The 72089-nt window shown below is 37.8% G+C and overlaps 3 protein-coding genes and 1 non-coding gene across 6 annotated transcripts; 2 read left to right on the forward strand and 2 right to left on the reverse strand.

Annotated features, from left to right (window-relative positions):
- Nucleotides 1–8771: 8771 nt before the first annotated feature.
- LOC110883713 (SKP1-like protein 5) lies at nt 8772–9468 on the forward strand. Its single transcript, XM_022131378.2, has one exon. The coding sequence runs from the start codon at nt 8832–8834 to the stop codon at nt 9366–9368; it is 537 nt and encodes a 178-aa protein (XP_021987070.1). The 5' UTR covers nt 8772–8831; the 3' UTR covers nt 9369–9468.
- Nucleotides 9469–14326: 4858 nt separating this feature from the next.
- Nucleotides 14327–22830, forward strand: LOC110886873 (probable ADP-ribosylation factor GTPase-activating protein AGD14). 3 transcript variants are annotated; one of them, XM_022134739.2, is made up of 14 exons: nt 14327–14450; nt 16230–16356; nt 16472–16533; nt 16679–16766; nt 16847–16908; nt 16975–17071; nt 18116–18343; nt 19208–19669; nt 20360–20482; nt 20598–20702; nt 20807–20890; nt 21520–21757; nt 21842–21887; nt 22534–22830. In XM_022134739.2, the coding sequence occupies exons 2-14, from the start codon at nt 16258–16260 to the stop codon at nt 22613–22615; spliced, it is 1776 nt and encodes a 591-aa protein (XP_021990431.1). In that variant the 5' UTR covers nt 14327–14450; nt 16230–16257; the 3' UTR covers nt 22616–22830. The 3 variants fall into 3 exon arrangements, with proteins under 3 accessions (XP_021990431.1, XP_035834743.1, XP_021990432.1); XM_035978850.1 differs by having other exon boundaries at nt 14343–14450; nt 16233–16356; XM_022134740.2 differs by lacking the exon at nt 14327–14450 and adding an exon at nt 14574–14635.
- Nucleotides 22831–23473: 643 nt separating this feature from the next.
- LOC110886874 (probable serine incorporator) lies at nt 23474–31161 on the reverse strand. Its single transcript, XM_022134743.2, has 13 exons — nt 30843–31161; nt 28446–28711; nt 27598–27671; nt 27359–27518; nt 27244–27268; nt 26591–26680; nt 26330–26501; nt 26179–26252; nt 25172–25235; nt 24997–25068; nt 24770–24903; nt 24617–24690; nt 23474–23812 (listed from the first exon to the last, which is right to left on the reverse strand). The coding sequence occupies exons 2-13, from the start codon at nt 28663–28665 to the stop codon at nt 23751–23753; spliced, it is 1221 nt and encodes a 406-aa protein (XP_021990435.1). The 5' UTR covers nt 28666–28711; nt 30843–31161; the 3' UTR covers nt 23474–23750.
- A 17302-nt stretch (nt 31162–48463) lies between these two features.
- Nucleotides 48464–48570, reverse strand: LOC118483575. Its single transcript, XR_004870864.1, has one exon. It is a non-coding gene; the product is annotated as a small nucleolar RNA R71 (small nucleolar RNA).
- Nucleotides 48571–72089: the final 23519 nt, after the last annotated feature.

A 72089-nucleotide genomic window follows, 5' to 3' on the forward strand; every position in this document is an offset into this window, starting at 1 on the left:
AATGTAATGGCTATCAAGAACATGAATAAAATTGCTACTACTTCTACTTATATGCTTGAGTTTTCTGAATCGAATAAATGGCATGGTAGATTAGGTCACGTTAATTTTAATTCAATACGCCGTTTAATCAATTTAAATTGTATACCAACATTCCATATTGATTCACACTATAAATGTGAAACATGCGTTGAATCCAAACTTACAAGAACATCATCAAAATCGGTTGAACGAATAACCGAACCCCTTGATTTAATTCACACTGATATTTGTGATTTAAAAGCGGTACCCACAAGAGGTGGAAATAAGTACTTCATCACGTTTATTGACGATAGTACTAAATATTGCTATGTATATTTACTAAAAAGTAAAGATGAAGCAATAAGTAAATTTATCTTGTATAAAAATGAAGTTGAGAATCAACTTCAAAAGAAGATAAAAGCTTTGCGAAGCGATCGAGGAGGCGAATATGTTGCACCTTTTGCCGAGTTATGCGCAAAAAGTGGCATTGTACATGAGTGTACACCTCCTTACTCTCCACAATCAAATGGCGTGGCGGAACGAAAGAACCGCACATTGAAAGAAATGATGAACGCCATGTTGATAAGTTCTGGGGTGAGCCACGAACTGTGGGGGGAAGCCATTCTCTCGGCTAATTATCTTTTGAATAGGATACCACTCAAAAAGAGAGACGAAACTCCATATGAGTTATGGAAAAGGAAGAAACCTTCATACAAATACTTGAAAGTGTGGGGGTGCCTAGCAAAGGTGACTGTACCACCTCCTAAGGCTCTTAGGATAGGACCCAAAACTTTTGATTGCATATTTATTGGGTATGCACATCAAAGTAGTGCACATCGCTTTCTTGTACATGAGTCCAAGAATCCTGATGTACACGTAAACACTATTATGGAGGTGAATTCTAACGTTGTGTCTTACTTTGAAAATGTGTTTCCTTTGAGAAGACAAACACATGCAACGTCATCAACACCTAATTTTGAAGTAGGTGAAAGTTCATCAACACCAGTTGATGAGGTGGTTCATGATAAGACACATGAACAACATGAGGTTGAAGAAACCGATCGTAGGCGAAGTAAAAGGCCAAGGGTTGAAAAATCCTTCGGTCCAGACTTCGTTAGCTATATGGTTGAGGGCGAGCCCAATACATATCGCGAAGCGGTTTCCTCTTCAGAAGGACCTCAATGGAAAGAAGCAATAAGAAATGAAATAGATTCTATATTGCAAAATCATACTTGGGAGTTAGTAGATCTTCCACCTGGTTGCAAACCACTTGGATATCGTTGGATATTCAAAAGGAAGATGAAAACTGATGGAAGTATTGATAAGTACAAGGCTAGGTTGGTGATTAAAGGATTTAGACAAAAGGAAGGTCTAGATTACTTTGATACCTACTCGCCTGTGACGCGCATAACCTCGATTAGATTGGTTCTTGCTATAGCGGCGTTAAGAAATTTGGAAGTTCACCAAATGGACGTTAAAACCGCATTTCTAAATGGCGATTTAGAAGAAGAAATTTACATGGAGCAACCTGAAGGTTTCTCGGCCCCAGGTCAAGAGGGTAAAGTATGTAAACTCGTCAAGTCTTTGTATGGCTTGAAGCAAGCACCAAAACAATGGCACCAAAAGTTTGATCATGTCATGATTGACAATGGTTTCAAAATAAATGAGTGCGACAAGTGTGTTTATTTCAAAGACACAAATGAAGGTTATGTCATCTTATGCCTTTATGTAGACGATATGCTTATCATTGGGAGTAATGATAAAATTATCAAAGCTACTAAAAGCATGTTGAAAGCGAGATTTGACATGAAAGACATGGGTTTAGCGGATGTGATTCTTGGAGTAAAGATCATAAGAACCCAAGAAGGTCTTGTGTTAAGTCAATCTCACTATGTGGATAAAATTCTTGGAAAATTCAACTCGGGAGATACGAGTGTCGCTCGAACTCCAGTTGATACCTCCCAACATCTCAAGAAGAATAAAGGAGATGGAGTTGCTCAGTTAGAGTATTCAAGAATTATAGGCAGTCTAATGTATCTAATGACATGTACTAGACCCGACTTGGCTTACGCGGTGAGTAGGCTAAGTAGATACACCAGCAATCCGTGCGCGGATCATTGGAAGGCTATCACGAGGGTGCTTAGATACATACGATACACAAGAGACTATGGACTGCATTATACCCGACAACCAGCAGTGATCGAAGGATACACTGATGCAAACTGGATATCGGATAATAAAGATTCCAAATCAACAAGTGGTTACGTGTTTACACTTGGAGGAGCTGCTATTGCTTGGAAGTCTTCTAAGCAAACGGTCATAGCGAGATCCACAATGGAATCTGAATTTATCGCCTTGGATAAGTCAGGCGAGGAGGCGGAATGGCTACGTCAATTCGTGGAAGATATTCCAAGATGGCCAAAGCCTTTGCCAGCCATATGTGTACATTGTGATAGCCAATCAGCGATTGGTAGAGCTCAAAGCTTGATGTACAATGGCAGATCAAGGCATATGCGACGTAGACATAACACGATACGACAACTACTCTCAACGGGTGTTATCACAATTGATTATGTGAGATCAGCGGATAACATTGCGGACCCGTTTACAAAAGGCTTAAGCAGAGAGTTAGTAGAAACGTCGTCAAGAGGAATGGGACTAAAGCCCGTGGTTAATGGGAATATGAGGGAAACCTAACTTAGTTGACTGGAGATCCCAAGATCTAAGTTCAATAGGACAACTTAATCATATTACCAAAACGGAGTCACTGTGGGGGAGTACCCTAAACTAAATAAAAGGGAGTTACATATACTTCCTAGTCCATTCCAATCAGTGACATGAAGTGAGGTTAAGCATATTAAGGTTAATGATTTCGGGAAATCAAATAACCATGACGCTTTTAATGATTCATGGGAATCACCTATGTTAGAGAGAAGTGGGGTCGCTTCAAATGGATTTGTGGGGTGCGCAAATCCTAGAGCTCTCGCAGAACCAGGCTAGTGTTCCAGGACCATAATAGGACACGAAAATGAGGAGTTGGCCAAACCAGGGAGAGTATTGTGTGAAGTGTATTGTCGTTTACACAAATGGGGGTATGTTCAAGGACATCGCGTCTACACACCGCTAGTAAGCTAAGTGCGCTTCACAAAAGAAGGTTCAAAGGCTTCAACCTACCTATCTTGCAATACTCAACTGTCGAAGTTTATCGTTGAAAAGTGTAAGGAAAAGATCCATTTCCATACATGTGGGGGATTGTTGGAAATTTGATGAAAATAGCATTTTTCATGTGGGGGATTGTTGGAAAATAAGTGAAAATAGCATTTTTCACAAATATAGGAAAATGATTTTTTCCTATTTTGGACTAGAAATAAATATAATAAAATGAGCGGGTTTTATGTATTTATTTGTGGGTTTGTGTTCTATGTTGGAAGAGCTTCGCAACGAACTAAACCACGTCCAAAACCGAGCTAAGATGAATGAGATATCGATGCTCAAAGTTGGGTGTTTGGAACATTCAATGTTGAAACTAAAGGGAAAGTAGCACCTTGTCCCACATAGGAGGAAGGATGGAACTTAAATGGGTATTTAAGGTGGAACTCTCCATCCTTATTGTTTCATGGAAGCACTCACTAGTGTCCTCGCGAAGGGTGCGGAGCACCCTAACTCGCACTCGCACACGCACACGCTCGCGCGCGCGCGTGGCGTGGGCGATGAGGCGCAATGTGGCGCTTTGATGGCGCACTTTGCACTTCGCACGCTCGCATCGCCGCGAGCCGCTTGAGAGCCGCCTTTGTATTTTTGACCGCGCGCGCGTGGTGAAGCACAAGGGTTGCAAGGACCAAGTGGTAGGTGATGCGGCGCATGACGTGGCAGTCATGCGCATGCGCGCGCGGGTACACGAGGCGCGCGGTTGGCGCATGGTGCATGGGTCCTACTGTGCCGTGTGCGGGGCACCAGAGTGAGCCAATACGGCGCGACTGTGTGGCGCGCACGTATAGACTCACAGGTGACGTGGCGCACGCCGCACGGCGCATGGACGGACTTGAGCCGCACCGCGCACGACAGTGAGCCAAGAGGCCGCACGCCGCATGGCAGTGAGCCAAGAGGCTGCACGCCGCACGGCAGTGAGCCAAGAGGCCGCACGCCGCACGGCAGTGAGCCAAGAGGCCGCACGCCGCATGGCGCACCGCGCATGGGCGCGCGCGCGCAGAAGCTTCCAGCATTGAATGACAGGGCAGTTTCAGTCCAGCTTCGTAACTGACGAGTTAATAGGCTTTGACTGAGAATTAAATGACGTAGTAAATTGCATTGAAGACGTTTAATGCAATTTAAACCTCTCATTTAATTCATTTTGACTGTTTCAACCTAGGAGCTGTATAAATACAGCTCCATACCCACTTCAGAAGGACACCAGCAACAACAACAGTAAACAACTCTCTCTCTACAATATTCAGATCTTCTCCAGCATTCCTCAAGGTAACCTTCGGGTTGTAGGTCTACTCCGGCAGTACCACTGCTCCGGCTGTTGTACCCTGGGAAACAAAACGAGTCTCCTGGGAGACTCGGAATTTGTTTTAAGGGAAGCGTGTGTTCACGTGCCTCAGCCACTCTGCTTCTACTCCATTTCTTGTATTTTGGTTTATTTCAGTTGTATTCGTATTAGATTTTTAGCTTTCCAATTTCTGTATTGTAATCAGTTATAATAAAATTTGTTTTATTTTATTCAATTACGCTAACGGTTCCTACATAAAACGAGTGTGTGTTGATCGTGAGAGAGTGAGAGAATTCAAGCCCTTAAACATGTGGTTGAAGGTTGGTATTTTGTAGCCACAGAGTGTGGATAAGGAATTGGGCTGATGAGTCTTGGGCCAGACGTCGCCAACAAGGGATATGCTCCTTGTCCCCTCCGACACGACAAATAGTGTTTGCAGAGGTGGAGGGGAGTTGGCGCACGGTGGCTGGTGCTACGTGGCCAGCCGAGTGTACTTGTTGTGGGTCTGTCATCAGCTGTTAGTGGAGATCATTGAGCAGTGAGTGGCGCACGCTGATTGGCTACACGTCACTGTCCTCGTATACTTTTTGTCTCCTGCGCGATTGATCATCGTAGGAATTGCATGGGTAGAGCCTAGAGCAAAGCTGGTTGGCTGGAGGCTTTTGTCACATATACTATGCAGACACGCTGTAAGCTGTGATTAATTTTGGGAATGGTCTCTTACGCGCATCGCGTGCGCAATATTTGGACCATACCCTTTCACTCCCCAATAGCCAACCCGAGGTGTGATACGTCACAATATAAGACCAATTTTTAACCATTGGATTAATTAACACAAAGACATATGTTTCCATATGCTTCCCAGTTATATATAATAATCAATAAGCTAATTCTTATTTTACTTTAAGGATTTATTTAGAAAAATGAATTGAATTCTGCCTTAATTGCACAATTATTAATTTGCAATGAATTGACATCCCACATTCATATTGAAGCCCGAGAATGGTGCAATAATAAGCCACTACCTCCTTCTAACCAGAGGTGCACAAACTGGTTAATTTCAGTAACCGGTTAGTTTAAGTTTTTTACTTTCTGGTTAATAACTTTAACCAGTTCGGTTAATAATCCGGTTATAATCGGTTAATAACCGTTGTTTTTGCCTTTTCTTTTTAAATTTTTCAGTTAGCAGGTTCCTATACTAAATATTTACAACCAACAGTTAAAATTAACCACTAACCGGTTAATGTTATACCGGTTCCAATTAATTAACCAGGTTTTTTACCCACCTCTACTTCTAACAAAAGTCTCTGGTTTGAATCAAACTTCCAGTGGCTTGTTTTTGTTTCTAACTTGTCGTTCGTCCAAGTCAAGTTGTATATCAGGGGCGGAACTAGAGGAGGGTCAAGACTTAAGAGGGTCCTAGACCCTTAGCCAAGGGATAGGATTTTTTATGTACAAAATCTGATTTGTGTTCCAAAAAACATTATTTGGACTACGAGCCTTATGATGACCCGGTTTAAAAACTCTGTTTCCGCCACTAGTATTGATAGTAGTCTATGTTCTCTACATTAGGCTCAAAATCACAATTTGTTACGTTTCCCCTTATTACCTAATCTAGAGTTATGTGACCGAGCATGAAGGTGTGCAGAGCCGTCCCCGAAAACTCTCGAAAATTTAGGCCTCGGGTGTCGGCACGGGTTGCCCGGCCCAAGAGCCGGCCCTGAAGGTGTGAAATGCTTCCCAATGAGATGGATAAAGTTTGGGCCGACCAAAGAATTCACCAGCCCAAACATAGCCAAACATCCGTTTCCAGGCTACTACTATTTCTGTGATACTGTTTCTAGTCAAGCCCAGTTAATAAGCCCAGTGCTAATGGGCTTGCTTTAGCTTCGTCCCCAATTGCAAGATGCAAAACAACACAGAGGTGGGCAAACCGTTTCACTGGCTCTAGGGGTGTGCACGGTTCGCTTCGGTTCGGTTTTTGGGTAAAATCAAAACCGAAACCGAAATGTCGGTTTTTGGGTTTTAAAAACCGTTCGGTTTCGGTTTTTTTCGGTTTCGGTTTTTCGGTTTTTACGTCGGTTCGGTTCGGTTTTTCGGTTATTTCGGTTTTTGGAACAAAATTATGTAAGATTCAAAAAATAAAAAGTATAATTTATATTATAACAATCTTTTTATATGTTTATATTTAAGTTATTATAGTTCACCTCTTTAATTAGTATTGTTTACATAAACCTAACCTTCTAATATATTTTTATGTTTCTTCAAAGTTTTATTAAATTTAATTTTTATATTAAATGTTGTTATATCTTATAGGTAATAATAAATCATTTCAGTTATAATGTTTTTATTATAAACACTTTACATTCAAGAATAAAATTAACATTTTCTACTAGCATCGGGTTAAACACTTAAACAATTTAAACTTAAACATAAAAATATATGGATTGTAACTTATCGGTTCGGTTCGGTTTTTTTCGGTTATTGAAAACGTTTATCCAAAAACCGAACCGAAATTTTCGGTTATTAAAAATCCGAAAACCAAACCGTCGGTTTTTGTTTCGGTTCGGTTATTTCGGTTATTCGGTTACGGTTCGGTTATTTCGGTTTTCTTGCTCACCCCTAACTGGCTCTAGTATTCACCGCATTTCAAGGAATGGAATATTATCAAGCGCCCTCCACAATTTCGGATAGTATTTATGGTTCTAAAAATTCGATTAATTAACCGGTTAGTGGTTAATTTTAATCATTGGTTAGTAACCCTTTATTAGTATTTAGTATAAGAATTGTCTATTAACCGATTTTTTAACCGGTAGATCGGTTAAAAAAAACCCGAAAATTAAAAAAAAAGGTTTTAACCGAAAATAACCGGTTAAAATAATTAACCGTACCAGTTAAAAATTATCTAGTTAAAGTAATAACCAGTTAAAGCATTAACCGGTTAAAATAAAAAAAAGTTAAATTAACTGTAGGTTAACGGAATCGGTTATTAAAATTAAAATACGAGCTTGTGACTTTAAAATTTACCATCTAGTCATTTCAAGTTTTCAACAATCAACTTTGAACGATTCAGTTATAATTTCTAGTAAAAACTTGATAGACTTTTAAATTTAGTTTTCTTTTGATTGTTGAAAAAAATATTTGTTTAAGTTATGACTTATGACTATAACATTGAAGTATGCATAATAAGGGTAAAAATGAGGGCAACTTTTTATTGAACCACTTGAGTTCAAGTACGTCTCATGAGGGCAACTTTTTCCCTTCTAACCCAAAACTTCTCATCTTTTACAATTTAACCTTTTTGATTGTTTTTGCTTTTAATCTAAATCTTTTCATTTTTTCTTGTTGTTAAACCAAAATACTTTTTTACTTTTAACGTTCGTCTTCCATACTTTCATCTTTCACAAGTTCTTTTGTTTTACGTTTCGTTCTAATTTTTGTGAGTTAAAACGTCGCAGCGTGCGAGCGGGGTTCAACGTTTTTTTGTCTATTTTTTTCTCGTTTGACATGCCCGCTGCAACGCACGAGTGAGATTTAATGATTTTTTGTCTATTTTTTTCTCGTTTGACATGCTCACCGCAAGGCGTGTATTTATCCTCGTTTGACATGTTCGTCGCAACTCTAGATCGACTTAGTTATTTATTATATGGTTTACGTTTCGGACTAATTTCTTTGCATTAACACGCCGCAACGGGTACGTGTGTGTGGTTCAACGATTTTACGTTAGCTTTCCGTTCGGTTTTATTTTTTTCTTTATTTATTTATATTGTTTTTACAAGCTTTTCCAATGTTGGTAGTCGCTGACAACGGTATAACATTGGTGCTACTTAGCATAGTTTTACACCTCCGCCGCAACATGGAAGGCTTAGGGGCTGTTTGGCAGCCTCTGAATGGTCATTAAGAGGCTACCTCTTAATGAAACCATTAAGAATTTTACCCATGAGAAGGTAGAAGAATGTGACATGTGATGATTTACCATTCAGATGTTACCTCTTAACCATTCAGACTTGAGGTTACCTCTTATTCATTCAGAGGTTTTAAACCATTAAGAGGTAGCATCTGAATGGTCATTAAGAGGCTATCAAACAGCCCCTTAATACTAGTTCTTAATAAAAATGTGTTTGAAAGAGATGAATGATACTTGGTATTTAATGATAAAAGATCACAATAAATCATACCCATATTTAGAAACAAACTAGAGTTAATTACGGACTCCAAATCCACCACTATAAATAACCCCATACACCCCACGTAACCCTAAATCCATACAACTTCATCATCAACAATCCCCATTAAACCCTAAAACAAACAACCCTTCACAATGTCTCAAACTGAAACTCTTGTTCTTGAACAACAAGAGACTCAAACACAAACCCTCACCCTCAAGTTCAACGACTCTGCATCCACTTCAAACCCTGATCAAACCCCCACCGCCGATCCCAAAACCCCAAACCTAGGTGATTCAACATCATCGTCCGAACCAAGACCCGAACAAACCACCACAGCCAATGTTGCGGTCCCCATCCCTGACGTGGGACCGCAACTTCGAGCTGTGGTGGAAGAATTTATTCTAAAAATTGGTTCGGACGATGAGGAAGTGCGTACAGCCGCGAGGAATGATCTGAGAGATTTTATTGAGCGCGAAGATATAGCGATCGCGACGTTGCTGGTAATGGCTAAGTATGCTTATGAGGTTAAGAATACTGATTTGTCGGATGTTTTTTGTCAAAGGGTTGCGGATTTGATCAAGGACAAGAAGGTGGTGGAGGTTAGAGAGATTTTTGGTATAGTTAATGATTTTACACCGGAGGAAGAAGAGGCTGTTCGTGATGAGCATCCTTGGGCTTATGAAGATTAGGGTTTTGGTTTAATGTTGGTGGTTTATTGTTTATTATGATTATGATTAATATTATGAAAATATTAGGGTTTATATGTTTTTTTGGTTTAAACTCTATATATTTGTGATGAACATTCGTGGGATTTTGAAGATTAGGGTTTTGGTTGGATGGATGCTATAGTTTAGCTTTATTGGTTACTTACTATGATATGAAGTATTAACTAGGGTTATGTTTATTTGGAATATAACATTAATTATAACAAGATAATATATTTTTCAAAATAAGTTGTGAATCATCTTTTCCTAGGGTTTGGATATGATATTTTTGATAAGTAGTTTTTAAGTTTGGTTATGGTTATATCATTTTATGTCATGTTAAACTAACATGTATATATACATATATATATATATATATATATATATATATATATATATATATATATATATATTTTACAAAAATATGTTACTGGAAAAGTGTTTATGACCACTTTTTATGATAGGTTTGGTGATGATTTTTTGGTAGTCGTTTTTTTCCTTATTTTATTAGTTGAAGTTAGCTTGAATTTGTCCACACCTTTATATGAATTGTTGAATTAATATAACCAAATTAATCAAACTGCTCAGACCATGTGTAGTGGTAATGTGTTATAATGCCTCCACCATGGGGCATTATTCGACACGTGGCATCCTAGTCAGCGATGGGGCATTATAGCAAAAGTGGCGTAGTGGGGCATTATGGTAATAACGCCCATATTATTTTTAAGGAAAAAAAAAAGCACACAACATACAAACGAAATTCAGCAACTTTCAAAAAGGTGTCAGAGCATGTGGCACATATGGGTAAATGTCATTGGTAGGTCAACAATCACACAAACCACTTCGGCGTTTTAAATATGACGCCAAAAACAGAATTCTCAAAAAAAAAAACGCCGGGTAACGCCTATTGTAGTGGGGGAGGGGGCGTTTTTTTTCAATTTTTTTTTAAAATCACGCCCCACTACACATGGTCTTATAACTGAAACCAACTAGTTAAAAAAATTTATAAACCAAAACTTTGGTCAAATGCAGTGTTTTAGTAATTGCTAGTCGTTAGTCGAGTGGTATGACCGGTGGGGACTTGCGATTAACTAGGATTAGCCGTCTAATCGGAATTTTTACAACCATGGTCATATGTTCGGTTTAATTTATATCGAAACTAAATCAATGGAATCCTCAAAATTAAGCAAACATCATCCTAGTTCATACAAAACTTTATTAGGCGATTTAGCATTTTAACTATGCAATTTTGCCAAAATATATAATATATGAACTGGTATTCTTCGCACATTTAAAAACACTATATGCTCATCAAGAGCATGATGTGTGTGTATTACTGAATCAATCGATATATACATTTGTTTTGAGTATAGAACCAAGTAGGGCTGTAAACAAACCGAAGGTTCAGCGAACGTTCATGAACCGTTCGACGAGAACTTCGTATATGTTTGTTTGATTAGCTTAACGAATGAACACGATTTTTTTGTTCAGATAGCTTAGCAAACGAACACGAACACATGGTTCGTTCGTTCGACTGTGTTCGTGAACGTTCGGTAATATGTTTGGTTACGTTCGTTCGCGTTTGTTTGATTATATTATAAAAATAATAAATAATAAACCTTTTATCTAAACATATTGAAAACTTGAAACCCTAGTTAGCTAAAATCTGGACATTCTAGGACATTTTTGGCGGTGTAGTTAAACTTGATTCATCGTTTGGCGGTGTAGTAAACTTCTTATGTTTTGATTTATCATTTGATGGTTGTATTTAACTACTTATATACAATGTTTAAGGATAACAATGTTTTTATTTTTTTTATTTTCAAGTTGAATGTTCATCTGCGTTCGTTTTTATTTGCTTGCATTCGTTTGTGTTCGAGGCCAGTGTTCACGAACTGTTCGTGAACAACTGAATTTCCTTAACAAATGAACGCGGACATAAACTTATGTTCGGTACGCGTTCGTGAACAGTTCGCGAACATCTTAATTTCCTTAACGAACAAACACGAACATGGCTTTGTTCGTATTCGTTCGGTTCATTTACAACCCTAGAACCAAACGATTATATGTAGTAGAGTGGTTCGCGCATACATAAAACTTTTTCAGTGTAAGAAAAGAAAAAACGTAGGAATTAATGGGATACGACACGTGTATGTGCGTGAGTTTTAAGTATTGAATCATATTCTATTCATAATAATAAGTCTAGTTATAAATATAGAATCAATTTTGCTAATCCATTTTGACTAATTTTCAATTCAAACAATTGTTCAATAACTAAGAACTAAAAGTAGTAAAAATGACTGTGTTCAATAACTATAAAAAGGCCCCTAACTAAGCAATGATTGGGACAACAAAAAGAAACTCATATACAAAGGAATCCTGATCGGGATCCATCTTAGTTGATGATAAGGGTTGTGTCTACACTTTTTAAACAATAATACAATACAATATTTTTGTTTTCTGAAAGTTGTGGCTTAAAGTAAATTGGTGAGTTGGGCAGGGTCCATTGGGACGAGTTAGCCTGTAACTTTAATAGACATGTTTATAAAAATTATACTTTTGAAATAACTATTCTACAAAACTTTTAGAAAGCTATGCAAAGAAAACCTAATGAAAGTTCCATAACCAATTTTTTAACTCACTTAAATAAAGACACGAGGCACTAAGGATAACCTATAAGGCTGACAAATCGTGTCTTAACAGGTTTAACAGGTTTCTGACGGCGCGCACAACATAAGTTTCAAACATGATTACGACTCTTATAAATACTTTCTACCTCATGTTTATAAAACAGTTTTTTGTCTTATGTACAAAGATGAATAAATGATAGATCCTAACATTGTAATTTTAATTATTTTAAAAATTAAAAAAGTCAATGGGTATATTTTTCAGTCAAACAGGTCTAATCGTGTCTTAACAGGTACCCAATTGCCAGCCCTAACCTAGACGAATATTTTAGAATAACTTAAGATAAAGTATTATATCAGTTTTTTTTTAACACAAATTACATCGGTTGGTTGGACTTTCTAAATCCAAGGGTGATCTATCTCCCTGTGTAACCATGAGATAGATTGGACACTAAAGAAACGCTAGACTAAACAGATTTTTTAGGCTAGGTTCGACAATTGGTGATTTTCCAATTGCCTTGAGTTCTTGGTAATGATCTGATCCGTAAAACCAAAACAACTGTTAGACTCGTCACGAGAAGAAGATGTTCGGGGTTCTTCTCGTAACCACCCTCCAGCGCGAAAATAATATCTCTTCTGTATGAGTATAAAGTGAGAGTAGGAGCGTGGAATGGATCACCGAGAAGGAGAAGTCGAGTATTTATAGTCGCGATGTTGAGAAGGATTGAAAGAGACATCCCTTTCAGGATATCCTCTGTCTCATTTGTGTTGCCATTAGTGGCAATAGAGGAGGGCGTGGATTCGTGGAACAACATTGACTATAAACGTCGTTATTAGAGTGTCACTATGGTTTCCTGTGTGGTAACTGTTAGTAGCGACTGAGGAGGACAGGGATCCGCATAACACAGTTGGTCAGACGTCGCTATCTAGATGTTCTTTTGGTCTCTTTCGTGAGAACCGCTAGTGCAGACTGAGGAGAACAGGAATCCGCAAAACACCATTGATTAGACATCGCTATCCAGACTTAGATGTTCTTTTGGAATCCTCTTGGTAAGCCGCTAGTATAGACTTAGGAGAATAAGGATCCATTAAACATCATTGGTCAGACGTCGCTATCCAAGTGACCTTTCGGTCTCCTTCTTCTAGGCGATTCCAACATGGCATGTAGTCCCGCTGGATTTGCCCCGAATCCACAAATGGTTCGAACCCATATCTCTTTAGACACAAATAAACCTATCAGTTTTAACCGAATCAGCTAAAAAATGGTAATATTATATCAAAACGATGAAAAACCGAATTTGATTCTTTTACAAATCATAAGAATTGTTGTTGTTATTATTATTATTATTATTATTATTATTATTATTATTATTATTATTATTATTTACATAATATAAATTAGCAACAAGTTAAGGCCGGTGTTGTACCCTATGTTTTGGGTTTTTTTTTTTTAAATGATATTTCACTTTACACCCAAAACTACTTGATTTTGTAGTTTTAACCTAAAAGTTTTTACTTTTTCCAATTTAACATCACAATTTTTTTTACTTTTAACTTTGATCCCCTATGTTTTCCATATTTTACAAAAATTATTGTTTTACGTTTAGTTCTAAATTTTGCGAGTTAACACGATACAATGTGTGTGTATCTCAACGATTTTACGTTTCTTATAAGCTTCGTTCTAAATTTTGTGAATTAACATGGCGCAACGTATGTGTGTGGTTTAGTGTATTTACGTCGTCTATTTTTTTCCCCGTTTAATAAGTTCGTCACAACGCGTGAGTCCTAAATTGAGTTAGTTACTATTTTCTATGTTTTATATGTCGGTCTAATTTCTCAACGTTAAGACGCCGCAACTTCAATGTTGGTGGTCGTTGGCTATAGTGTGGCATTGGTGCTATTTGTCACGGTTTTACGTCTCCACCGCTACGCGGGGGGCTTAATATGATAGGTTATTTATATGGATATAAGTCATGTAATGTTGTAATTATGATACCATTAATTGTATTGAGTTTATTTGGTAAATTACTTATTTGTATAAGATAGTAATACAGACTTAACCAACAAAAACATCTAATACATTGTAAATGTGAATCTGATCAACAACATGTTAATTTCTTTGACCACGGGCGCAACGCGCACGTGTCAATCTTCTAGTTATTATTATTACAAATCATAACTAAAAAAGAAAAAAAAAGCCTTTTTCAACCACCAAATAGTTTTATAAAACTTTGATTAGTGTAGTCATAATCATGTTCCTAAAGTCATAAGCGGACCCCACGACGACCGTCAAAAGTTCAACTCTATTTTCAGCCCCGCATTTTGGACTCTTCCAAATCCCATGTGTCTGCGCACACCCTATCTTTCTCTCTCTCTCTTCGTCTTCTTCTACCTCTACAACTGATTTTTTCTCAATTTTCCCTCGAAATCTTACGATCAGGTCAGTTTCTACAACTCTCGTTTACATTTTCGTGTCTATGTATATGTACATATGCGTGTTTTTCACTACAGTAGCGTGTAATCATACTGTACATGCATCCGATGTGTTTAGATCTGTTGTTTATGCGAATTGAAGCTCTGGTTGACGGTTTCGAGCGACTCGTACGCTGTTCTGGATGAAATTTTGTATGTATTATGTGTTTTTGTTGAAATTTGTTTGTTCAGTTAGTGTTTGTTAGTTTATTGTTGGAGGAATTGTGGTTTTGATCATTGATGACTTGTTGTATGCATGTTTTGGTTGCTGATGTGATGTTGTTTAAGAAGTTAGGGCTTGGATTTGAGTAAGTTGAAGTTCTAATTAATGGTTTTGATCGACTCACATGCTGTTCTGGATGAAATTTTGTATGTATTATGTGTTTTTGTTGAAATTTGTTAGTTCAGTCAGTGTTTTTAGTTTATTGTTGGAGGAACTGTGTTTTTGATCATTGATGACTTGTTGTATGCATGTTTTGGTTGCTGATATGATGTTGTTTAAGAAGTTAGGGCTTGGATTTGAGAAAGTTGAAGTTCTAATTAATGGTTTTGATCGACTCGCATGCTGTTCTGGATGAAATTTTGTATGTATTATGTGTTTTTGTTGAAATTTGTTAGTTCAGTTAGTGTTTTTAGTTTATTGCTGGAGGAATTGTGTTTTTGATCATTGATGACTTGTTGTATGCATGTTTTGGTTGCTGATATGATGTTGTTTAAGAAGTTAGGGCTTGGATTTGAGAAAGTTGAAGTTCTAATTAATGGTTTTGATCGACTCACATGCTGTTCTGGATGAAATTTTGTATGTATTATGTGTTTTTTGTTGAAATTTGTTAGTTCAGTTAGTGTTTTTGGTTTATTTGTGGAGGAATTGTGTTTTTGATCATTGATGAATTGTTGTATGCATGTTTTGGTTGCTGATATGATGTTGTTTAAGAAGTTAGGGCTTGGATTTGAGTAAGTTGAAGTTCTAATTAATGGTTTTGATCGACTCACATGCTGTTCTGGATGAAATTTTGTATGTATTATGTGTTTTTCTTGAAATTCGCTAGTTCAGTTAGTGTTTTTAGTTTATTGTTGACGGAATTGTGTTTTTGATCATTGATGACTTGGTGTAAGTATGATTTGATGGTGTTTTAGAAGTTAGGGCTTGACTTTGAGTCAGTTGAAGTTCTGGTTAATGGTTTCGATCGACTCACACGCTGTTCTGGATGAAGTTTTGTATGTATTAGGTGTGTTTGTTGAAAATCGCTAGTTCAGTAGGTAATTTTAGTTCATTGTTGAAGGAATAGTGTTTTTTTTCTTTGATGACTTGTTGTGTGTATGATTTGATGTTGCTTTAGAAGCTAGGGCTTGGATTTGAGTAAGTTGAAGTTCTGATTAATGGTTTCTGGATGAAGTTTTGTATGTATTAGGTGTTTCTGTTGAAATTTGCTAGTTCAGTAGGTGATTTTAGTTCATTGTTGAAGGAATAGTGTTTTTTGATCTTTGATGACTTGTTGTATGTATGTTTTGGTTGCTGATATGATGTTGTTTTAGAAGTTAGGGCTTGCATTTGAGTAAGTTGAAGTTATGATAAACGGTATCGATCGACTCACACGCTGTTCTGGATTAAAATTTTGTATTTATTAGGTGTTTTTTTTTAAATTCGCTAGTTCAGTTGGTCTTTTAGTTCATTGTGGAAGAAATTGTGTTTTTGAGCATTGATGATTTGTTGTATGTATGAGTTGTTGATTTGATGTTGTTTCAGAAGTTAGGGCTTGGATTGGAGTTAGGAAATGATGAGCCGGTTCAAAGAGGAAGAGAGAAACGAGAAAGCCGTAAGGAATCTGCTTAAACTTCCAGAGAATAGGAGGTGTATTAACTGCAACAGTTTGGTAATTTTCCACTTGTTTCGTTGCCTTTTTGTTGAGTATTATTGTACTAGATCGCTGTTTATACAGAATTTTGTTACCAACATTCCTAATATATCTCATGTTGTTTACTAAACAGGGACCACAGTATGTATGCACTAACTTCTGGACATTCGTTTGCACTACTTGCAGTGGAATCCAGTAAGTACTTACATGCTTTTTGTAAAAACTAAGTGCATTAATGTGAAATTTCAGTTAATCAGTTTGTATGTTAAGTATGTCGTTTAAAATAACATTCCGCTCATTTGAGCTCCTATATTGATCACCGAATGTACATTTTCTGCAGTCGAGAGTTCACTCACAGGGTAAAGTCAGTGTCAATGGCTAAATTCACTTCACAGGAAGTTAGTGCCCTTCAAGGAGGCGGAAATGCGGTAATATTTTTATATAATATACTAATAATTTTTTTCACAACTTGATGTTATAATATGACTCCTTCTGATTGCGATATCAGAGTGCGAAGGAAATTTATTTCAAAAATTGGGATCCTCAACGGCAATCTTTCCCAGACAGTAGGTCTGTAATTAATTAACGTACTGTATTATGATAATAGTTCAATTCTGAATTCTATCCATGTGACAGTAATGTTGAGAGGCTTCGGGACTTCATTAAACATGTGTATGTGGATAGAAGATATTCTGGTGAGAGGAGCTTTGACAAGCCTCCAAGAGTGAAGACGGTACTGTTGCGTAGCCTAAAAATAATAGAAAAATTGCCAATAAGGTAACCAAATATCTCAAATTTTCTCTCTCATCAAAAGGAGTGTAAGTTCAAATGTTGACAAATTTAGGGACCCAAATACAGTTCAAGTTTGACAATATTTCCCTATATTTATCAACTGAACTTTCACCCCATTTGACGAGATAGAACATTACGCATATCCCATATTGTCGAACTCGGGATTTTTGGTTACCTTTCTTGGCAATTCTCCCTTCTAAAGCGGGGCAAGTCCATAGAATATCAACTGACTAAAATGGTCCGCTTTGGTGATTATACTCTTTTTCGTCCAAGCGTAGTACTAAGGTTTTAAAATAGGCAAATATGGTAATCATAGTGTAAGTGCTTAGGGCTGCAAACGAACCAAACATTCAGCGAACAGTTCGTGAACCGTTCGACGGGAAGTTCGTTTGTGTTCGCTCATTCGTTTATTAAACAGAGACGAACAAGAAATTTCGTTCGTTTAGTTAAATGAATGAACATGAACAGAGGCTGCGTTCGTTCATTTATGTTCGTGAACATTTGGTAACATGTTCGTTTATGTTCGATTCTGTTCGATGGTTCATTACTCATTAGTGTTTTTAGCTGTTATATTTTATATAAATTCTTCAAAATTCCGCCAAATAACATATTTAATACGTGTCAGTGTATTATATATTATGTTCATGAACGCATGTTCAGTTGTTTGTGTTCGTTTGTTTCTATTTGTGTTCTTGAACATTAGTTTGTGTTCATCAACGTTCGTTGCCTAAAACGAACACAAACACGAACACGCTCATTTTCTTAACAAACAAACAAGGACATGAAATCTCCTTCGGTAAGTGTTCTTGAACACATTGTCTGTGTTCGTTCGGTTTGTATGCAGTCCTAGTTGTGCTGTTATCTTTAATACGGCTCCTAAACGCATTAAGCAGAACTCGAAGTTATGCTGGTTTTCTAATTAAGAGCATTATGCTCCTATCTTTGGTTTGTTTATCATATCTGGATTATTTGCATATTTAAACAGGGGGAAGCAGAAGGTTCTAGAAGTCCGCCATTTAGGGACGGAAGGAACTCTGAAGATGGGAAATTGTCTAATGGAGGTTTTAAGGTTGACAAGAAATCTCCTGATCACCAAAGAGATCCAGATATATCTAGCCCCCCTGTAATAAGACCTGTTAGGGATATACTGGGAGATAAAGCATCTCCTGTTCGAATTGAGGCTCCAAAATCCAATGGTTCATTGCGTACACAGGTCAGCTTAATAAGGTTATTATGTGGCCTTTTAGGCTTACTTATATTAGACTATATTATTATGGCCCACGGGCTCAGTTAAGTTTCTAGGGTTACTCGTAATCTCTATATATATTGTTTGTATTTTTACCATCTTACATAGTAAACTCAAAATGTCGGTTTTTGACTTTTTGTTTATTGCTAACTCTATACCTTTTTATAGTGTAATTGAAATATCATTAGTATCTTTTAAAGTTTCTTCTTGTTGAAAACTTTGATATAGAATACTGGAGGGAGTAAATTGCCATTTTCATCCTTGAGGTTTGGCCAGTTTCGCGACTTTCGTCCAAAGGTTTGTTTTTACGCATCTAGATCCAAAAGGTTTGAAATCTGGCCATTTTCATCCGGCTCGTCAACTCCATCCATTTTTCTCCATGAAGTCAAGGGTATTTCCATCTTTTTTGTTAACTGGAAGTCGGTCTTTTTCACTTTATGTTAAAAGACCAAAGTGCCCTTTTAGTTAACAAAAAAAAGACGGAAATACCCTGACTTAATGGAGAAAAATGGATGGAGTTAACGAGCCGGATGAAAATGGCAAGATTTCAAACCTTTTGGATCCAGATGCGAAAAAACAAACCTTTGGATGAAAGTCGCAAAAGTGGCCAAACCTCAGGGACAAAAATGTTATTTTACTCTAGAATACTGTGATTAAACTATGTAAAAATCAGATATTATAATTATCTGGTAAACTTGAAGTAGAAGGTTAAAAGGTGATAGAGTGTATGATTATGTCATTTTGTTAGGCATAAAGTACCTTCAAGAAGTCGTTTGAATACATATCATGACGATAATGTTCTAGTCATATACAAACGCTTATGAATTGCAGAGAACTGTATCTTCCAGTAGCTTGGGATCTTCTAACGAAATTACATCCGAACATAAAACTGAAAGTTCCTTGATAGATTTTGATGCTGTTCCCGAACCTTCTTCAACTGCCCAAGCGCCGCCACAAGTACAACAAGCGGCTCCATCTGTCAGTCAGCCAACAACATCATCAAATAACAATTGGGCTAATTTTGATTCGTTTCAAGAAGCGAAACCAGTTCATACTCCTTCAACTACCAACTTGCTAGATGCACTTTCTGAACTATCGGTTCCAGCATTCAGTGCTAATCCGCCAGCTGGACCATCTGGCTACACACAGTTGCCGGTTTCCACACCAACAAGTTATCCGACAATTGCTCCTGGTCCCAATGCCTTTGGTCAGGGGCAGCATGTGCATCCTCAGCAGAATCAGGCCTTTGCCCTGTCATTTAATCAGGCTGTTGGTGGATCTCACAACAACCAGGTGCGGCCTTCTTCGGTTTTTTTTATTATATACTTCTGCCCAATTATATATGTTAATGTCTGAGTGCTAGCGCTTAGGTCTTGTTGTTTTGTGTCATCGTTTATGTATTAGGGCAGTATTAACGAGTATGTGTTTGACTTAACACCCCCTAACCTTCAGAAAACTTTTTAAAAACTTTAAAAATCGTCGTTTTCACCCCCTTTGCGTTCTAACTTTTTAAATTTACCCCCTGTATTTTCATTCTTTAGCTTAAAATTGAAAAACTATTTTCTCACGTGATTATTTTTATGTACATGTCGGTATAATTTCACATTTCAGCGTAAATGATATAAATTCACGTTTCGACATAAATTTCTTCGGAAACGAGTCTGGTCAAATATAATACGTTTTCTTGCTTATTTTGCATATGTTTTCAGTTGGTCTACATTTTGACGTAAATTATGTTAGGAAATGAGTCGGGTAAATATAATACGTAACACGTTTTCATTCGACGGTATAAATCCGAGTTGTTGTACATTTTGACGCCGCTAAGTCTTGATGCAAAGGTGAGGGTGGTGTAGTGGTTAGCTGGAACCCTCACTAAACGAACCAACTCGGGTTTGATTCTGTTTCTTTTGTAACCGCATGGCTTTAGATCGGATACATTGAAACACACTTTTTCATATGGTTAACGCATCATATAACGTGCAGCAATGGAATCCTTCACTAAGTGGGAATAGTAATACTCAAGTGCTTTCAAGTTCTCAAGGTGTGCAGACTCAAGTTACACATGGGGTTGATGTTAAACCGACAGCTAAAAAAGAATTACCAGCGGTAATGGTGTTTATTTTATGAGCTATATATTTCATCTCATGTAGAGGTAGCAATTACTAGCCATTTACCTACAAATAGGTCAATTTGGCTTTATAGAATTCATGTATATGTGCAGGATTTATTTTCTTCCAGTTTTTCGTCTTTTGCTGCTCCGGGTCCTGGCTGGTTTCCTGCTCCACAATATGGCATGGGATTCAACATGCAATATAATGTTCCGATGGTATGATGATTGATGAAACCTGCCATAAAAGCATAAATTCCCATTACGCCCCTGGTTCTGTTTTATGTTTAAGACGTTGAATTGATTATTTTCTGTTATTACAGCCCATGCCACCGGTTTACCAGCAGCCATCAAAACCTTCAAATCCGTTTGATGTCAACGACTCATCTCCAGTTCAAGCTACAACAGTATGCCTACTTAATTCACTCTTCTTTTGTTTGGTTATTCATCACTGAAGTGAGAATTAGTAATAAAAGATGGACTAAAATGCCATTTTCGTCCCTGAGGTTTAGCAAGTTTTGCGACTTTCATCCAAAGGGTTGTTTTTCTGCATTTGGATCCAAAAGGTTTGAAATCTTGCCATTTTCATCTGGCTCGTTAACTCCATCCAATTTCTCCGTTAAGTCGGGTATTTTCCGTCTTTTTTGTTAACTTAGAGGACAATTCGGTCCTTTTCAGGGGTATTCAGTCTTTTTACATAAAGTGTAAAAGACTGAATTGCCATTTAAATTAGGAAAAAGACAGAAATACCCCTGACTTAACGGAGGAAAATGGATGGGGTTAACGAGCCGGATGAAAATGGCAAGATTTCAAACCTTTTGGATCCAAATGCGGAAAAACAAACCTTTGGACGATAGTCGCAAAACTGGCCAAACCTTAAAGACGAAAATGGCATTTTACTCTAGAAGATGCTTGTGTCGGTGTGTGTATTTGTTTGGTTATTTCTTTGTGTCCGTTTGTGTATCTAATTATATTTTTGTGTTTGCCTAGAAAAAAACTCAATAGCATAATTAATTATATTTTTTATTTGTGGTAGTTTCCGTCTATGGTACCTTTGCAAGGGGCTCTACCAAACATGGTACCACAAGCAAGCATCATCCACCGTACGACGAGCCTCGGTACTCTATCACCATCATGGATGCCAACCCAATCATCTAACCCGTTACCGTCAACATCAACCTTACATCGTACTACAAGCCTTGGTGCTCCTCCATCGCCATGGATGCCCACCCAATCATCTCATCCGTTATCGTATGGATCCCCAATGCCTTCTGGTAATGCTCCTTTTTTCCCATTTAGTTAGGAGTTGGTTGGTTGCTTCTGGTTTTGTTTCTTGACACCGTCTTGATTGTGTTCAGGTCCATTTATGGGACAAGTGGGTCCCAACATGCCACCTTCATACAGGTAATTTTCAAGGTTTATCCATCTTTAATGAGATGGCTTGCCACGTCAATACTTTTACTGTGTCCACTAAATTACCAAAGTAGCACTTCTTAGATGAGAGGTTATTATTTTGTATAAGAATAAAGTACACGGATGGTCCCTGTGGTTAACCAAAATTTTGGATTTAGTCCCTCACTTTTTTAAAGTACACTGATGGTCCCTGCGGTTTGCACTTTGTAATGCATTTAGTCCCCAACTTTTGCCAAAAAGTACATGGATGGTCCCTATGGTTTGCACTTTGTAACGCAAATGTGTTACAAAGTGCAAACCATAGGGGACCAACCATGTACTTCAGTTGCGTTACAAAGTGCAAACCATAGGGAACCAACCATGTACTTTTGGCAAAAGTTGAGGACTAAATGCATTATAAAGTGCAAACCATAGGGACCATCTGTGTACTTTCGAAAAGCTAGGACTAAATCCAAATTTTTGCTTAACCGCATGGACCATCTGTGTACTTGACTCTTTGTATATTTACCAAAACAGACCACGAATTTAAGTACGTTGTTATTTTATGACATCGGCCCATGACAAAAACATGAAAGTTGATTGCATTTTGGTGTGTTAAGAATGGTTTTTGTAACCCAAAGTTGGTTTCCATTTACAGGCCACAAGCAGCAGGTAGTTTTGGATCCTTTAATTTAAGTCAACAACAAAGTGGTTCAGGTGGAGGAAACCCGTTTGGTTGAATCAGGTCAAATCCGTTTCGACCTTTGTAGATTAAGTTGATAGAAATTGTGTTTATTGTGGGTGGGTGAGAGTGAATTTTTGGTGTTGCCTCACATGTTTGATGGTAGAAAGTGAGAAGTTCAAGACTTGTCTGTATGGGTGCATGCTATATTCCCCTTGCAACTTGTATCATATTTAAATTTGATATATATAAATGTAAAGAGAGTTGTATATATATACTTAAAAGTCTTGTGACAGCTTGTGTCACTTGTACAAAACACCATTTTGCAACTCTAGATTGACATAAATATTGTATTGATTAATAAAACTGGTTTTTACCTATGTAGGATTGATTTCCTTGTTGGTTTGGTAATTGGTGTATCTAACATGTTTGATGAACATGTTTAACCCGTTTGATTATACTGGTTGACCCGCCAACCCATTTAGTTAAACAGGTTGACTTGCCAACCCGTTTACAACTTGTTTAACCCATTCATTCAATCCCTCTGACCCGTTTAACACGTTAACAATGGGTTGAACGGTTCGTCTTGGCGTGTCTTTGACACAACCACACGAATAAATATATGGATCATGTTATGGTTTAAGATTCAATCTGACACTCACCGACACGACATGGTTGATACACACCTAGATTCAAACATATTAATTACACGAAAGTACAAGTCAGTTTATGGTAATACTTTGGTTATGTGAAATTGTGAACACGTTTGTTTATAAAATGCACTAATGCTGATATCATGATATTCAAACAGTTCATTATAGGATGCTGTCCCAATCACATCCTCATTGTTAAAGAGTAGTAATGTTAAGAGCAGTAATATTATGTATGAAATTTTATACCAATTTGGTAAAAAGGGGAACAAAAATTGAACATTTATTCCTTTTTTATGTGAGACAATTCATGTTCCTCTTATTCTTAAATCAAGGACTATATACGAACGAAAATCCAGGATGTGACATCCTTAGTTTTCGACTAAAAACGAATAAGATCAAAAGCATGTCGACTTCCAATAATTGACATGTTTAGACTCCATGGATGCCATTTCTTTTTCATCTCTCTGGCTTCTATATCATGTGATTGTGTATAAATTATGTTAACATACACAGTGAAGATTGTCCTCTTCGAGCTTTTGCTTATTTGGGCTCTTCCGCTACCTGCCGACTTTTCCACACGATCGGTGCTACCAGCATCCACACTGCCAAAAAACAAGTCAAACTAACTAAGCAAATGGAATAACAACAATTACTTAAAAATGTGTCAATTTGGACTTAATAACATCTGTAATGAAATTAGATTTAGCGAAAAGCAGATATATCATATGCTGACCTGTTGACCCGTCTACTTATCAGGAAAAATATATAAAAACATTTTACTCGTTGCGTTTGTGGAGTGACATTCTACAATGGTTTGTTTGTATATAGATATGTCTAAAATGTACCACAAAGGTTTTTTTATATTTCAAACCCGACACCACAAAGAAGGGTTTGGGTCACAAAGGTTTTTTTATATTTCAAACTCGACACGAAAAAGACAGGTTTGGGTCGACTAACATGACCTGTTTAAAAAAACGGGTCGGGTTTGGTTGACCCATTGACCCGTTTAACTATTTAGAATTTTTTTTATATATTTTTGTTTTTTTGTTTCTATTTTACATTGTTAAAATGTTAGTTTTGACACATTATATTATTTAATTGTCACACTCATACTCAGCATTAAACATGTTATCGATAACCCGCTTAAAACCCAACAACTCTATAAATCGTCAACTTGTATGATTCATTTAAAAATACGGGTTAAACGGGTCAGGTTCGGGTTGACTCGCATTTACATGTGTGCGGGTTAGGGTTGAAATCTTTGACCCGTATAATTATATGGGTCAGGGATGAACATTTCAACCCACCAACCCGAAACTTGTCGACCCGCCAACCCATCAACCCGACACGATTGACACCCCTATATAATATCCAAAAGTCGTGTTTCATATGGATCAAGTACTTACAGTAAACACAGACTGCTAGCCACTCATTTACTATTCTGACCCAAGTACTTGTCCAACCAACATCAATAGTCCACCTGAGATGAGGGCATTTCTGTAAATATACATTTGGACATTCATTTACAAGATCAAAGATAATGAATTATGATAACTTACTTTTTCATGGTGTGATGAGAATTCCAACCGATTAATAACATTGCAAAGTACATAACTCCAGAGGCAAAAACTAAATGGAAGAATCCGAAACCATACGGAACATCATCTTCCTCCTGTTTCTCATCCTTTCGCGACTGCACGTATGTATTTTAATTTAATTTTTAAAAAATGTCCATTAAAAATTGTTAAAATGAGTGTTTTTTTTTTTTTTTTTTTTTTTTTTTTACCTGAAAGCATTGAGAATCAATCCCTGTTGAAAATGTGGCAATCACCATTGCAAGTAGGGCAATAACAAAGCTCTGTAACAATAAGAGGTGCATCATTAATATATTATTAATACAGGCAATGTGTGTGATTTGTTGTAATATAAACTTTTAAGTGTATTACAAGTTGGAAACTTACTATGATCGTTAGCCAGTCTCTTGAGGCTCCAAACTTCCTCAGACATTTGATATCTGGTGGTTCACTGTAAGCACACGGGTATGGTATATGGTTACGTTAGGATAACGGGTCAAAATGGCTTTGGTAGGTGTTAAAACAGATCAGGGTTAGATTGTTTTTATCTTTCCAGTAACACTTTATGTCTATAATTTTATCTTTTTTTAGACTAAATGCAAAAGGTTTGTTTTTCCGCATCTGGATCCAAAAGGTTTAAAATCTTTCATTTTCATCTGACTCGTTAACTCCATCCATTTTTTTCTAGTCAAGTCAAATGTATTTTCGTCTGTTTTGTTAACGTAAAGAGCAACTCGGTTTTTTAAATACTTGTACGTTATGCAAAATGCTTGTACATAAAGTGAAAAATACCGAATTGCCCTTTAAGTTAACAAAAAAGACGAAAATACTCTTGACTTAACTGAGAAAAATGGATGGAGTTAACGAGCCGGATGAAAATGGCAAAATTTCAAACCTTTTGGATTCAGATGCGGAAAAAACAAATCTTTGGACAAAATTCGTAAAACTGGTCAAACTTCAGGGATGAAAATGACATTTTACTCTTTTTTTTTTAAATAGTTAAGTCGATACAAAAATTGAGCGTTCGTTCACCTACACCCAATACTAAAAAAATAAAAGAGTAAATTTCTATTTTCGTCCCTGAGGTTTGTCCATTTTAACTAGTTTAGTCCAAAAATCTAATTTATAACAAAATCATCCCTAAGGTTTGCATTTCTTAACGCTTATATCCCTAAGGTTTGCACTTCTTAACGCTTATCATCCCTAAGGTTTGCATTTCTTATCGCTTTTCATCCCTAAGAATTAAATGAAAAAGCACCCTTAGGGATGAAAAGCGTTAAAAAATGCAAACTTCAGGGCTGGTTTTGTTATAAATTAGATTTTTGGACTAAACTAGTTAAAATTGACAAACCTCAGGGACGAAAACAGAAATTTACTCAAAATAAAAAGTGTACCTTCTAATGGCGGACCAACATAGGAATACGATGTAGAGTCCCATAATACCTGGAGTCAGGAAGCCGGCATTAACCTGTTTCCGTTATAAAAGAAGATGATTAGTTTGAAAAAAAAAATGATAATACATAAGATTTTCATGGTTGAACTTACTTTTGGATGAAGAGAGACACTTGTCATAAGCTGGAGGAGAAAAAGTGTCCATGTAATGAAGAAAATATTTAGCGTGCAAGTCAGTTGTGGTGTGTACCAAATATACATCAAAATGATCCCCAGTATGCACACAAAATATGCAGCAATTGAAAGCAGCATGAAATGGGTACGGCTGGAGAAAAAAAAAGGCATTTATTAAGATAATCACAAATAAATTAAATAAAAAGTAAAAAATAACTAAGTTATACAGAAAGACATTACCATCTCTCAGCATACTTTTCTGATAAGCAGCGTTCGTTCAGCCATGTAATGAAGCTGATCATGCTGATTAGTTGAATTAGCAAAAATACCCTGCAAAAATGTCATAAACATGATGATTAAGATTTCTTTAAGGTGGTACAAAGGGAGTATTGAAATTAGGGGTGCAAACGAGCGGAGCTACTCGAGCTCGGCTCGAAAAAAAGCTCGAACGAGCCGAGCTTAAACGAGCTCGAGCCCGAGCCTAAAAACAAGCTCGTTTACTAAACGAGCCCGAGCTTTGTTTATCGAGCTCGAGCCGGCTCGCGAGCCTAATCGAGCTTTCTGTTTATATATTTTTTTATTAATATATTAAACATATATTTATATAATAACAATTACCATTTATATAAATATAAAAAAATAACTAAATTATATGTATAATAATGGTTATAATTAATATAAATTAATTAATAAATACTAAACGGGTCAAGCTTGAAAAATTACCTTCAAACCGAGCTCGAGCTTCAGAAATAAAGCTCGAATCGAGCCGAGCTCGAGCTCGAGCTTTCATATGTTAAACGAGCTCGAGCTCGAGCCTGGTCGAGCTCGGGCTCAGCTCGACTCGTTTGCACCCCTAATTGAAATGAAGATATAAGGATAAGAGATTTATTTACCCTGCACCAAAATGTGCAATGGAACCTGCCAATAAAAAAGAATGTTTAATTCAAGTGGTGATAAGTACAAGAATGGTTATAATAAGAATTGTTTAAAAAATAAAAAAAAACTAACCATATAGAAGAATCAATTGTGTAGGGAGAAAGAAGGGTAGAACGGTCAGTGTGATCAAGATGACGATTTTGGCAGACCACCAACTAGAATGCCACAGTTCTTTTCGCTGATGTAACTTTGTGGTGCCACTGGTTGAAACAAACATTATAAAGAAGAATATCTTATATATATTATTAAGGATTTCTCAAAATGATTCAAGGCAATGATAAAATGTGTATTTGTTTATGAGAAAAGGATACGAAACATCCCATGCTCACTCTCAGAACTCCTTGTGTGCCTAAACACTCTTCATGACCTTCACAACTTTTTAATTCTGCAAAGAACATGAAAATTTATCATCTGAAAATTATGTTACATGCATGGTTATCGATAGCGAATAGCGACAAATAGCGACAAGGTACCTATATGCTACGTAGCGATAGCGATGAAACAGCGCTCGCTATTTCGTGTATAGCGATAAGGTAGTAGAAAATTTTAAAAATAAAAAATATAGATATTTATAATCTATATATGTATATAATGTTAATTTTATACTTTTTATGCATAAATTCAGAAGTTTAAGGACCAAATGTAAACTAGTGAAGATAGACGAGGTTAAATGTTGCATGGACTTGAAGTTTTATTGATGAAATGTTGCATTTACATACTAGCCGAATCGAATACAATAAAAGAGTTGTTTATGCAATTTTGTGTTCTGTACTTGAAATAAATTTTTAAAGACCTAAATAAGTACATATCGGCTAGAGGTTTACAAAAAAACGAATTGGGACCAAACCAGTTCTTAACCCCGACCGGTGCCACATGAAAAACCGGTTTGACCCAAACTGGTGCCAACCTGACCCAGCCCGCAGGTTTCAGATAACGCTTTGGGCCCGAACTGGTTTCCACCCGACCCCAATTGATTTGGATTGGTTTGAATTATTTTCATATAAATCCGGTTTATTACCCAGACCCGTTTGGCCTCAAACTGCAACCCAAACGAGTTTGGAAAAATGTACACCTCTAATAACGGCTACGAAAAAAATGGTAAGGGCTGAATTGATAAAATGTTAAAAGTTGGTTTAAGTTCATGCAATATAAATCTTACTATTCATTTGGGTCAATACAGTCGGCCTATAATCACCACGTACAGCCCACGCAAGCAAGTTTGCTAATAGAAACATGACGCTATATACATAACGGGCCATCCAAGGATTGGATCCATATCTGAACTGGGCCCACCAAGAGCCCGCCAAGATCTTGGCATACGGATCATTACTGGTATCATTTCCTTCATCCATCCCGGCTTCAAGTTTTGCTGTCGTCATATATTTATTATAATAAATAATAAATTATTCACTTCTCATCTCCAATCTGTAAAATTATATTTTGTTAAAATTCAACAATGCATAGATATTTAATTATAAATTTAAATATCTAAAAGACTAAGTAACGTCTATGTGTCACGTGGCTTTACAACCATCTCATTAGTGACCCAGGGTTTATATAGATCCGTGACTATATTAATTAGCTATACAAAAGTATTCTATATATTTAACAGATTATTAAATAATTTGGTATATTATGTATAAATAAATAAATTCATACATTTTAAATTTTGTTTTGTTGTTTAAATCATTGAAATATTCTAATATATCTACTTGTTAAGGGGCAGAATTTTGTGTTTAGTAGGGTAGGGTTTGCTATTCAGAAGAGGGTAGCGGCGCAACTTGTTGCTCGTCTACCTGTCATTCGTCTGTAATCATCTCTGTTTAAATCACAATTTCGCATACATTATATTCATCTTTGAGGTCCCATCTGATTCTTCTATATTTGAATAAGTGAAAATATATATAAATGGAATGTTTGATAAGAATGAGAAAGCATCTAACATCAATCTTATCTCTACGTGTTAGTGCAAGTTTCATTTGTGACTCCATATTGAATATAGAATATGTCCGCTATGGGCACTAGGCTTATTCTAATACAATGATATTTTTGTAATATGCAATGATAGTTTGTACTGTACAAATGGTCATTAAAAAAATTAGGAAACCAACTTTATCGTAAAACTAACAGGAACCACAATAAAAGATATGATTAGATATTAGATACAGTTGGGGAAACAAAGAAAGATATGTGGTTATGTAACTTTGATACAAGACATACGTATATTTTTGTTGTTTCTTCAATATTATTATTCTATTTAAAAAAAGGGTTGTGTATCATATACAACCAAAAGCTTCTTTGTAAAGAATAAAAACAATCTCCCAACAAAAATTTAATTCTATATAAGTTTAATAATCTGGTTTACCTGCCACTTGTTTGTAATTTGCTACTTTGGTATTTTAATGTGGCTAATAAAAAAAATCTGGTTTTAAAACGTAAACTAACATAATTAACTTAAACTTATGGCTGATAATTCTTGACCTGTATATGGCACGATTAATAGAAAAACATATAAAAATAAATAAAGTTAGGGCTGACAATTCATGACTTGTTTATGGCATATTTAATAAAAAGTACACTAGGTAATTTTATATATCTTTTAAATAAATAAAATTAGGAGGCTAGACTCCATTATTTATCCTTCTTAGTACACAAAAGATATAAAAAATCATAAATATAAGATATAAAGTTCTTAAACGAGTTGTTTCTATATTTATTACTTTTATTAGTCGTGTCTTGTGTGACCTGTTAACAGTTAACGTTATCATGTGTTGTCAGCCCAACTTAAAAAGTTTAAAAATATTAGGATGAGTTACAAATTTTTAGAAACAAATTTTTACAAATTAATCAGTTTTTTTTTCTTGAACAAAAACAGCTTGTTTCTGGCGAAACGTGATCATTTAATGCTTTTGACTCTTTATTAGTTTATACTATACACACCACATAATCACCACCAATACATACAACTTGCACTACACACATCACATGTTCTAAATTCTAATGCACAAACCAACCAGAAAAAATAATAATAATCAAAGTAACACATAACGTGATCGATTATCACATCAAGCATCACATTCATCAATGGCGGATTAATAATAAACCATAACAAATAGCAGAAACTAATTAAACCATCACATATACTAATAGCAGATTATCAAAAATTCATTACGGACCGCAGAATACACATATCGCTCGATCTGTTAATTAAATTCTGATAGTAAAACTACAAACCAATCCGATTCGTGCGTGTGTGTGAGTAAATGAATTATATACACACAGAGAGTCACACATGCATTTCATCAAACAGTTAAGAGGACATGAAACTGAAACAATAGCAGATCATCAAAAAAACATTACGGACCGCAGGATACATATATCGCTCGATCTGTTAATTAAATTCCGATCGTAAAACTACAAACAAATCCGATTCGTGTGTGTGTGTGTGAGAGAGTAAATGAATTATATATACACACACAGTCGTCACACTCACACATGCATTTCATCAAACAGTTAAGAGGATATGAAACTGAAACTGATACAAAATCAAACAAACCTGATCGAACTCTCGCAAAACGGAAAATCAAGTCAGTTATTCCACACAGCAGAGGCTGAACTTTCCGGCGAACGTTCCGGTGAAGTCGCCGGAGATCCACCGGAAACAAATTCGTTGAAAAAGTTGTTGATACGAACTTACGCACTCGATTAAGCCCTAACTCGGTATGTATACGTGTATATATATGTTTATATGAACACAAAGAGAGTGTGAGATTCGTTTATGTTATAATCTTCTGTTTCTCTTTTGCTATTTTGCGCCGAACGGTTTTTTTTATGTTATTTTTTTTTTTTTTTGGTGTTTGAAGTTATGATTAGAAATGATATTTATGAAGGTTTTGAAGCGTTATTTTGAAATAGAAAATGACAGAGTTTGTGAAAAAGAAAAGAAAAGGTTATTTTATGTGGTGGGGAAAAGGAGAAAATGGTATAAAAATCTAGTAGAAAGTTGTTGACTTAATTGTGACTCTGATTTAAGTGGTGTATTAAAATATGACATTTGAGCCACTTAAATATGGAAGTTGTTTTACAACAAGTCAATTTTGTGTTTTCTTTCTTTAAATGTTCTTGAAATGACGGCACTTATAAAGTTAATATATATCAATTATGATTAGGGTTGTAAACAAACCGAACGAACACGAACAAGGCCATGTTCGTGTTCGTTCGTTAAGGAAATTAACATGTTCGTGAACTGTTTATGTTCGTATTCGTTTGTTAAGGAAATTCAATTGTTCACGAACAGTTCGTGAACACCGGTCTCGAACACAAACACACGCAAGCAAATTAAAAATGAACGCAAACGAACATTTAACTTGAAAATAAAAAAATGAAAACATTGTCATCCTTAAACATTGGATTAAATACAACTATCAAATGATAAATCAAAACACAAGAAGTCTACCACACCACCAAACGATGAATAAAGTTTAACTAACTTAGACGTAATTATCCCATAAAATGTCTTAGAATTTCCAAATGTTAGCTAACTTAGAAAAAAAGGGTTTCAAGTTTTCAATATGTTTAAATAAAATGTTTATTATGTATTATTTTTTAATATAATCAAACGAACATATAACCGAACGTTCATGAACGCAGTCGAACGAACGAGACCTGTGTTCGTGTTCGTTCGCTAAGCTAACCGAACAAAACTTTTTGTTCGTGTTCGTTCGTTAGGCTAATCGAACGAACATAAACGAACTTTCCGCCGAACGGTTCATGAACTGTTCGCTGAACGTTCGGTTCGTTTACAGCCCTAATTATGATCTCAACAAAAAACTAAAAGTAGGGTTGTAAAGGAATCAAACGAACACGAATGGAGCCATGTTGTTCGTTAAGGAAATGCAGATGTTTTTGAACTGTTAGCGAACACATATCGAACGTAAGTTTATGTTCGTGTTTGTTTGTTAAGAAATTTTAGTTGTTCGCGAACAATTCGTGAACACCAACATATGAAGAAGTTGGATACTAAATACATTTTCTCGGGATATGTCCAACTAACTTTAGACAATTATTCTTTTAAGTTATTTAAAATTGATTTATCGTATGGTGCCTGTGGTAGAATTTTTGTGTCTTGAATTCTTGATTTATCATTTAATGGTTTTAGTTGCTTCTATCGGAGGTTTAAGGTTAATGATGTTCTTTTTTTAATTTCAAGTTTAATGTTTGTATGCAATGTTTTAAAAACTGGTTCAGACCGGTCGGTTGTACTGGTTGAACCATCCGGTTAAACCGCCCGGTACACCGGGTTAAATCGTTTTTGAGTCAAATCCGGTACGGTATAAAAACCGGATTTTAAAACATTGTTTGTATGTGTTTGTAACCGGTTAGATAAGGGTTTACATTTTAATATTTTGTTTAGGGAGAAAGTGAATTATTAAAATAAATTAAAAACTTTTAACAAATTAACATAAACAAACGAATACGAACTAACGTAAATAAACATATTACCGAATGTTCACGAACATAGTCGAACAAACGAGACCTTTGTTTGTGTTCGTTCATTTAGTTAATCGAATACAATATCTTGTTCGTGTTCGTTCATTAACTAAACGAACGTTCGGTTCATTTACAGTCCTAAGTAGTAAAACTGGTTATTAATTTTGGCCTTATTGTAAAAGAATTCAAACTTTCGGTTAGCATAATCACATGTAAAATAATGATATCATCAACAAATAAAAAGCATAATATCGTGAATCTTTGATCAATGATTATTACATGTTTATTGATTGGTAATCATTACCTTTACATGATACTCATCTTTAATATGTATACTTTTATGTAGTTAATCCATTTTTATTATAATTATCTTATCCTGTAAAATAAGCATCAAATGACAAAAATATCTTCATATACATTCAGATGCATGCATTCCAACCTAGAGCATAAGGGAAAAAGTCTTTGGAACTCACCTTAACCTTTTTCTTAATACTAACACTCTCCATCCAATCTTAAATTAGTTTTTTCTTTTACATCATATAATTGTAATGTCCATACAAAACATCCTTACATTTTTGTACATAACTATGTTCTATCGCACACGATCGTGCACTTAAGTAGCACGCCTACACTCGACATTTGTTTCTTAGACGGTTGTAGACTTGTGTTGCATGCTTGTGTACGTATAGATGTAACTTAATTTTGACGGTATACAATTCAAATTAGTTTATGATTGTATCATCTTAAACTACATTCTTTTCGATCAATCCATAACCTACTAGGGTTATATGCTTAAGACATCACGTTGCACATAACTCAAGCGCTTGAACCCAATCAATTAGTGTCACATACCAGCACTACTGATCACCACCGCGTATCACCGCTACCTCCATCGCCAAATATTACTGATTCCCACCATCGATCACCCCCCATTCTCTCTCACACTCTCTCTTCCCTTTCTCTCTATATTGTCTTGAGATTTATGGCTAATGATGTCTCGTATTTCTCTTTTGTATATACGACAAAATCATAGTTGAGTCGTGTGAGTTGGCAGCTTCTCAAGATATCGAGTATTTTGCTGATTTGCAGCATTATATGAGTCGTATACATTTATACACCTTGTATAGTCTGTACGCCCATAATAAAATATTTGACGATTGAACATCATACTCAATATGATATTATAGTTTTATAGTTTACTTGGATGTCAAACTTATTCATGACCAACTTGTAAAACAACAACGTGCTTAAATCCTCTTTACTAAGTTAGAGTACAAAGTTCTCAATGATACAATTGTAAAACTTACACGACTTCACACTCTTCTTCATGAACTTAGTTTCGTCAAAACATCCAGATCGTTAATATGATAATCTCATACCAACGTTTCTCTCGACTAATTTAGTCTTTCATACTCATACCGAACACATAGAAGTTGACTTGCACATTATTCATCAAAAAAGTTGTAAAACGAGATCTTTGGGTGCAATTCATTTCGACTCGTGTTTAGATAAAAAAAAATCACTAAACCACTATCAACTCCTTCATTTTCCTTCTTGCTTTTCAAGCTTCATGTGGTCTACTTATTTTAAATAAGTAGTCATCATCATCTTTACATAATACTTTTGTTTTGTTATATTGAATTTTGAATTGTTTGTTCTATAAATGTAAAGGCTTCGTATCCACTTTCTATGATGATCTAGTAACATGTATTATTTACATTCTTAACCTATAATATTTTATTTTATTTTATTTTATTTTAAATATTCTTAGTTCATTTTCCTTGTAAAATTTTAAGATATATTTTTTTAAACGGCAAATTACCTACATCGACTCATCACACCTCCCTATTGGAGGCTCGGTCCTACTAGGCCAGACAGTCATTTATTACAACAGGGCCTACAGTAGCAGATAGAGTGACACGACATTCAACCGGAGAAAACCCCATAAAGACCTCTCAGCCAGTTGAGTGCTCCCACCCAAAGTGCAATAAGTAAGACTCAGGAAAAAAACCAGAATACCTCAACCATATTACCATGATATCATTAGATAAAATTTTAAGATATTTGGTGGGTAGATATAATTTCGAGTGATGTTTTTTTAGTGTATGACACGCGTTCATGCGCTTAAATTGTGGGATATGATATCGTGCTTGCTTGTACACCACATCATGTGCTTCGTTTTTACAATTTTATTTGTTTTATTGTATCACTATCGAATATCAATCTCCTATATTTCTATCCAAGATTTTATAGTCTTAAATTTTATTTGGCCACAATTTAAAAATAATAACAAATAAAAAAATCCTTGTCCATGCATATATTCCTATGTTGTTTGTTAAGATTCCAATTCCATTTTACACTACCATTCATATTCTCAGTTATGCAAAAATATAGATGACCATAAAAATAACTTTTTGAAGAATATCGTATGTGGGTAAGGTTTATAATATCATAGGAAAAAGCCTAAGTCGTTTAAATTTTTTATCAATGGTTCAGTTTTTAAATCTTGTATTTTTATTATACAAAATGTGTATATATTTTTATATATGAAAATACCATTAAACTAAGCTTTTGAGGTATTTTAATTTTTAAAATTATTTAATGTTTGCCTACACATGTATAGATGTGTAGGGTGTTGGGTTGTGGAGGATTTGACTAGTAGAGGTGTTCTTAGTTACACTCCTTCTGCATCTAGCAGGGGTGTTCCGTGTTATACTCCTTCTGCAGCTAGCAGGAGTATTCTCTTTTAGTAAAGTTTAAAGTCAACAACCCTAATTGTAACCCTATATATACTTCTTATTCATGTCTGTAAAATTTTGAGCACCTAATAAAGAAGAGAACTAGTTGTGGGAGTGGATGTAGGTCAGATTAGACCGAACCACTATAAATCTTGTGTTCTTGTTCTTGTGATTTAGAGTGTGTGAGTGTGTGTGCTTGTTGCAGATTGTTCTTGTGTTTGTGAATCGTGTTCTTGGTCCTAACAACTGGTATCAGATCTCAGGCTCTTGATCGATTCACACAAACTAGGTAAGAGGTGAAGAAGAACACTTACTTGTTGAAGAACAAGCCGTGGTCTCGGGTTTCAGTCACAGTCGCAGACATAGTGTCTAGGGTTTCTTAACCAGCCGCCGCTAGCACAGCCGCCACCGCCGTCAGTTCCTAACTCCGATTAGGGCTCCGATTTGAAGACATCTTCAGCAGATTGCGACTAGGGTTTCGATAACCCAGTAGCCGCCGCCGCCTAGGGTTACAAAATTAAAGGCCATCCTTGCTAGATATCGCATCTAGGGTTGCAAAATTGAAGACCTAGGGTTTCAATTCTGCACTTGAGTTGCTTGATTTTGTGGAAGTTTGTGGGAGTAGGTCGTAGGAAGAAGAAAGAAATGGGCGTTCCTTTTTTCCTTGTTTCTTTAAGAGAAAATCAGCTTTCTCTTATTTGCAAAAAGGCCCCTTAACTTTGATCAAAGAGATAAGTACTGAGATACAAGTGTTAAACCGTCTGTTTGAAGATCAAAGAAACTTGAATCAGGTGTTTTCTGTTTCTATTTGTTTCAGTGTTGGTTTTCTAATTTGTTTCGATTTCAGTTTCGTTTTAGTCGTGTTATTTGTTATCATGGCAGAAGACGAGAAGGTGCAAATCGAAAAGTTTGACGGGAAGAAGTTTGGTTGGTGGAAGATGCAGATTGAAGCATTACTTTGTCAGAAAGACTTAGATGTAGTGCTTGAGGATGAAAGGCCAGAAAAAATGACACAAGCAGATTAGGATAGGATGGATAAGAAAGTCAGGGCAGTGATAACGCTTTCTCTATCGGAGAATGTTGCATTCAATATCCAGAAGGAGACCTCAGCTAGAGGAATGATGGCAGCATTATCTAATATGTATGAGAAGCCTTCTACAGCGAACAAGGTTTATCTTATTCGAGAGCTTGTGAATACTAGGATGAGGGAAGGTGATTCAGTTACAGCGCACAACAGTAACTTAAACTCAATATTGTCTCAGTTGGTGTCTGTGAACATCAAGTTTGATGATGAGGTTCAAGCCCTACTGTTATTGTCCTCATTACCCGATAGTTGGTCCGGAACCGTAACTGCTGTTACGAGCTCCTCAGATACGAGCAAGTTTACGTTTGTGAAGATGCGGGATCTTATTCTGGGCAAAAATGTCCGAAGAAGAAATTCAGGTGGATCATTGGGTGATTTAATGCATGTTGGCAGAGGAAGAAAGAATAACAGATGTAGTGGCAGCAAGAACAGAAAGAGGAGTCAGTCTAGGGCTCGAAATGATGTGACCTGCTGGAACTGTAAAGAGGTTGGACATTTCAGGAATCAATGTCCAAATGAGAACAGAGAAGTTAACGCTGCAGTAGACCACTCAGATGATGAAGTTTTGATTTGTAATGTGGAGAGCAGTGTGGATTCCTAGGTTATGGATTCGGGTGCTTCATTTCACGCTACCCACAGCAGTGAAGCATTAAGAAAATCTAAATTTGGGGATTTTGGTAAGGTACGACTTGCAAATGATGAAGTCTTAGATGTCATAGGCATGGGTGATATTGACTTAGTTACTCCAGTCGGATCTACGTGGACTTTAAGAGACGTGAGAGTTATTCCAGGCTTGAAGAAAATGCTTATTTCAGTCGGGCAGCTGGATGATCAGGGTCACGAGGTTAAGTTCGGTAGTGGACAGTGGAAGGTAATTAAAGGAAATTTAGTAGTTGCACGTGGCAGGAAGAGAGGCTCATTGTACATGGTCAGTGTACCGCCTGAGGGAGAGGTTCTCCCAGTTCAGAAGAAGACCAAGATCCGGTTCACAGAATCTCGTGGGCAGAAGAAGGTTTGCTTTACAGATGGCAAACCCAGAGTCACAGGTCAGATTCAGGTTGAACGTGCTAGAAAAGGTTCAGTAAAACCAGCCAGGGGCATTCATGGCAGTGGGGGCACGGGTCGTGTTTCAGTCGGAGTTACCAGACGACAGTGGGTTAAGAGAACCATTATTCCAGCTGTCAAAGTCTCTCCAGTTGATTATCTGCTTTATTCGGAGAGTGTTTGTTCTCAGGATGTTCCAGGATCGGGCAGTTCATGTCAGTGGGAGCCGATAGGGACAGAGAACGAGTCATGGGTAGTGACTGATGAGTTGAAGCTCAGTGGGAGCTTCAACGAGCCTTCAGGTTAGTTGACGAGAAGGCTGCCCACAACTAGTGAAGATGGAATGTTTACAGAGGTACTTATGATTATGAAGTTGCATGGAGTGCATTTGAAGTTGTCAAAGCCTCCAAGTGGGAGATTGTTGGGTTGTGGAGGATTTGACTAGTAGGGGTGTTCTTAGTTACACTCCTTCTGCATCTAGCAGGGGTGTTCCGTGTTATACTACTTCTTCAGCTAGCAGGAGTATTCTCTGTTAGTAAAGTTTAAAGTCAACAACCCTAATTGTAACCCTATATATACTTCTTATTCATGTCTGTAAAATTTTGAGCACCTAATAAAGAAGAGAACTAGTTGTGGGAGTGGATGTAGGTCAGATTAGAGCGAACCACTATAAATCTTGTGTTCTTATTCTTGTGATTTAGAGTGTGTGAGTGTGTGTGCTTGTTGCAGATTGTTCTTGTGTTTATGAATCGTGTTCTTGGTCCTAACATAGGGAACCCATGTAGGTTACATACAAATACAAAATTTGTTAATAATTTTTTTTATCTAGTGAGAGACGTATAGACATTGCATTTGGATCATTTTTTTTTTTTTTTGACAAAGTTTAAGGTTAAAAAATGAATGTTTAACTATGTTTTATGTGTTCTCGTGATATTTAGCGTTCCGTATAGATCTCTCTTATCGTATATAATAGATATACATTACAACACAATAAAAAATAAATACAAGGGCGTTCTTTGTGGGGGCGGCTGGTTTTATATACGTTTTTGACATCCCAGTTTTATAGAAATTTTTTGATATATACGTTTTCGACCCCGCAGTCGAAAATCTCAATCTTCACCACTGAATAAATACAATATACATTAAACCCAAAAAGGAAGAAACATAAATCAAAATGAAGAAGAAACAAAGTTTGGTTTGTGTACGTATTTGATCATGCTTCTCCAAAAACATATTTAGTATGTGTTTCATACGGTATATGAGCCAAAACAACATTGTTAAAGATGCCCACTTTTGCTTTTAAAACTGGACCATTTTTTATGTGCTTTATATTGTTTTTTTTTTTTTTTTTTTTTTTTTGTAATATAACATGTACCTCTTGTAGCCCAAAACGAAATTGAGTATCATCTTTATACAAAAACGGTTAAAGTTGCAGTTAATTAAGTAATTTAATAGCCAAATAACCGGTTAATTTTCTAGTTAAATATGATCAAAACACTTGGTTCAAAGAGTTAAAACCACATCTGTAAGGCTCTTGTAGCCCAAAACGAAATTGAGTATCATCTTTATACAAAAACGGTTAAAATCAAGTTAAAAAACTATTTTTTAGACTTTATTTTCAACATAATTTATTAAGGCTCTCATTATTCCCATAACACTAAAATCTTAATTATTTTCACACATCTACATACATACGGCCTGTATAGAGTTATACGGGTCGTATAACTGATTGTTGCAAAAAAATGTCAAAGAATGTTTTTTGTCCCCATGTATACAGGTGGTATAACATTGTGCGACCTGTATAAAATGTTATATGACCCATATAATGTTATACGACTCAACCCTCGTATTATGCTATACGACCCTTATAATGTTATATGACCCGTATAGAATCTTATACGACCTAATATTTTCTCCATCTATATGAGCCGTATAACATTATACGGCCAAATATTTGTTATATCAAATTATCATACAGTGTGTGAAATTAAGATTTATTAAGACCCTTTATAAATTTGTGTCTTGTTTTATTGGCTAGATCGAAGTCTATCGGAATATTTGTGGTTATCTTTCTATTCATTTTTTTTCTAAACAACGAAAAGGAAATATTTATTAAACCACAAAAGCTAGTGAGAGGCTGTAATTTACAACCCACGAAAATCCAATATCAAGATGCTAAAAAAACAAATAAAACCAATTACACGTACGACTGCATGGCATGCAAGTTGCTACTACTTAAAATAAGTTTATTTTTCTTTCATGTTTCGTGTTGTAGCTTCTCACTAGTTTTGTTGTTTCAATATAATCATCGTTCAACAAATTTATAAAAAGGTTTTGAGTCAAAGACATATAAAAAGTCATATTACTATGGTTGTAAGTTGGTAAAAGTGAAATTCAAAATACTAGTAAATAGCTTCTTATACTAATAACTAGTTTTTTTCGTTCCGCGCATTGTGGCGAGAATTTGGTTAGTACTGATTCGTTTCATTAGAGTATAAATATGGTACCGACACTCAGTATAGCAACATAAAAAGATAGTGTAAAACCATGGGAAGAATACGTAATTTTATATAAGAAAAATAAAATATGGACGTCATTGATATCATATGTAACTTTAAATTAAAAAAAAAAAAACAAATAGAAACATTTTGACTCTTAGGCATGTTGTAACGCCCTGCTTTTTCATACTTTCCATAATTAGAAAGCTCGCCTTTTAATGCTATTTTTGGAAATCTTGTATTATTGTAATCGTCTTTTCGTTGTAAAATCCGAGACTTGAATCATAAATAAAATTCGTATTTCTTTAAATTCACCATCTACATATTCATACATGTTCATACGTTGGAATTCATTGTACATCGAATCCTTATTTGTAATTCATATTTATACGATACTTATTCACGGTGCATGTCCATGCTTGTCTTTAAATTGTTGATACCTAAAAACCCCTAATAATATACTTATTTATACAACGGTTAATCATCTAAAATGTGACATATACTTGTCACTTACAAACATGTTACATACTTGTACATTACACTTTTTATCTAGTTAAATCATGTTTTATTTCATATTTCACCTTGTTACAAGTTAGGGGAAACATTGTTGCATATTATTACACAACTTAATTAACAAAATTACTCATTATAATGTTTTAAAAATAAAAAAAAAATAAAGAAATATGGCAGCCCCAATTCAACAAAATTCAGCCCCATATAGTTGGGTTTTGTGGGCTAGTTTCAAAGTGTAACCCCTTCTAAACACTTCCAAAGCCCAACCCATTGAAACCCTAATCTTTCCCCCTATAAATATCACTTATAACCAGCCTCCCTACCACTTTTGCAACCCTAAAAACTCACAAAACATCCACCAAACCGTAGCTGAAAGCAAGGGTTCGAGTAGATTGACACCCCTTCACGAAAATGAGCATAACTCACTCAATTCTTATCCGATTCACTCGATTCTTTTTCCTACTACTTTGTATTGACCTTATCTACGTTTCTATGGGTTTTTCACAGTAAATAAGTCCCTGGAACTCCGGCAAAAAGTAGTGTTGATGCCTAGATACACATATAGACTTTTAGGTTTAATCGTTGTATCAATTTTGATTATGTTGTATTGTAATTCCTTGAACTTGATGTTATTTAATTTCTTTGTAATGTTGACAAGTGAATTATGAAATGAAATCGGTTTATTAAATATTGTCACAAATAGCGTTATGATGTCTCTAGCAATCTTCACACTTCGTCTCATCCCGATGTTTCCACCATTGGTTGGGGTGTGACAGATTGGTATCAGAGCCATAACTATAGGGAATTAGGAAAAGTAGGAATGCTTTAGCCTAGTCTATAGTTTTAGAGCCTTATTCTTATGTTTTACTTGAAACTACTTGCATGCTACCTTATTTGCTCTTATTCATTCTCTTTTGATCTTTTAAGCATATATGGTGCTTATGTGTTAACACTTGACATGCTATACTTGCTTTATTATGTGCTAATACATGTTTTATTGTCCCACTCATTATGTGCTATTCTTAATATGCTTCATTGTGTGTTTATATTTGTTCTTTATTCCTTTAACATACTCTTTCCCTCATGCATTTTACTCGACTATTCTAAATCCGTAAACACTCGAGACGAATTCACCAAAATAGGCGTGAAACCCACAATTTGGTGAACGACTCTCAATCTACCTATTCTTTTTTTTTACACGAGATATCGCCATTAAGCTAGGAGTGAAATCCACATCTTAATGGTAAATCTCAAATTTCAAATTCTAGTGGACCCTCGTCAACACGTTGAAATTAAATTTTGACCCGACGAGTACCAACCACACTTAGGATACGAAATCGTCAAGTTAGGGGTGAAACCCGCACCTTGTCGACTAGTTCCACTCCTTGGCATTTTTTTTTCATAAATCCCGCCAAGTCTCGAAATTTCGATTGATTTGGGACATGTAGTAACCGGAAGGGTAAATACCGTTAACCGACTTGTCGGCGAGAGTATTTTACCTATTAGGCCAAAGCATGCTCCTCAAATTCGAAAGACTTTTCGACCACTTTGGTTAGTCAAAGTTCCGTTTTGGAACACTCCAAACTTTGGTCAAACATGTGTTTCTATTGTTCATTTTATATGATGCAATCTTTCAACCTCGAGTTTACTTTTGATTTCTCTTTTCACACGCACAACATATCGAACCTTTTCGATACATTTATATATGCATGATTTTCATATAATTTAAATTCATATTCCTTGTAACAACTAGTGGAGAGGTATCATCGAGATTGGAGTGATTTCCTTACCTTGACGATTAACTCCACTCCCCTTTTCTTAAAAACGACCTCACCAACGAGTTAGGGGTGATTCCCTTACTGATGTGTGTAAAATGCAACATATAAAACACATCAATAAAGGCATAAAACTAACCCTTTTTAAGTACTAATGTTGGAAAAAGAGTGTTTTTGTCTTCCTTTTGTATTTTCAGGATGAAATGAGCTCAAAATCACAAAAGAAGTAAAAAGACCACTAATTCTACCATAAATACAAGAAAAGGAACAAAAGTGGACTGCCCGGACCCTCAACGGCACCTCCCAAGGCAAAAAGAAGGAAACAGAGTCTGAACACGCCCCGTGTCCAGCGAACACGGGGGCGTGCCCAGGAAGCAGCAGAAAAGACAAACCAGTAGAAGCTTCCATTGCCCACCACGGGGCCGTGTCCAGCGAGCACGGGGGCGTGGTGAAAGTACAGCAGGCGCATTAATTGTAATTCGCAATTACAATTAATGAAGAGAGAGAGTGTCAGGCGGGCACGGGGCCGTGTCCAGCGGACACGGGGCCGTGTCCAGCCTTCTGTTCAGCCTATAAATAGAGGAGCTTGGCTTCATTCTCTCTCATCCCTTGGCACACCACCTCTCTCACACTTCATCCACCACCCACCACCACCATAACACCATCATCCACCACCATCATCCATTGTCCATCGTAGAGTGTGTGAGTCGTCTCGGGATCCAAGATTGATCGTAAGAGTTCTTGACAATCAAGGCCATGTTTGCCTAAGTCTCTTACATCACTTGGTGAAGACAAGTGTTTAGTATAATACTTTTTATTTTTAATCTTTTGCACTTTTTATTTGGTTTTGTATTAATGACTTTAATAACTAGTTACTTATGTTGAAGGTGATCTTTCCTTATCGTTTGTCCGTGGTGTGTTGGCGTTATTTTACTGTCTATATAAAATAAAAGATTTTCACCATTCATATCTCCACAGTCTATATGGAGGTATGTTGGCTACCTGGTCGGGGGTTAAGGGAACGGTTTGGTAAAGGTCTTGCCCTTGTTCAGCGTTTAGAGGTCCTGCTTGGGACCTGGGTCAAATTTAGTAGGATCTCCTTCAATGCCCATAGGTATTGGATGGCGGGGATCCAAACTCTTTGACCCCCTCATAAGTTAACTACTATTAATACTATAACCCGGCTATTTAGGACTGTATCCCTGCTGACTCAGACTACTTAGCCGAGGGTAACGTCGCCGCCAAAAGCGGGGCCTACCATAATTTGCATTAATAACTTAATTCATTATCTTTCAATAATCCGACCCTTTAGGATTGTATCCTTGCTGACTCAAACTACTGGGTTGAGGGTAACGTCGCCTTCAAAAGAGGGGCCTACTACAATAACTAAGATAATCTCTTAAACAAGTGCAAAAGTGCGAAAATAATCAAAGGTTATACTAATACACGTGTCGGATCCAAGTGATTCATCTTGTCTATCTGTTTTTATTTTATTTTTATTTTTAGCATTTTAGTTAGTTTTTATTTTTTTTTAGTTTAAAACATTTTTCTAACCTTTTTGATTTGATTAGACGTTGAGGATAAACCGGTATTAAAAGCTCTTGTGTCCTTGGACGACCTCGGTATCTTACCAACACTATACTACGTCCACGATGGGTGCACTTGCCCATATGTGTGTTTAGTGTTAGTAAATATCGTGTTTTATAAATTTAAAACTTGGCTAAAAGTGTAAAAAGGGCTTAAATATATATCTAAAAACATATATACACTAACACGCATCAAGTTTTTGGCGCCGTTGCCGGGGACACAAGGATTTTAAGAAAGTTAGGAATCAACGGCCTAATCATATTTTTATTTTTCTTTAATTTTTTAGGATTTTTTCTTAGATTTTTAGCTTCTGCAGAGCTCAGCACGGGGCCGTGCCTGGTCAGACACGGGCCGTGCTCAGCAAAGTTACTGGCAGTTTTTGTTTTTCAAGTTACAGAAGGCTGACCACGGGGCCGTGCCGGTGCAACACGGGGCCGTGTCCAACTTCCAGTAACTGGGATCTGGAAAACAATCACTGTATTTCCGACCACGGGGCCGTGTTCGCTCAACACGGGGCCGTGGTGAACCTTCTGACCGACATTCTTTTTTGTTTCTATTGCAGGACTTGGAACCCGACACCATCCTCACGTAGTGTATTGTTGATGCAGATTTTGTGTCCGATGCTTGTCGAATAGATTAGTTATTATTTTACGCTGAATTTGTAATAGTTAGTGAAACGGTCTATCGAACGTGTATAGACCCGCTCGTTTGAAGTGGTCAAACGAGAGGGTTATTCGGTTGACCGTGTGTGTTTGCTAGACAGTTTATGGTTGTTTAATGTTGGTGTCGAAGGATAAGGCATCGAAGGATTGTGTATCCTTCGATGAGCTCGAAAGATATCCATCGAAGGTTGAAGATGGACCTCGAAGGATATGGCATCCTTCGAGGTATGTGTGTATCTTTCGAAAGCTGGATGGTCGACAGATGATCTATCGACCAGTCAGTTTAATCCTTCGACCGTGCAACCTGTGTTTGGTATAAATACCAACACCTTGTCATTTGCAACATAAGAGTGAGAGCACAAGTGTGTGCAAGAGAGTGATAGGAGGTTTGAGTCCTCACCGGGAGAAATCACCACTTGATTTCTCCCTGGATGTATACTTCTTTGGTATTAGTTCGGTTATCATGTAATCGGGCCGACTTGTAATGTTTTACTACCGGATTAATGCAAAGTTGTTTGTTTATCATCTCTATCTTCTTCCATCTATGAACATAATCATGAAAATCACGGATTGGATCCCGAAACACGGACCTACAATTGGTATCAGAGCCATGGTGCCCGATTTAGTAAAACTAACCGTTTACTAAGTCACATGTGCTCTAGATCTGTGATTTTTGTGTGTTTTTGTTCAAGATGTAAAAATGGTGAAAATGAGAAAAACTCAGATCTGGACCCGAATATTCAGATCTGTGATAAAACGAGTGCTGGGTTTTATGTTTTTCTCCTAAGTCTTCAAGTTTCCTTCATCAAAAATCGTTTACGAAGTGTTTTCATAAATCTGCAAATTTTACACAGTAGCTGTGTTCTTGAAGTTCTTGATATCTTCATATTTCGAAAGATGTTAACAGTACCTTGAAGGATCAAAACTTTATTTCGAAAGGTCATGTTTTGTTTCGAAAGGTCATGTTGACAGCTTGATTTTTCGAAAGGTCATGTTTTTTTTTGTTACGAAGGATCAATTATCTTCTAGAAAGATCATCTTTATCTCAAATCAAATTCGAAAGATCAAAAGGAATCTTTTGTTTCGATAGATCACATTTGCACCTCAATCCCTTGAAAGATCAGTCTACATTTCGAAGGGTCATGCTCAAACAATTTCGAAGGATCAATTTTAAATAATGCCCAAATAAAAGTCAAAGCCCAATACAGATGTTACGACCCAAATGACGTTGATTGGCCCAAATGTGCTTTCTGTTGCCAACTTTCAATAAGTCAAAGGTTATGACATCACCATGACATCACAATGATGATGTCATGGTGAGGTGTAAACGGGAATGGGTTTGTGGCACTCCGTGCTTCGCGTGTCGAACTCTGGGGCGCACGACGGAGGAATGTCGTGACGTCGGGCTTGAGCCGGACCTAACCGTGTCAAAACCGAGTCGAACCGAGCCGAGTCGCGTCCACACAAGGTGTATCAAAGTGAAAGTCTAGCGCCTAAAGTTATATTTTGCTAGATTTTTCTATTGGGCCCATTTGGTGTGAAATTTTGGGCAAATATTAAAAAAAAAAAAAAAAAGAAAAAAGAAAGGGGATCCATTGGAACAAAGGTTTTTGATGCAGAGTGGGGTCGGGTGTTCGCGAAGATGATCTGAACCGCGCTTCTAAATGTCAACGTCAAAATTAGTATGAATTTGGGAGCGCGCGGGGTGATGCAGCATGATGAAAACAAGAGATGATGAAAACTTGATGTTTGAAAAATTGTGGGGTAGTCACGGTTACCGATGCAATGGCAAAAATGGTAACGCGACTATTATGGGCCAAAAACAACATGATATGTTCGCTTCCGCGCATCAGTATTTATGATTGTTACCGGTTATTCGGAAATGTTCGAAAGGATTTTGTTTATTGTCATATTCTCGCATTTGAAGACGAACGTATGAACCTGGAACGTCTATACCGGTCCTAACGAGTTCACAAAGTCTTTGGTCTTTGGGGGGATACAAGTCAGATCCTACGGGGTACCAGGGGACGTTCTTATTCAACTAGATTATGCAAAGAAGAAAGTCATGTTCGTGAATTTTCGGAACCGAGAACATTCAATAAAGATTGATGACAGTTCTGCTCAGTGGAGGGAATTGGTGAACATTTGACGACAGTTTCTTTGAAGTGGAAAGAATCTGTTAAGGTTTAGAGATTTTACCAAAGAAATGGGGGGATAAAAATTTTCAAATGTTGAATTTCTTCGGTAAATTTCTAAACGCAATCACAGGTGGTAGAGTTTGTGATATTCTGGTGTTACAAACGGTTCTGCGTGGAATGTTTTGCACAGACGCTTGAAGATCAAGACTTGATACAGTTGTTAAAGAATGGAACCCTTATCAAATGCCGGTTGGAGTATTGGAAGATCAGCGGAAGATCGGTCAATTGAGTCCTTTGAGGAAATTGCACAACACTCAACACGGATGCGCGTACTCTGAGGGGGAAATATTATACAATGAGCATCAAGATACTACTTACCTGGATCATCGGTCAAGGGGGAATTTGTTTACACAGAGAAGATGATTACTTGACTGAAGATCGATGATTGCAGTTGCATTTTCAGCATTCGACAGCAACGGACAAGGGGGAATTTGTTGATGCAGATTTTGTGTCCGATGCTTGTCGAATAGATTAGTTATTATTTTACGCTGAATTTGTAATAGTTAGTGAAACGGTCTATCGAACGTGTATAGACCCGCTCGTTTGAAGTGGTCAAACGAGAGGGTTATTCGGTTGACCGTGTGTGTTTGCTAGACAGTTTATGGTTGTTTAATGTTGGTGTCGAAGGATAAGGCATCGAAGGATTGTGTATCCTTCGATGAGCTCGAAAGATATCCATCGAAGGTTGAAGATGGACCTCGAAGGATATGGCATCCTTCGAGGTATGTGTGTATCTTTCGAAAGCTGGATGGTCGACAGATGATCTATCGACCAGTCAGTTTAATCCTTCGACCGTGCAACCTGTGTTTGGTATAAATACCAACACCTTGTCATTTGCAACATAAGAGTGAGAGCACAAGTGTGTGCAAGAGAGTGAGTGGAGGTTTGAGACCTCACCGGGAGAAATCACCACTTGGTTTCTCCCCGGATGTATACTTCTTTGGTATTAGTTCGGTTATCATGTAATCGGGCCGACTTGTAATGTTTACTACCGGATTAATACAAAGTTTGTTTGTTTATCCTCTCTTATCTCTTCCATCTTTGAACATGAACATGAAAATCACGGAATCGATCCCGAAACCGGGACCTACATGTATGAGCTCCAGTTCCAATAAAGACATAAAAGAACCGCTAGAAGAACCCGAACGCTTTCTCAGAAAAAGGTTAAAAGCCAAAAACCAAGAGAAGGTTTCGGGTGATCCACCCCCAATGGCGGACCAACGTACCCTTATGGATTATCTACGGCCCACCGTAGGTAATCTAGGCGCCGCTATCAATGCTCCGAATGTCGAAGCCAATAACTTCGAGCTTCGACCGCATTTGATACAAATGCTCCAAAACTCCGCAACCTTCCACGGGCTTGCGGACGAGGATCCTCATTTACATATAACCAAATTTCTTAGAAATATGTGATACCTTTCGGATCAATGGAGCATCAAACGACGCCATACGCCTCCGTATGTTTCCGTTCTCACTAAAAGACCGAGCGAAAGCTTGGCTCAACACCCTCCCAGCTGGATCGGTAAACACCTGGGATGAACTAGCCCAAAAGTTTCTATATAAGTATTTCCCTCCTTCTAAAACTGCTAAATTAATGGCTGAAATTAACACATACTCACAAGAGGACGGGGAATCCTTATATGAAACATGGGAAAGGTTCAAGGAGCTATTACGCAAGTGTCCCCATCACGGCCTCGCAATATGGCAACAAGTATCCACTTTCTACAATGGATTGTTGCCACATACTAGGCAGAGACTTGATTCTAGCTCCGGGGGACTTTTAGGTAATCGACGCCCACACGAAATATATAATCAAATTGAGGAAATTGCTCAAACCAATTTTCAATGGCACACTCCCCGGGGAAATAAGTCTATCGCCCCGGGCGCCCATAAGGTCGACGAAAACACCTCTTTACAAGCCCAAATCGAGGCCCTTTCTTCAAAAATAAAAAAATTAGAAATGACAAAAACAATCTCGGTTATGGCTTGTGAGGGGTGTGGTGGGTCACATGAAAATTGGAGTTGCATGAAAGAAACGGACGATCAACAAGAAATGGTAAACTACATTGATAATAGACCTAGGCCGTCGGGTCCTCCAACGGGAACCTACAACCAAGGATGGCGAAACCACCCAAACCTTGGTTGGAGGGAAACCGGCAATAGTAGTAACCAACAAACCCAACGAACAAACTTTCAGCAATCAAGAAATGAGTCACAAAATTTCACTCAACAACAAGGTGGACGAGAAAGGCTCGAAGATACTATATCTCGCCTCGTCTCCGACACTGATAAGAAAAACTCGGAAAGATTTCTACAATTAGAATTTAATTTTAGGAATCAACAAGCTAGCATTCAAAACATAGAAAAACAAATAAATCAACTAGCACAAAATTTTTCCGAGAGACCGCAAGGCGCATTACCTAGCAATACCGAAACAAACCCAAAGGCGCAAGTTCACCTCATCACACTACGAAACCGCACCGTAGGGCCTGCAGAAGTACCTCCAGCGGCGGAAGAAACAACGCCAACACATCCGCAGGAAAAGAACTCTCCCCCATCACCAGAGCCTATCAAGGCTCCTCGAGTTCCGTACCCCGGTAGGTTAATTCGTCAAAAGACCAATGAGCAATTCGCAAAATTCGAAAGTTTGCTAAAACAATTGCATGTCAATATTCCTTTTATCGAAGTCCTAACCCAAATGCCCAAATACTCTAAATTTATGAGGGACTTCCTTACACATAAAAAGAAAATTGAAAATTTGCAATTAGTTAATTTAGGCGAAGAATGCTCTGCCCTCGTACTCAATAAACTACCCCAAAAGAAGATCGATCCCGGAAGTTTCACGATTCCATGCTCAATAGGGGAATCACCCGTTCGCAATGCCTTGGCCGACTTAGGGGCTAGCATTAACCTCATGCCCTCATCAATGTTCAAAAGGCTTGGCTTGGGAACCACGAGCCCTACAAAAATAAGCATACAACTCGCTGATCGATCAGTCAAATTCCCACAAGGTGTCATCGAAAATGTCTTGGTAAGGGTAAGCAAATTCGTTTATCCCGTTGACTTTGTCATACTCGACATGGAGGAAGACACCGAGGTCCCCCTTATCCTAGGGAGACCCTTCCTTGCCACAGCACAAGCAGTGGTAGACATGAATGAAGGGACACTGACTTTGAGATATGGGGACGATGAGGTGAAGTTCGGAGTTGGGAAGAGAATAGAGGACGACGACCCGGTCAACTACATGAAGGTTATTGACTCAAGCTTGGATGCCGCTCTCCGACGGTGTAACTTGGGAAGCAAGGCACTCCACTCTGAAGACATATGACCGGGAATCGGGTCTAGCCAAGGACCCTTATAAACGTGGCGCACCACGGAGGCATTCCGCGGAACTATCCTTAGTTTAGTTTAATCTTTTAGTTTTTGCAGAATAAAACACACTCGTGGTGGTAATGGATGAAAAAGGGAACGAGAAAAATGGAACCATGCACGGAGAACAGAGCAACCCGACAAAAATCTCCACCACAGAAGGCTCAACACGGGCCGTGCCCAACCAACACGGCCCCGTGCTGAGCCCCTGCAGAAAAATCACCCAGTTCAGGTAACTGGACACGGGCCGTGTTCAGCGGACACGCCCCCGTGTCCAGGCTTCTGTTTCAATTCTAAAATTTTTGTTACTGGCACTTGACCACGGGGCCGTGCCCGGTAAACACGGGGCCGTGTCCAGAGTGCCAGTAACATAAATATTTGCTTTCTAACACACTTTTATACATTTTAATCAACCAAAAATATTGTTTTTTGGACACATTGAGGACAATGTGTAATTTAAGTGTGGGGGGGGGGGATGCTAAAACCTTGAAATTTTGCAAAATCCTAAACACAAGCCTTACACAAAACTCTATTGGAACCGCTAAACACCCCAAATTTTTTTCAAAAAACTTTTTCATTTTTTTTATTTACTTGTCTTAGTTTAAGTTGGGAAGAACAAGTCTAAAAAGGTTATATTTTTACAAGTTTACAACCGATAGCGTCGTGATAAAAAAGGAACCAACATAAGAAAATTATGAAACGGCATAACAAGTCTAGTTTAAAATTCGATTATATATGCTTGGTCACATTAAAAACCCATTCCCACAAAAGTGAGTTTTGAGCCGTTATTGAGCATAAAAATACACATATTTAGATTAAATGCTCATTTTTCGTTTCTTGTGTGAATAGCCGCTCGGTCCTTACAAATCTAGAACTTGCCACGACGATACATTCCCGGTCCTTACCAACTTAAACCCAAGTAAGTAAATGATGGAGGCATTAGGACTAACTATTTTTCTTTCAAAACCATTATTTTTCAATTTTTTTAACATACCCAAAATCCCCCTAGATAGCCCCTTTGAGCCTAAACCTTTCATTTCATTACCCCAAAAACCATTTTTACCCACCAAAAACCTTTTTCATTTTTTTTCACCCTTTATTTTAGTAACAAGCTCGGTTTTTCGTCAACTTGCCCTTTCATGTGACATCAAAAAAAAAAAAAAAATGATGAAGTCAAAAAACAAACAAAAGCTATAAAAAGCTTGTTTGGAGAAATACTTCAAAAATAATTAAGTCACTAAAAACAAGGTATTTTACGAAAACCGACGCTTGCTACGATTTTCGCCTTTTTACTAACCACTAACCAACCACCCACCTTTAAACCCAAGCCTTCACCCAAAAAGTCCTCTTGATATTTACAAAGGTAAAAAGTTAAAAAGGAGGAGGATTGATTGCTTGGCAAGCCTATGGAAAGACGTAAGTTCCGTGCCGCTCTCGAGTGATTCACTAAAATATACACCTTCGGCCGAGTGTTGAGTGATCTCCCGTGAGGTATGTGAACTTGTATATAAATGGAATTTTAATAAAACATGTTATGCCCGAATAAGTAATTTATCTTGTGAAAAGTTCAAAATAAATCATAACGAATAAGATTGTAAATAACTAAAAATAAAACCTATAAAAACCTTGGATTCCCGACACTCTAGGACAAGCTAAAAAACTTCTCTTCTACCTATTCCATTTGGGAGTGTAAGCCACATTTAAAGAGTTTTGCTTGAGGACAAGCAAAAGTTCAAGTGTGGGGGTATTTGATGTGTGTAAAATGCAACATATAAAACACATCAATAAAGGCATAAAACTAACCCTTTTTAAGTACTAATGTTGGAAAAAGAGTGTTTTTGTCTTCCTTTTGTATTTTCAGGATGAAATGAGCTCAAAATCAAAAAAGAAGCAAAAAGACCACTAATTCTACCATAAATACAAGAAAAGGAACAAAAGTGGACTGCCCGGACCCTCAACGGCACCTCCCAAGGCAAAAAGAAGGAAACAGAGTCTGAACACGCCCCGTGTCCAGCGAACACGGGGGCGTGCCCAGGAAGCAGCAGAAAAGACAAACCAGTAGAAGCTTCCATTGCCCACCACGGGGCCGTGTCCAGCGAGCACGGGGGCGTGGTGAAAGTACAGCAGGCGCATTAATTGTAATTCGCAATTACAATTAATGAAGAGAGAGAGTGTCAGGCGGGCACGGGGCCGTGTCCAGCGGACACGGGGCCGTGTCCAGCCTTCTGTTCAGCCTATAAATAGAGGAGCTTGGCTTCATTCTCTCTCATCCCTTGGCACACCACCTCTCTCACACTTCATCCACCACCCACCACCACCATAACACCATCATCCACCACCATCATCCATTGTCCATCGTAGAGTGTGTGAGTCGTCTCGGGATCCAAGATTGATCGTAAGAGTTCTTGACAATCAAGGTCATGTTTGCCTAAGTCTCTTACATCACTTGGTGAAGACAAGTGTTTAGTATAATACTTTTTATTTTTAATCTTTTGCACTTTTTATTTGGTTTTGTATTAATGACTTTAATAACTAGTTACTTATGTTGAAGGTGATCTTTCCTTATCGTTTGTCCGTGGTGTCTTGGCGTTATTTTACTGTCTATATAAAATAAAAGATTTTCACCATTCATATCTCCACGATCTATATGGAGGTATGTTGGCTACCTGGTCGGGGGTTAAGGGAACGGTTTGGTAAAGGTCTTGCCCTTGTTCAGCGTTTAGAGGTCCTGCTTGGGACCTGGGTCAAATTTAGTAGGATCTCCTTCAATGCCCATAGGTATTGGATGGCGGGGATCCAAACTCTTTGACCCCCTCATAAGTTAACTACTATTAATACTATAACCCGGCTATTTAGGACTGTATCCCTGCTGACTCAGACTACTTAGCCGAGGGTAACGTCGCCGCCAAAAGCGGGGCCTACCATAATTTGCATTAATAACTTAATTCATTATCTTTCAATAATCCGACCCTTTAGGATTGTATCCTTGCTGACTCAAACTACTGGGTTGAGGGTAACGTCGCCTTCAAAAGAGGGGCCTACTACAATAACTAAGATAATCTCTTAAACAAGTGCAAAAGTGCGAAAATAATCAAAGGTTATACTAATACACGTGTCGGATCCAAGTGATTCATCTTGTCTATCTGTTTTTATTTTATTTTTATTTTCAGCATTTTAGTTAGTTTTTATTTTTTTTTTAGTTTAAAACATTTTTCTAACATTTTTGATTTGATTAGACGTTGAGGATAAACCGGTATTAAAAGCTCTTGTGTCCTTGGACGACCTCGGTATCTTACCAACACTATACTACGTCCACGATGGGTGCACTTGCCCATATGTGTGTTTAGTGTTAGTAAATATCGTGTTTTATAAATTTAAAACTTGGCTAAAAGTGTAAAAAGGGCTTAAATATATATCTAAAAACATATATACACTAACACGCATCACTTACCTAGGTGATCGTTACCAAAACGTCTCTTCAAAATATCTTATTATGCAAACTCGATCATATTTTATACCCAAATTGTTTATCATCATTCAAAATACCCACTCATACCGATTTCAAAATACATTGTTTTGTACATCTTATTCTACAACCTATTTTCACTCAACTCATATACACGAGATTCTTAATCATGTCTTAAAACGTTTTATTACTCGAACTCCAAAACCTTACGAAATGCTACCTATCAATTAAATCAGTCCAACGAAACTCTTGCCCATGAACTTCATATTCGACTTAATCACTAAAACTTGCTCACATTATATCGTCATACTAGAGACTTCCATTCTTAATTGAAACCAAACCAACCTTTCTCAAATACTTATAAGATCTTATAGAAGTTATATGATTGTTTTACCAAATACCCTTTTCAACATCAACAAATCATTTGTTAATTTTTTTTTAATCACTAAGTGCTTTTGCTAAATTTCTCTTCTAAGAATCCTAGTTTTCACAAGAACCTCCTAAATTCATAATTTCTTATTTGATGAAACGAACTTACTTTTTAATGAAAACCTTTTTCCTACACCAATTTACAAAACACGTGGGCAAGAAGACTTCATAGGGACCGACCATTTTTTTCGGATTACGTAAACCCTTTTAAACAAAATTAGCATTTCTATTTGTTACAAAATACGTTATGCATAACCAACGAGTACTTTATGTTCCTTTACATATACAAACTATATTCTACCTTTCAAACCAAGCTCAATCTAATTTTCATTCGACAAACTCAACGTTTTGTTTAAACAACTATACATGCACATCATCATACACATTTTAGTCGATATCTCGCGATAACATTATTTATATCGTTCGTATCTACATACTTAACTTTTTTTTTCTCGCAATGTCTCAACGTACCCCATATACGCAATATTTATTTTTCATACCTACACCTATGTTCATATGTTTTATGCTTATGCTCATACTTTCATCCTTACTCATGATTCATACGTTCGTACCTATACGCGAGCGTAACCTGAGAGATTCGCTTGCGTGGGTCCCACACATACTTAAGCATGGACTGGCTTATATACTATATTCTTGTACGTACACATTCTAAACTTTTTATGTATACCCCGATTCATACACAACTAGTACAAGCTATGCGGATCATGCGACGATCAAAATAATCACGGGTGCACACGGGATTATAGTGATAGGCGTATGAGAACCATAGAGTGTGCTACTGCGTATGGTAATACACGGAACGTAACATGACACCGAAGACGAAACGGACGTAACATGGTCAAAACATGGTGGATACGCCGCTGGTACTTCCTATATATAAGTGATTTCACCATGTTACCAAAATTTCGTAAAACGTGCCATGGGAAATTCAGTGTTTTACAGACCTCTTGGACCTAATACAAGCTTTAAGCAACTCACAAACACATTATGCCCGATTATCCATAACGAGACTCCATCCTTAACATGCTACTTTCATCTATCTAATGCCCATATCATTCGTATACTTGCGTTCATTTAGTGTCAATTATTCGCCCCATGCTCCTATTTCCTTCCTTTCATACGAACCTCGTTCACAATCAAGCTCGTTTACGCATTCAAATCCTAACTTATCTTATTACCCTTAGAACTTTCTAATTTTTAGCCATTTCAAATCGTTTTACCTATACATGTTTACCCCTGCTTATGCCTCAAACCCATTTCGGCTCGACAAATCATTTTACAAACTTATCTTTATCTTCCCAAAATCTCGTACTTTTCAAAACGTTTCAAAATCTCAAGTCTCGAACTGTTACCAAAACTCTTTAAATCTACCTCTTAAATAAATTTCGGGACGAAATTTCCTAAAGGAGGGGAGACTGTAACGCCCTGCTTTTTCATACTTTCCATAATTAGAAAGCTCGCCTGTTAATGCTATTTTTGGAAATCTTGTATTATTGTAGTCGTCTTTTCGTTGTAAAATCCGAGACTTGGATCATAAATAAAATTCGTATTTCTTTAAATTCACCATCTACATATTCATACATGTTCATACGTTGGAATTCATTGTACATCGAATCCTTATTTGTAATTCATATTTATACGATACTTATTCACGGTGCATGTCCATGCTTGCCCTTAAATTGTTGATACCTAAAAACCCCTAATAATATACTTATTTATACAACGGTTAATCATCTAAAATGTGACATATACTTGTCACTTACAAACATGTTACATACTTGTACATTACACTTTTTATCTAGTTAAATCATGTTTTATTTCATATTTCACCTTGTTACAAGTTAGAGGAAACATTGTTGCATATTATTACACAACTTAATTAACAAAATTACTCATTATAATGTTTTAAAAATAAAAAAAAATAAAGAAATATGGCTGCCCCAATTCAACAAAATTCAGCCCCATATAGTTGGGTTTTGTGGGCTAGTTTCAAAGTGTAACCCCTTCTAAACACTTCCAAAGCCCAACCCATTGAAACCCTAATCCTTCCCCCTATAAATACCACTTATAACCAGCCTCCCTACCACTTTTGCAACCCTAAAAACTCACAAAACATCCACCAAACCGTAGCTGAAAGCAATGGTTCGAGTAGATTGACACCCCTTCACGAAAATGAGCATAACTCACTCAATTCTTATCCGATTCACTCGATTCTTTTTCCTACTACTTTGTATTGACCTTATCTACGTTTCTATGGGTTTTTCACAGTAAATAAGTCCCTGGAACTCCGGCAAAAAGGCTCCAAAGTCCACTGATTGTTTTTGTTTTCATGAAATCCTTGTTATTTCTTACCAAACTTGAGTCTATCTCATCTCAAACCTATGTCCTAATGCTTACAACACTTTAGTGGTTGGTTAGGCTTAAAAACAAGGTTGAGACACTTAAAAATCAGAGGATTAAACCTCATAAACTTGGTGTTTTGTTTAGGGTTTTTAACCCACAAGTCATGTCAAACTTTGTTTTTGATACATGAGTGATTATGGAACAACTTGGGTTGTCCTACATACAATCCTCACATGATTTGATGATTTCTATTAGTTAGTTTACTTTACATACTTGTAATGACCTTAGTTCGTGTCACACCCTGGCTTTGCGGAAGCGTGGTTAATTTGGTGTGACTTCTTAATACCATAGCTTAATCATAACAAGCTATATGAATTTAAAATCATGCAAAGTCATCCATTGAAATCAAAAATATAAAACATTGTCTGAATGGGTAAACACCCAACAACCATTACTTGTCTAAACAATACAACCACTACCATAATGCAACATAAATTAAACATGGTTCAGGGGCTATGGCTTGTCCAGGAAAGAGCCATGAGCCTTGAACCCCGGATGACTTTAGGTCTAAATGCAGCGGGAATCCTGCTAAACCGTGCCAGATCCTTAATTTCCTGAAATACATGTAAGTTGAAAAATCAACAATAATGTTGAGCGAGTTCATGCGATAGTGAGTAAATAAACCTTTATCTTTATCAAAAACCTGGTATGTAGCAAATAAGGAAAAAGAGATCACCAACGGTTTGCAAGGCCATTGATATGTGTAAATGCAAGTAGGAAGGCTCAAACCTAGCAAATTTATGCGTCGGGAACAAAGTCATCCCAAGGTCCGTTCTGCTGGACCTGGGACTGGGCTCGCTACACCCAAATAGATCTACCGCTCCTGCCCCTCGGTCCTACCCTGAGGATTAATGACCTCAAGTTTCCGCCTACCCATTCACATGATCTAAGTAACCCTCCTTACGCTAACCATACCATGTATAACATATCCATAATCATTGTAACATGTATTTCACCCCCGCAGTTTATAAAACTGAAAACAGTTAAGAGAAAAGGGGGACATGAACTCACAGTGAATGCGTCACAATATCAAATAGTCCAATGTCCAGGTGCTGCGCAACGACCTACATGTGCTAATTCTATTAGACGGATGGCCGTGCTTTAACTTCATAGTTTATACTTTTGGGAAACGGTTAGACAACCGCTCCGTGTGTATACTTGATAACGCATTCTCCTTCCCAAGGATGGGGGATTTAATACATGTATCCTTACATCATTTTATTAAGTCCCACTTAATATATTTTATTTCTTATTCCAAAATATATTTATTTTTCTCAAAAATAATATATTTCCTTTTCCACATAATACTTTCCCCAAAATAATATTTTGACAACGCACGCGCTTATGAATATTTCCAAATACAGCGTAAGTTATGTTTTGGCGATTAGGTGGTAATGATAATTACCGTTGTAATTTATATTCTTGACATATAAGTGTTTGTATTATTTTGGGCTTTGGACAGGGTTAGTAAATATTATTTTTACTCTAAAAATAATATTTATACATTTTCACAAAATAATCATAAACAGTGTGATGACAAAATATATTTACCGAATATATATATTTATCACGCTTATTCTTGTGAAAATCCCACCTCCGATTATTTATAAATAAAGTTGTGGCGAAATTTATTTTGAAAACATGTCAAGTAGTCTAACACTTGTAAATCATTCTAAGTGTTAGATTTTTAGAAAATTTTGCCAGAGTTTCCCCTGTAACTGGAGGTGGCCACGCTTTCAAGCGTATCATTTTCTTTTACAAAATCATCTCAACAATTTATCAAATCAACCGAATCAATTTTCAACACTTCAAATAGAAGACTAGTTAGTAAAATTGCATTATTACATGAACTTGTAGTTTTTACAAAAACTACGGTGTAGATCTCGTTATTTTTAGTGGATCTATATATAAAATACTCTAGTCTTGCAAAAACCCCGTTTTTGGAACAAATTACTTCTTACAACTTCCCGACAACTTTTGTAAAAACTTGTTATTTTGTCGGATCTTTCATTCTACAAGTGTTTCTACACTTGTAGTTTATAGAAATCATATTTGTTAACACTTTATCCACTTTTATAAAAACATGATTTTCTCGACACCCGGTCCTACGAATATACCACTTGTACATACGTAGATCGGCTTGTTTTAAATACTATTTTTCATGTTAAAACGCTTTTATACAAGTTCATGTTTCTCGTGTGGTGGAGTTTCACCTTTTAACCCTTGAACCGCTGGCATCTAGTGTATGTCAAGATTCGGGATCTTAACAAAGTCGGGTTAAACGATGATAAGAGCCACCACATCATAGATCGGGCCATATTAATCAACATATTCAAATACTACAACATTTACACGCGTTTTGAGCTTTTATCCAACGATATACGCATTTTAGTAAACTTTAAAGTTTCTTTTAGCGGGTTACCGACATTCAACCGACAAATATCCTTTTAACCACTTTAGACATGACTAATAACGAGTTTTAAACATTATACCTCTAGCTCGGGGCTAGGGAAGAAACTAGTCGAAAACTGCGTGGATAATAGCAAACGGTAGAGGTCCTTGGCGTTCCGTTTGTTCCGAGCTCCGTTGTACGTAACCACCGACACTTGTATGCACTTGGAATGTAGAGGCTTGAACCGAAAAACGGATGGGTGGTGGTGATAGTGTTCGGCCGAGAGGGATAGGGCAAGAGAGTGAGAGAGTGAAAGTTGGTGATGTGTGTGTTTGTGTGTGTGAGAAGTGTAGGTATTTATAGAAAAATGTGCCTCGTTCTTCGCGTAATCTAATTTAATATTATAAAGGTGTACTCTCCCGGGGCCCACTAGTTGGCCGATCCCATTGGGATGTAATGGTGCTCGGTTCGTTTCCAAACGTTCAGTTACGGTTTAGTTTGGTTAAGTGCGTTAAGTGCGAGGTCTAACCCCGTTAGTTGCTTTAGTGCATTAAAAGCGGGTGTTAGGGTAATCAGGGACCCTAACTGGCTCAGAAAAGTACTAATATTAATTTTGGCAATATTTTTATGTTCCGGGTATTGTCCGGTTGTTCGGTCGGATAGTAATCCGTTAAAGTGCTTAAGATATCCGTTAAGCGTCATAAATAATATTTTCAGCGACACAATTTATTCTGCAAAGTGTCGGGAATAATTCCTCATATTTTGGCACTTTATTAATTAGCTAGAAGCTAGTGTGTTGATAAAAGTGCTGTGTTCCGTGCTTAAAGTATGTTTTAGGCACATCCAAATCTCTATATCTTATTCCTAGAGACGTAATCATACAACCCTTGTATCCCTACGCACACTATGGGTGTAGTAAAATAATTCTGGCTCATTCAGGCCTTTAGAGGCAGTGTTTGCCTGATGCTGGCTATATCAGCATGTTCACTGTGTATCCGTTTAGTGCTACTGTGCTTTTGTGCATCATGTTTGTCACTAAGGTTCAGCAATTAAGTAGTGTAGTGACAGGAATATCAAAGTATGATGCAGATATGTACAAGTACCAACAATCAAGTAGCAGTTTATCAGCAAACTCAGTAAAGCACAGTAATTAGGCAATAATTAATAATTAATTAAGTCGTACGGATACCTGGTTTTGAGAGGGTTGTCACATTCTCCCCCCGTTAAATAAATTTCGTCCCGAAATTTAGGTTCTGCTTGAAGAAGCAGGGTTCTTAGGAAACAGGTGGGGGTATTTCTCTTTCATTCGGTCTTCACGCTCCCAGGTGAATTCAGGACCATGTCTAGCATTCCAGCGAACTTTGACGAGCTTGACACTGCTCCGGCGGGTCTTGTTAACTTTCCAATCTGTGACCTCAACAGGTTCTTCAACGAAGTGGAGCGTGTCATCAATATGAATCTCGTCGGTAGGAATGGCAACGTTAACTTGAGTTGGACTCCTCTTTAGATTGGATACATGAAATGTATCGTGAACGTTATTCAGCTCGGCAGGTAGATCCAACTTGTATGCTACTGTTCCAATTCTTTCCAAAACCTTGAAAGGACCAATGTAGCGTGGATTCAACTTCCCACGCTTCCCAAAGCGTGCTACACCCTTCCAGGGTGATACCTTCAACAAAACCATATCCCCAACCTCGAACTCTTGAGGTTTCCTTTTCAGATCTGCATAGGTCTTCTGGCGATCACGAGCCGCGCTAATGCGATCTCGGATTTGCGCGATCTTATCTGTAGTTTCCTGAACTACATCGGGACCTACCAATTGTCTATCACCTGCGTCAGACCAACAGAGCGGCGACCTGCACTTGCGCCCATATAAAGCTTCGAATGGCGCGGCACCAATACTGGTGTGGTAGCTGTTGTTGTATGAAAACTCAACCAGGGGTAAATGCTTATCCCAGCTACCGCCTAAATCCATCACACATGCTCTCAGCATGTCTTCCAATGTCTGAATCGTCCGCTCACTTTGGCCGTCGGTCTGCGGGTGAAACGCGGTGCTCACATTCAGCTTCGAGCCAAAAGCTTCCTGGAAGGATTGCCATATCCTCGATACGAACCTTCCATCTCTATCAGAAATAATCGAGAGAGGTACTCCATGGCGAGTGACAATCTCTCTCATGTAAATTTCCGCCAATTTGCTTGTATGATCCTTTTCGCGGATAGGCAAGAAGTGTGCTGACTTCGTCAAGCGATCCACTATCACCCAGATAGTGTCATGGCCCTTAGGCGTTCTTGGCAACTTCGTAATGAAATCCATGGATATTTCTTCCCACTTCCATTGGGGAATTTTTGGTTGCTGCAGAAGTCCCGAAGGCTTCTGGTATTCCGCCTTAACCTTAGCGCAAGTCAAACATTGGCTCACATAAATAGCAACATCGCCTTTCATCCTAGGCCACCAATAATAATCCTTAAGATCTTGGTACATCTTATCCGCTCCCGGGTGGATAGAGTACCGTGACTTGTGAGCTTCATCAAAAATAACCTCTCTTAAATCACCAAACAAAGGAACCCAAATCCTTTTCTCAAAACATAACGTTCCTTCCTTGTTTGGAACCAATATCTTCTCCATCCCACGGAGATATTCTTTCTCAAGGTTTCCCTCCTCGAGAGCTTCTTTTTGCGCTGCTCGAATGCGTGAGGAAAGATCGGTTTGGATAATCCTTTCCATAGCCCTAACCCTTATGGGCTTGATTCTCTCCTGGCGACTTAGGGCATCGGCGACCACATTCGCCTTCCCTGGATGATACTTGATCTCGCAGTCGTAATCGTTCAACAGCTCAACCCATCGCCTTTGCCTCATATTCAACTCCTTCTGGTTGAATATATGCTGGAGGCTTTTGTGATCTGTAAAGATCGTACACTTTGTCCCGTAAAGGTAGTGTCTCCAAATCTTCAAAGCAAAAACCACTGCGCCTAGCTCCAAATCATGCGTGGTATAGTTCTTTTCGTGCACTTTCAGTTGGCGTGATGCGTAGGCGATAACCTTTTGACGTTGCATCAACACACAACCCAATCCTTGACGCGAAGCGTCGCAGTATACCACAAAATCGTCGGTACCTTCCGGTAGAGCTAAGATTGGCGCGTTGCAAAGCTTATCCTTCAACAACTGAAATGCTTCATCCTGTTTGATTCCCCAATCAAACTTTTTATCCTTTTGCGTGAGGAGCGTCAATGGCTGAGCGATCTTTGAAAAATCCTCAATAAATCTTCGATAATAACCAGCCAAACCCAAGAATTGCCGGATCTCGGTTGGCGTCTTTGGCGCTTCCCAATTCTTGATCGCCTCGATCTTGGTTGGATCCACATGAATTCCACTTTCATTTACCACGTGCCCAAGGAATTGCACGTCTCTCAGCCAAAACTCACACTTAGAAAATTTGGCATACAACTGCTCCTTCTTCAGTAGCTCTAAGATAGCTCTGAGGTGTTGCTCGTGCTCTGCCTTCGACCTTGAGTAGATCAAGATGTCGTCGATGAACACAATCACGAACTTATCCAGGTACGGCTTACAAACTCGGTTCATCAAATCCATGAACACTGCAGGTGCGTTTGTTAAACCAAACGGCATGACAAGGAACTCGTAGTGCCCATAACGAGTTCTGAAGGCTGTCTTCGGGATACTTTCCTCCTGTATCCGAAGCTGATGATATCCAGATCGAAGATCGATCTTGGAGTAGAAACTTGAACCTTGAAGTTGGTCAAACAGATCATCAATCCTTGGCAAAGGATACCTATTCTTGATCGTCAGCTTGTTCAATTCTCTGTAGTCAATGCACATACGGAAACTACCATCCTTCTTCTTGACAAACAAAACTGGAGCTCCCCAAGGCGAGAAGCTTGGTCGAATAAAACCCTTATCTAACAACTCTTGAAGTTGCGTTGATAGCTCTTGCATTTCAGACGGGGCAAGTCTATAGGGTGCCTTAGCCACAGGCGCAGCGCCTGGGACTAGGTTGATGCGAAACTCCACTTGCCTCTGAGGCGGCAAGCCAGGCAAGTCTTCTAGAAAGACTTCTGGGTATTCCCTCACGACAGGGATGTCTTCGATCTTCGGCTCAGCAACCTTTTTATCCACGGTGTGTGCCAGAAAAGCAACACATCCTTTCTGCAAACACTTTCTTGCTTTCAGGCAGCTAATCATTCTTAACGGCGTCTCACGCTTCTCTCCATGAACAACAATGGTCTCACCATCCTCGGTCGGAATGCGAACGGCCTTCTCATGGCTAACTATCTCGGCCTTGTTACATGATAACCAATCCATCCCTACTACCACGTCGAAGCTTCCCAGCTGGGCTGGTGGTAGATCTAGAGCGAACTCGCGCTTTCCCAACTCGATTACGCAACCTCGAATCACCTCATTAGCTTCTACTAACTTTCCATTTGCTAATTCGATCGAGTACGGAACATTTAATTTACTAGCGGTTAAACCAAGCATATTCTTAAATTCTAATGATACAAAGCTATATTCGGCGCTAGTATCAAACAAACTAGATGTCAAAGTTTCGGTTGCTAAAGAACGTACCAGTAATCACGCCTGGATCCTGGCATGCTTCACAAACTCCGATGCTGGGTGTTCTTTCACGGTCTTGTTTCAACTTTGGGCATTCTCTCTTAAGATGTCCATTGTCCCCACAATGGAAGCATCCTAACACTCGGCCATTTCCTTTCCTGCTTCCACCTTGGGCGTTGTTACGGTTTTCTCCTTGTCTGGGACTCTTCATCCCACAACCATCCTTGTTGTGCCCTTTTCTCCCGCACCTAGGCTTCCAACATCCACATTCATGGTGATACTTGCACCCAGCACGTCTTGATTTAGTTTCTAAGTAAATCTTATCATTGGCCTGTCTGTTGTTAGGGCAATCTTTCTTGAAATGCCCTTTGTTTCCGCAGTCAAAACAACCTCGAATAGATCTTTGATCCTCATTATTCGTTCGGGTATCTTCGGTAAGCTTCCTTTTGTTCTTTCCAGACGACTCTACCTGAGTCTCTCTGTCAGGGTTTGCAAGTTTTTCTAGTCTAGTGGCTTCCGTAACGAGTGCCAAGCCCATCTTACTTGCAGCTACAGTTGTTGGTGGCGTAGATGTTGTCATTAAGCTCAGGACTTGAGGTGCCAAATCCCAAATAAAATGTCCTAATTTCCTCAATTCTGGTTCCACCAAGTACGGAACTACTCGTGCCAAATCATGAAGTCTTTGCATGTATTCCAACATTTTCGGACCTTCCATTATCAGACTCTTGAATTCTCCTTCCATCCATTGTGTTTCTGTTTGGGTGCAATACTTCTTACGCATTATTCCTTTCAACTCATCCCAAGTTAACGCGTATGCTGTAGTTAGGCCCATTATTCGAACCTGAAGATTCCACCATAATCGAGCTCCATCTTGAAACAACTCAGTAACGTATGGGACTTGTTGTTCTGGCGTACAACCACTCATTCGAAAGATGGATTCCATACTTTCAATCCATTTCACAAAAGCTATGGCACCCCCAGTGCCGTCGAACTTCGGAGGCTTGTAGTTGAGGAAGTGCCAGTAGGAACAACCGTCATTCTCTAAGGTGCCTTTGCTAGGTTCGGAGCGTAGGGCCTCATGCTGTGATATAGCTGCAGCAATTATCTCTTGAAGTTCCGCCTCTGAGGTGGGCATGCGCATTTCGCGTCTTGGCGGCATCTTCTAAAAGATGTTTCGCATAGGTTAGGTCGCAGCAGATAAAATGTACGTATGTATTCAACAATAATCAGCACATAACATCTCATGTTATCAATAAATCAGTCACATAACATCTCATGTCATAGATCATAAACCATAGATCAGAGATCACAAATGATGAGAATGCTGCGATTGCATTACCACAAATCGAGACCACAATGTAAAGCTTACACGTACATAACTGTGTCATACAACAATAATGACTTAGTAGGGGACGACCCTAGACAAGTCGTGCGATTGCTGGCCATTTTAAGAAATCTCTGGTCTGTCCATTTTCAAATTCCAGAACTTCACCTTAAGCTTCTGGGTTCCAGTCCTAGAACAACATTTCTTCTCAATCATTCCCTTGAGCTCGTCCCAACTCAGTGCATAAGCAGCATCTGTGCTAAGGGCCTGAACCTGAGGGTCCTACCTTGAGAGTGTGCCATCCAGAAATGACTCCGAGGTAAGGGTGACACTCTGTTGGGGCGAACCGTTAGTCATTCTTAGAATGGAGTCAATCTTTTCAGACCAACGAACAAAAGCAATGGCGCCTCCTGTTCCGTCGCAGTTCAAGGCCTGCAGTTCAGGAGTTGCTCATAGGTGCAGATAATTGGAAGGTTACTTCCACTAGTGCCATTGCTGTGCTAAAAGCGGAGGGCTTTATGTCATGCAATTGCCTGGGAGATGCGTTTTGCAGCTCGGCTTCTATCCTTTGCAACGTACTGGTGTTTGTGTCACGCCTGGGTGGCATCCTCTTTTGCCGAAGAGGTATGAAGCAGGTTAGACAACATTTCATTTGTCTATGAGATACATAGCACCATAAGCCATCATGTAGTCACCCAATTTCACACGAAGATATATTCAATGTGTAGGTGAGGAAATAAATTCTGAGCCTTCACACAGGCTCGCCAATGGCTTGTTGCTTGAAGTAGAATGAATTCGAGGCTTCATCGTCTTGGTCATTCGTGTTCGAGTTATTTCCTGCTATATTGGTTTTCATTAGCTTGACCCGCAGAGTCAACCAGGATTTCTGTGCACTACAAGTCGTTATTACGTGGGCCCCCGTAATAATAAATTGTCTTGCACAGTTACCCCAAATTTTCTCTCGTCCAAGCAGATGATCAATCAATGAGCAACAGCGGGTGCATTGGCATGAACAGGGTCATGCTCCAATGCGGTGTTAGGAGCAACGCCTGGCTCAGGGGCCACGGCTGGCTCCGGATCAACAAACTCTATCTCAAAATCAGCTGGATCAACCATCACGGAGTAGGCTAATGTCAGGAACTCAAATGAGTCTGGGACAGGGAAATGGGCATAAGTCTCCCCTGCAGGAGCGTCCGCAAGCAGTAGGTTGATACCAGCAGCAATAGGGCCTCGCCCTCGAATGGGTCCTCCACTAGTAGATCGCTATCGTCATCAGAGGCCACGTCGGGGGGCATATCAACTACAGGATAAGCGGCAAGGGGTACAGGAACAGGGATCACCACGAGTGGCAAATTCCCAACAAGATGGCCATCAGTAGGTTCTGCTATGACTTTAGGCAGCGCAAAAAGGCTGAAAGTCGTCATTGTCTGTGCCGGTAGTATCGGAAAGGTACACCTCGTGCTCCGATGGAACTATGTCGTCTGATACTATGGCCGTGGGATTCGTAGTGTCCATCCTTCTAGTACATGATGAAGGCATGACGTGTGTAACACAAATACACATACGTATAATAATCAATCATATATTCATATAAACATGTAAGTCAACAATAATCAATCAAATAATTCTCCTAGTCCCAATAGCCTCCCAGTCTCCTAGACCGACATTCCTAGTCCCACTAGCCAAATTCCTCCCAGTCTCTAAGACTGCTCTATCATCCACCTCGACCTCTTAGATCGAGCCTCGGCCTCCAAGACCGAGCCTCAGCCTCCAAGACTGAGCCTAAAACAACAAACATCTACCTCGATCTCTAAGATCGAGCCTCGGCCTCCAAGACCGAGCCTCAGTCTTCAGGACTGAGCCTAATAATGAATAAATGAAATGTGCTCAACATTTGTTTGTAAAAACGTTTTGGATCTGGACTTAAGTGGTATGCAGTAAAAATGTTTTCGTGAGAGCCCTAGTGATCATAGTCTAGACTCGAGAAGGAATCCTAGTTCGCTATGATCAGAGCTCTGATACCAAGCTGTCACACCCTGGCTTTGCGGAAGCGTGGTTAATTTGGTGTGACTTCTTAATACCATAGCTTAATCATAACAAGCTATATGAATTTAAAATCATGCAAAGTCATCCATTGAAATCAAAAATATAAAACATTGTCTGAATGGGTAAACACCCAACAACCATTACTTGTCTAAACAATACAACCACTACCATAATGCAACATAAATTAAACATGGTTCAGGGGCTATGGCTTGTCCAGGAAAGAGCCATGAGCCTTGAACCCCGGATGACTTTAGGTCTAAATGCAGCGGGAATCCTGCTAAACCGTGCCAGATCCTTAATTTCCTGAAATACATGTAAGTTGAAAAATCAACAATAATGTTGAGCGAGTTCATGCGATAGTGAGTAAATAAACCTTTATCTTTATCAAAAACCTGGTATGTAGCAAATAAGGAAAAAGAGATCACCAACGGTTTGCAAGGCCATTGATATGTGTAAATGCAAGTAGGAAGGCTCAAACCTAGCAAATTTATGCGTCGGGAACAAAGTCATCCCAAGGTCCGTTCTGCTGGACCTGGGACTGGGCTCGCTACACCCAAATAGATCTACCGCTCCTGCCCCTCGGTCCTACCCTGAGGATTAATGACCTCAAGTTTCCGCCTACCCATTCACATGATCTAAGTAACCCTCCTTACGCTAACCATACCATGTATAACATATCCATAATCATTGTAACATGTATTTCACCCCCGCAGTTTATAAAACTGAAAACAGTTAAGAGAAAAGGGGGACATGAACTCACAGTGAATGCGTCACAATATCAAATAGTCCAATGTCCAGGTGCTGCGCAACGACCTACATGTGCTAATTCTATTAGACGGATGGCCGTGCTTTAACTTCATAGTTTATACTTTTGGGAAACGGTTAGACAACCGCTCCGTGTGTATACTTGATAACGCATTCTCCTTCCCAAGGATGGGGGATTTAATACATGTATCCTTACATCATTTTATTAAGTCCCACTTAATATATTTTATTTCTTATTCCAAAATATATTTATTTTTCTCAAAAATAATATATTTCCTTTTCCACATAATACTTTCCCCAAAATAATATTTTGACAACGCACGCGCTTATGAATATTTCCAAATACAGCGTAAGTTATGTTTTGGCGATTAGGTGGTAATGATAATTACCGTTGTAATTTATATTCTTGACATATAAGTGTTTGTATTATTTTGGGCTTTGGACAGGGTTAGTAAATATTATTTTTACTCTAAAAATAATATTTATACATTTTCACAAAATAATCATAAACAGTGTGATGACAAAATATATTTACCGAATATATATATTTATCACGCTTATTCTTGTGAAAATCCCACCTCCGATTATTTATAAATAAAGTTGTGGCGAAATTTATTTTGAAAACATGTCAAGTAGTCTAACACTTGTAAATCATTCTAAGTGTTAGATTTTTAGAAAATTTTGCCAGAGTTTCCCCTGTAACTGGAGGTGGCCACGCTTTCAAGCGTATCATTTTCTTTTACAAAATCATCTCAACAATTTATCAAATCAACCGAATCAATTTTCAACACTTCAAATAGAAGACTAGTTAGTAAAATTGCATTATTACATGAACTTGTAGTTTTTACAAAAACTACGGTGTAGATCTCGTTATTTTTAGTGGATCTATATATAAAATACTCTAGTCTTGCAAAAACCCCGTTTTTGGAACAAATTACTTCTTACAACTTCCCGACAACTTTTGTAAAAACTTGTTATTTTGTCGGATCTTTCATTCTACAAGTGTTTCTACACTTGTAGTTTATAGAAATCATATTTGTTAACACTTTATCCACTTTTATAAAAACATGATTTTCTCGACACCCGGTCCTACGAATATACCACTTGTACATACGTAGATCGGCTTGTTTTAAATACTATTTTTCATGTTAAAACGCTTTTATACAAGTTCATGTTTCTCGTGTGGTGGAGTTTCACCTTTTAACCCTTGAACCGCTGGCATCTAGTGTATGTCAAGATTCGGGATCTTAACAAAGTCGGGTTAAACGATGATAAGAGCCACCACATCATAGATCGGGCCATATTAATCAACATATTCAAATACTACAACATTTACACGCGTTTTGAGCTTTTATCCAACGATATACGCATTTTAGTAAACTTTAAAGTTTCTTTTAGCGGGTTACCGACATTCAACCGACAAATATCCTTTTAACCACTTTAGACATGACTAATAACGAGTTTTAAACATTATACCTCTAGCTCGGGGCTAGGGAAGAAACTAGTCGAAAACTGCGTGGATAATAGCAAACGGTAGAGGTCCTTGGCGTTCCGTTTGTTCCGAGCTCCGTTGTACGTAACCACCGACACTTGTATGCACTTGGAATGTAGAGGCTTGAACCGAAAAACGGATGGGTGGTGGTGATAGTGTTCGGCCGAGAGGGAGAGGGCAAGAGAGTGAGAGAGTGAAAGTTGGTGATGTGTGTGTTTGTGTGTGTGAGAAGTGTAGGTATTTATAGAAAAATGTGCCTCGTTCTTCGCGTAATCTAATTTAATATTATAAAGGTGTACTCTCCCGGGGCCCACTAGTTGGCCGATCCCATTGGGATGTAATGGTGCTCGGTTCGTTTCCAAACGTTCAGTTACGGTTTAGTTTGGTTAAGTGCGTTAAGTGCGAGGTCTAACCCCGTTAGTTGCTTTAGTGCATTAAAAGCGGGTGTTAGGGTAATCAGGGACCCTAACTGGCTCAGAAAAGTACTAATATTAATTTTGGCAATATTTTTATGTTCCGGGTATTGTCCGGTTGTTCGGTCGGATAGTAATCCGTTAAAGTGCTTAAGATATCCGTTAAGCGTCATAAATAATATTTTCAGCGACACAATTTATTCTGCAAAGTGTCGGGAATAATTCCTCATATTTTGGCACTTTATTAATTAGCTAGAAGCTAGTGTGTTGATAAAAGTGCTGTGTTCCGTGCTTAAAGTATGTTTTAGGCACATCCAAATCTCTATATCTTATTCCTAGAGACGTAATCATACAACCCTTGTATCCCTACGCACACTATGGGTGTAGTAAAATAATTCTGGCTCATTCAGGCCTTTAGAGGCAGTGTTTGCCTGATGCTGGCTATATCAGCATGTTCACTGTGTATCCGTTTAGTGCTACTGTGCTTTTGTGCATCATGTTTGTCACTAAGGTTCAGCAATTAAGTAGTGTAGTGACAGGAATATCAAAGTATGATGCAGATATGTACAAGTACCAACAATCAAGTAGCAGTTTATCAGCAAACTCAGTAAAGCACAGTAATTAGGCAATAATTAATAATTAATTAAGTCGTACGGATACCTGGTTTTGAGAGGGTTGTCACAGTTCGTGACCCTCCTTGGTTGTTTTTACATCAAGTGTAGTGGTGAACATCAAAGGGGTACCTAAACGGAAGCCTTGTCTTCCTACCCCATCCATGACACCCATGACTCAACTTGAGGTACCTAAATGAAGATGTAATCTTCTACCTCTTACTTGAATACTTGAACATTTGGACTTAATAATATGTGTATATTATACAACCTAAATACTATCTATGTACACTCGAATCTTTGATGTTGAAATCATATTCATTTGTCAAAGTAGTAGGTTATCATCTAAGGACCTAAACCTTGTTATGATTCTTATGGGTGTTCAACTCATGAAATCATTATAACCCTTGTGGTTACCAAGTGTCATACAAGTGTTATGTGTGAAGATGAATATTTCGATATAATATTTTCATGTCACTTTCATTCCGAATCTCGACTCTAAACATGCTTGAACTTAAACCCTTACGCGTTCAACCTTCCAACCTCGTCAACTTTGTCACATTGGATAATCGGAAAACATATGCAAACTTTGTGAGTATACTCGCAACCCCCTTTTTATGTTTACCACTTTTTGGGGTGTAACATGTTTTACTATTAAACTACACTTAAACTTATTCTTTATGCAATGCACAAAACAATCCTTATACATGAATACTATGCTATGATACTTGATGCTTACGTGGACCATACTTATGTGATATGTTTTAGTCATTAGCTCTCACGAGCCTCCCTTCGACATGTATAGCGCTATAGGAGTAACGCACCGCCCCCTTAAACTTGGGTCATGTTGAATTAATTAAACTTTCTTGCGTAAACAGAGGTTGGCTAGAAATATTGCATGCCACGATAGGTTGATCTTGTAACAACTCTCATTAAAATTTATAATTAGAATGATAATTAATCAATAAGGAAACCCTAATTGAGACACCCAAGTGATTTGGCACTAACCCTGAAATTTCCGGAATAATCGGAATCAGGATCAGGGCCCCTAAAACTCAGGGGGGCTAAACCCTGTTTAATAATTATCTTCAAAATTCGGTGGCAACAAGTGTAAAACGAAATTATGTTGATTCACCGAAGCTATACCACTGAGAAGGCTAGTCTACAAGCCTAAACGCACCCTTTACGGACCGTAAGGGTTATGGCTTACGGACCGTAAGCAAACCAGGTCCCTTACGGACCGCAAGGATCTTGGCATACGGTCCGTATGCGAGTCGATTTTCAAGCTATAAATAGCCGACCTTGGTAGTCGACTGAAGATGTTAAAAGTTCGATCAAACTCGTTCTGTACACCAAATTAGGCTTATATCTCACTAATTAAACACACACTGTTATGGAATTGCTGCCGCGGAACAGGGTAATTACTCGATCGCCATTACGATTCATTTTCCGGGATCAATATATCCAAAGAATGTCTAAGTGCCGCCCACATTGGGTTATGCTTTGTCGTTTGTCGATAATTCGATAAATAAGTTGAAGCATTATACTTTGTCGTTTGTCGATAATTCGATAAATGAGTTGAAGTATTATACTTTGTCGTTTGTCGTTAATACGATAAATGAGTTGAAGTATTGCACTTGGTCATTCATTGTGAGAATTTGATCTCGTGAGTAATCGTGGCTGCTGTATTGATCACTAACCCTGTTTTGTGTGCATTATTGCTAAAATTAGGTTAACAAGGCTAGAATCATATTCTACCAGTACTAAATCTGCAATGTGAGTCATTCTCTTTTTATCAATTATTTTACAATACTCCAATTCATTTTTCCGAGATTATAATAACAGTGATTAAGTTGATGTAATCACCAAATTACAGCCAGTATGTGGGGTATTGTGCACATTACTACAGTTTAAAT

This window comes from Helianthus annuus, chromosome 10 (genome assembly GCF_002127325.2).
Source record: "Helianthus annuus cultivar XRQ/B chromosome 10, HanXRQr2.0-SUNRISE, whole genome shotgun sequence".
Taxonomy (NCBI): domain Eukaryota; kingdom Viridiplantae; phylum Streptophyta; class Magnoliopsida; order Asterales; family Asteraceae; genus Helianthus; species Helianthus annuus.

Coding starts and splice junctions, on each gene's coding strand:
- LOC110883713 (XM_022131378.2), top strand. CDS start 8,832: ATGTCTCAAACTGAAACTCTTGTTCTTGAACAACAAGAGACTCAAACA.
- LOC110886873 (XM_022134739.2), top strand. CDS start 16,258: ATGATGAGCCGGTTCAAAGAGGAAGAGAGAAACGAGAAAGCCGTAAGG. Junction 16,909..16,974: donor CAATCTTTCCCAGACAGTAG/GTCTGTAATTAA, acceptor TCCATGTGACAG/TAATGTTGAGAGGCTTCGGG. Junction 17,072..18,115: donor AGCCTCCAAGAGTGAAGACG/GTACTGTTGCGT, acceptor ATATTTAAACAG/GGGGAAGCAGAAGGTTCTAG.
- LOC110886874 (XM_022134743.2), bottom strand. CDS start 28,665: ATGACGACAGCAAAACTTGAAGCCGGGATGGATGAAGGAAATGATACC. Junction 27,269..27,358: donor ACAATTGATTCTTCTATATG/GTTAGTTTTTTT, acceptor TTTTATTGGCAG/GTTCCATTGCACATTTTGGT. Junction 23,813..24,616: donor GCTAGCAGTCTGTGTTTACT/GTAAGTACTTGA, acceptor GTTTTTTGGCAG/TGTGGATGCTGGTAGCACCG.